Source organism: Camellia sinensis, chromosome 6 (assembly GCF_055761805.1).
Source record: "Camellia sinensis isolate YWXY chromosome 6, ASM5576180v1, whole genome shotgun sequence".
Classification (NCBI taxonomy): domain Eukaryota; kingdom Viridiplantae; phylum Streptophyta; class Magnoliopsida; order Ericales; family Theaceae; genus Camellia; species Camellia sinensis.
In genome coordinates this window covers 61,554,638-61,626,726 of record NC_138966.1, presented here as the reverse complement: position 1 = coordinate 61,626,726, position 72,089 = coordinate 61,554,638, and the positions used below count along the sequence as shown (strand labels likewise).

At 41.1% G+C, this 72,089-nt stretch overlaps 1 pseudogene; it reads right to left on the bottom strand.

The window, feature by feature from the left end:
- Nucleotides 1-38,372: 38,372 nt before the first annotated feature.
- LOC145788907 (cytochrome P450 716A75-like) lies at nucleotides 38,373-61,808 on the bottom strand (annotated as a pseudogene).
- Nucleotides 61,809-72,089: the final 10,281 nt, after the last annotated feature.

Below are 72,089 nucleotides of genomic sequence, written 5' to 3'. Positions count from 1 at the left end.
TTAAAACATTTTTCTTTGGTCTACCTAGCATGTTCCTTCTCCTATCTTCTCCCCAGCAATTAAGATTCACCCCAGAGAATTTAACGGCTCAAATCACTTTATTAAAAAATAATTTTTATTTTTTTTAATGAAATAATCTACACTGTTAGATTCTTTTAGAGTGAATCTTGACTAGTGGAGGCCAAGTTAAAAAAAAAAAAAAAAAAAAAAAAAAAAAAAAAAAGATCCTTGCTCTCTCTCCCCACCCCATCCATGTTCTTCCACTTTCGACAGCCTTGCTGTCATGTCATGAGTCATGCCACATGTCAATTTAATTTTCAAAAAGACCCACGTAACATTCTAGTGTCACCATTGGTTCAATGATTAAAATTTAATCTAATAATTTTGAGATTATGGATTCAAATATTGAGACTACCATTTTGTGCATTATATCAAAAATTAAAGTGTACTCAATCTTTCTCCTCTTAAACACACATTAATATATATATATATATACTCAATCTTTTTTTTTTAAACACACATAAATATATATTAATTGTACATTATTTATTTATTTATTTTATCCGCGTAGCATTCTAGAAATAAAAGGTCCTTAGTGGCCTTCACGCATCCACAAGTTCATAAAATTGTTCTCCTCCTTTCTTCTTTCTTCTACTTTTTTTTTCTTTGTATAAATAAAAACATATAGAGCCGCCTATATATATAATAAAAAAAAATAATGCTTCTGTTTCAAAATAATAGTCCCTTTTAAAAAAATTAGCATGTGTTTGGTTTATGTTTTGAGATAAAATTTCAAAAAAAAAAAAAATTGGGGAGAGAAATTACAATTTTTTTTGATTTGTTTGGTTGTATATTTTGAAACAATCCCACTAAGTAGCTCGAATCCATCAAGACTCAAATGGCTCGAGATGCCAAAACAACTTTTTTTCTTTTTTTTTTTCCTTTTCTTTTCTTCTTTCTCTGTTTTCCTCTGTATAGATCTATCCTTCCTTTGTTTTGTTTTGTTTTTTTCTTTTCTTCTTCCATAACTCAGAATCAAAAAAAGAGATAGAGGAGAGGAAAAATCAAAATCAAAATCAAAATCAAAATCAAAATTAAAATCCAACATCCAACATCCAAAATCTTCTCTTCTTATTCTTTTTCTTCTTCTTTTCTGTATTTTCTGCTTCACCACTACAACACCCAAAATCAAAATCAAAATCCACAGATCAGGGAACACACACACACACACACATAGAGAAATACATAGAACAGAGAGAGAGAGAGAAAGAGAGAGATTGATCTACACAAATCTGTATACACACACAGATCTATACAAATCGAGAAACAGAAAGAGAGAGAGAGAGAGAGAGAGAGAGAGTGAGAGTGAGAGAGAAAGAGAAATATGTACATAGATCTATATATATATATATATATATATATATATATCTGTGTATACACACAGAGGATGGTGCCGGTGGGTGGAGCTCTCTCTTTCTCTCTCTGTTTCCCCTCCTTCTTCTCTTTCTTTCTTCCTCTCTTTTCTCTCTCTTTCTCTCTCTCTTCCTCACTCCCTCTGTTTCAGAGATAAAAGAGAGAAAAGAAAAAAAAATCCAAAACGACGTCGTTTTGGAATTTGAGCCGAGCATCAAAAATTTTGAGCTCTAAAGCATTTTTCATTTTGAAAATAGTTTTGGAGTTTGAGAGTTTGAAATGATTTGATATTTTGTTGTAATTGAGTAAAAGTGTGTGAGAGAAAAAGTGATTGAGAAGGAGAGATGAGAGAGAAAAAGTGATTGATTTGATTAATGTGTAGGAGAGAGAAAGTGATTTTGGAAAAAAAAAATCAAAAAATTTGAACCAAACAAAATTTTGAAAATTTTTCTCAAAAATTGTATCTTGAAATACAAACCAAACAAGCCCTTAATTTTTTTTAGTAGTACAATATTGCACTTTTAAAAAATTAATTTTTCAAAATTATCCTTTGATAGTACATTTTTTGAGAAATATCAATTGTCATAATTGTAGTTTTTCTGTTGTTAATGAATTTAAAATAATTACAAAATAGAAAATTTATATTATTTTAGTTCTTAATTTTTTAAAAGAGAATAACATTTTGGGATAATGAAAAATAAAATAATTGACTAATATTTTAGAACGGAGGGAATATATAAATTTATTTTCTAAACTCATTTTTTAAATTAAAATAACAAAATTATCTTATATTTGAAATTGGGCACTTGCTCCAAAATTTTCTGAATTGGAGTAAAAAAATTCTATAATTCACATCTAAAAAATGTATAATTGATTTGATTATAATGTATTAGTATAATTATTAAAAAATATTATAACTTGTATATAATATATATATATATATATATACACTAGCGTATGTCCATGTCTGAAGGCCTGGTGTAAATAATATTAGGATTAGAATATAATTGTAATCCCAACACTATTTAAATTTATTTTTTAATTTGATAACATCACAAATTTATTATAAAATTTTGGAGTTCTCACAAAACTCTGCACGAAAACTCACTTTTACTTATTTAATATATAGTCATATAGATAGATGTGTCTGATATATATATATATATATAATTTCCACTGGCATATATATAATATTGCTTTTGCTTCTATAATTATATGAAAATTGTATGTATGTCCGTAATGTCCTAGTATATTACGGGCATACATACATTGTATGGAAATACGTGTAAAATATATTAAACAAAAAGGAGAAAATAAAAAAAAATAAACAAATAGACAGAAAAATAAAAACGGGAGAAAAAAAAAAGAGAGGAATGTGGGATCATGGGATCATGGAATGATGTGTGACAAAAGGAAAAAGTAAGAGAGAGAAGTGAGAAGTAGAAAATGTATATGAAAATTATTTTTTGGAAAAAATATATCTCAGCCATTGTTTTATAATTTGAACAGATCTGAACTATCCAAATGTCATAGTAGAACAAAAATATGTTGAAGATTCAAAAACCGTCCTGTTTTATTATATAGATATTTTTACACAAATTCGTATTAGTAATTATATGAGACACTAACAAATTGTAGACACCCCATTTTTGACCGTCCTCAAGACTTGGACGTCACCGTTTGAACACTCGGTGATTATCCATGTTTGTGTTTGTTTGGAGTTCCCGGAGGTCTCGGCTCGCGCGCCTTGCCTCAGGATCTCCGAACTCGACCGTTTAGTGTCTGGTTTCACACCAAACACTTGCATCTTGCCTTTGAGAGGCAGGGTAGGGCCTGTAGACCATCCCCACCCATCACCGGCAGTGGCTAGAGGCCACCGGCTGGTTTTTGTATCCACCGGCAATATAGTTTGCCGGCCGGCATTGTTTGTTGTCGGTCAGCACTATTTTGTGCCGGTCAGCACTCCTTTTGGCCAAGATGGCATTTTTGGCCGGCCGATTGCTGTTCATCTGCTTTTGCAGATATTTTAGGACAGCTGTCTTGCTTTTGCATCCCTCCATACACGTGTATGGAGGGATCTCCCTCTTGAAAAGCTTGTCTTGTAAGCTTTACAAGACAATATAGAGAAAACCTTCTCTCTTGTGGCAAAAAGGGGATACTAAGGAGAGAGACTTAGGATAGTTTGAGAGCAAGAACATCCATTGTTAGGGTTTGAGCTTTAGGGTTTGAGTTACATACATTTTCTATCTCTCTTTCCCTCTCATTTGTGCTCTAGGTGTTTTGTGTCTTACTATTGCACACAAACACCTAGTGTTTCACCTTCCTCTTAGAGCTGAGGTTCTAAGGGACTGATTTTGAGGTTTTGGTGTTGGATTCAAGCTAAAGGAGGCCATTGGAGCACCATTGTTGAAGAAGGCTTCAAGGGTGAGAATCTAGTCCCATTTTTCCCCATTTTTGCATTGATTTTCTACCTATCTTAGAGCTATTTTTGTGCTTATTGTATAATACAAAAAAGTTCTGTTTTTAGGCCCTCTTTATTGTTTATTAAGAGTGTTTCTTAGTTTGAGGGTTGTTGACCCCTCTTAGGCCTTGAAAGGCCTCATTTTGAGCCATTTTGTGCTAGCTCCGGGATTTTGGTGTTGGGGTCTCTTCACCACTGAAATCTTGAGGGATTTCAGTGGTGAAGGTGATGCCTTGAAGTCCCAAGAAGGAGAGGGTCACCCCCTCTCCTTGTTGTCCTTGAAAAGGGCATATTTTGGCCTCTTGAGAGAGCATTATGCTTGAGTGTGTGTTGAGCATGTTTAGGCTATTTTTCATGCTTATATATCCATGATATAACATGATTTTAAGTTGGTTTTGGTACTCCATGCATGCTTAGCATAGTTGCCATGTAATGCCTTGTTTATGCCTTAATATGCCTCAGGTTGTTAGCCTTTGTTGGAGCATGTTTTAGGCTTAGTCTTGTGAAGATTATGTGCTTATTTTGACATGTTTTAGATCTGTCCATAAGTGTTTGGGTTGATCTTAGCGTGCATCATATAGCCCCTTTGCATTTTGGCTTGTTGGCCTTAAATGTGTGCATGTATAGCATGGCATCTTTGCATTGATTTGGTGATTTGGGACCATCCTACATGTTATTTCAGTCCCATTTTCATGCTTGTGTGACTGCCTTGCATGCCTCTTTAATGTTTTGAAAGCATGTGTGGCATACTCCATGTTTTGGCACTTGTGCATGCCTTTGAATTTGAGCCATTTAGATGCCATCTAAGTGGTCTTTTGGGCCTTGTGTTATGTGCTAAAACTCTGTTTTTGGTCAATAAGCTCATGCCATGTTTGGCCTTGCTAAGTGTAGTCCAATGCTCCATTGGTTTGTTTTGGGCATTTGGGCCATTTGTTGCATGCTTGGCTCGATTTATTGCTTGGTTTGGCACCACGTTTTAGCATGATTTCAATGCTTATGTTGCATGCTAATCAGTCCATGTTTGTCCCTTTCAAGTGTGCTTAAGGGTTGTTCAATTATGCCTAAGTGTTGGCCTTTCAATATGTATATGTGTGCATGTGCATTTGGTCCCTCATTATAACACTTTGGCCCTTGTTTTAGGCCTTATTGGAGCTGCCTAAAACCATGCTTTAGACCACCTTTGCATTGGTTAGCATTGCCTCATGTTTGCTTGTATGCTTGCGTAGGTTTGTTGCCATGTCATGTTGCATCCTTAGCTTGTATGCCTAGGTTGCATTACATCTTGCATGCATGCCTTGTTCCTTGACTTGGTGATTCGAATTGGGCCTTGTTTGTTTGATTTGGTTTGCATTGCATTTGAAATCAAAGTTGCATACTTGGTTCTTTGGGCCATCATGCATGAAATGCGTGATTGGTGGTCCGAGAATCGAGACACATGCCCCTTTGAGTCATCACAATGATAAGGGGCATAGTTAGTTCATATATGCCTTGAAATGTGCTGCCATGCTTTGCCTTGTCCTCTATTGCTATGAGTTGCAAGTTTTGCAGGAATACTTTGCCGACCGGCATTGTTAAGTGCCGACCGGCCATTCTTTCTATGCCGATAGCTTCATTAATGGCCGGTGGCCACATCTCATTGCCGGTGGCAATTTCATTCGGCCGGTGGTGATCCCCTCTGTCCAAGGGAGCAATCCTGAGGTTTTGACAGCCTCCAGAGGAGTGAAGGAAGGAAAACAGAGGCAGCCCATGTATGGCGGCGCATTTCCCGAGGCGTTTTCCTGCCTTTCGTAGTCTATTTAATTTGTTAATTAAATTAGGCAATTTGTAATATTTAATTAGCTTACGTAGTTAATTAATTTGTAATATTTATTTGGTCCCTCCAAGTGAGGGCAAATCTGTAATAAGTGTGTGTGGGTGTGTGAATGTCTTCCAATCCCCACTTCTTTCTTCCCTTTTACTTACCTGCTTTGATGGTTAGTGTTAGGGCATGTCTAATTTAGCATACCTCATGCTATGTCTGCGTGCATTCATGCATTTGTATTACATGCATTAGGCTCGGTACATCATGCGAACTGCATCTGTACTTCAATTCCCAAACTGAATATGTAATAGTTGCGCATTTTCACATGCCATGTTTAGGATAGCCGAGCCTATTCTAGATTGCATTTTTGCATGCGATGCATTAGGCACTTAACATGGACTTGGATCATGCATGTTTGCTAACAAGTTCTTTGTTTTGGCACGGAGTACTATGTAAGTATTTTAATGCTTTAGCATGTCGCATGTGTGTGAATGCTACCATGACAGTATGTTTATCATGTGGCTAGATGCTTATGTGTTAAACTGTTTTAATGCCTGTGGGTGGAGGTTGGATTGTTTGAGTTGGAAAAACTCGTTGAAATCCGCATTTTAGCCTACTTGCGAGTAGCAAATTCCAAAACATTTTCAAACCGAACGGATATGCGATGTTTATTTCCAAATTAGGCAATCTAGTCTATACTTGTTTGTTGCGCGCATAACATGGTAATTCTAGGCTAATAAATGGAATAAGAACACATAACGTTTTCAAAATCGGATATCATGGTTAGTAGAGGCCGGTCTTCGGACCGGGCGAAAGGGGGTGCTCATAGCTGACCTTCCCCGATCGTACCCAAGCTCCCGAGCCGAGACAACTCCGGTGATGACGGACATGTGGCCTTCGGCACCGAGTCAGGGTTTCCTAAATTTCCCCATTTAAAAATATTTAGGTGGCGACTCTGTATCTGGCAAAGCAGTCCATGTTTGGCACTACTTTTCAAAAAATCTGTTTTCTCAAACGATTTGCCGGATTTGGACTCTTTGGTTCAGATTTAGAACCGTAACAAAATCGAGTCCGAACTGTAGTAGCATGAGGCCCTCGGGCGCGTCTACAGTTTCTGGCGACTCTGCTGGGGAATTTTAGAGAGCTTGACTCAAACTCGTGATATCTCATTTTGATTTCATTTATGTGTCTCTCTGCATTGCATGTGCATTGGTGCGCCTAGGAACACAGTGTTTGCCCTCTACCATTCCTGAACGGTTTGCCGGAGGCTTGTCTTGTCAAAGCATGTCCATAAGGCTGACCGGCTATGGGCTCTGACAGCATGGGAACACAAACCCCGGTTTACCGGGGCACCCTTTTAACCATTCGACCTAGTTCATATTCGGATCCATAGTGACCATTCCAAGCTAGGACAGGTTGCTTAACCGATTATAGGTTGTTTGAAACTGCTGTGTGCATAGTGAAACCCTAGCTCCTGACAAAATAGGACAGGGAAACCCTACCCCAACATAGGGGTGTTTTGGTTCTCTTTACTCGCTATGTGCTTCTAGAATGTATTTCTACAGGGAAAGTACATATCAGTTTGCAAGTCCGAGTATCGAACCTGCGGGCACCAGTATCAGTGTCAGTTATGAGAATCAGTTATCTGCGGGTATCAGGGTTCAGTTTTCGGGAACAGTAATTTCTGGGAACAGTGATCAGTAGTAGGGTACAGTTGTTTGGCTACACCCGTGTTTGATCAGTTCGGGCTGAAATGCTGTCTGTTTTTCCTTTCAAGGTTCAGAGAGTTGCAGAGTTGATACAGAGTAGCCAGTGTCTCCCCTTGCCGAGGCAGGATTTATGGTGGCACAGAATTCAGAAGAGATTGTAGTTATGACGACTGCATTGGAGCAGGGAACCGCTCCGCAAGGTGAAGCCGGCATCGATGTGTCACATCCACCTAGGTTGCCTGTTGTGCACCCGGGTTGGGCTCCCCAGTTATACCAGGCTCGCGAGCCTACTACTTTTGAGTTGATGGGAATGATAGGTGACCTCCAAAGGTCCGTGGCCGATCTGGCCTACGGGATGTCAGCTTCGCCCCCAGCGGCACCGTATGCCGGGAATTTCATGCCACAGGAACCCCCGCTGCTGGGGCGGATTGTGATAGAGCTCAGTCAGCCAGAGGTGGTTTCCAACTATAGCTACGACATGTTGGCAACAACCGGGCCTCGCTCTGAAGTAGCAACCCAAACCCTTGACCAGGCTGAGGTCGGAAGAAAAGACAAGATGAAGGCAGATGCCGATCCCGTTGAACAGCTGCTGTGGGCAGTTGAGGCTCTGAAAGTCAGAGGGATGAACAAACAACAGGTATCTACGGTCGTAGCCAAAGCTGTGGGTGATGCTTTCCCCACTCCAACCGAAGGCAGTTCAAGCCAGGCAGAAAATCGGGACGGGTCCCGTCATGCCCAGACAATTCCTGCCATTCCCAACCCTGCACCGGGGAAAGGTCAAAAAGCCAAGGCAGCGCCAGCCGACCCTTTCGCTAGCACATCTAGCAAGGGTCCTCAAACTTCAAAGTATCTGCCTCGAGGACGCAGAGCCTTTCACGCCCTTTACATGCCTTTGTCTAGGGCATTTCTAATATTGGCCAAAAAGGGGCACCTTAAACCCCTGGAGCCTCGGCCACTCCCGAAGAATCTCCCCGCTACTCACGATGCTACCTTGTACTGTGCGTACCACCAACAGTCCGGCCACAGCACCGACGGTTGTTTTCGCCTTCGTCATGAAGTGCAGGATCTGATCGATAATGAGGTCATTCTTCCACCTACCTCGGCAAATTCCGTCACTACTGAGCTGTTGGACTTCGAGGACATTGCAAGTTTGTGATCAGGGGTTGGACCACCTGCGGGCGGCACTCGTTGTATTTCAGATGTGGCGTTTGGCACGCACTTTTTGAGCATTTGCAAATGCAGTTTTGTAGCTTCTGGCTTAGGGTTTTGGGTCAGTTGTCAGTTTTGTTTTGAGTCTGCCTCTTTGTTTTGAGTCAGTCTTTTTGTTTTGGGTCTGTCTTGTGCTATCGAGTCAGTCCCGTTGTATAGGATGTCGAGTGATTCCGGGGTGTTGCCTCGGACACCGTTTTGTATTTAACCTTTTTGCTATCTTTTTGAGTCTGTCTCTGCTGTGGAGCCAGTTACATCCAAGGAACCTGAGTGAAACGGCTGCGGCTATCTTGTTTCCATGCTTATTATGTGTTTCGGGCTAGTTGTGCCAGAGGACTTGAATGGATTGGCAGTACATCTCGCCCGCTCTCCTGCGTACCAAACTCATTGTATTAACCTAAGTTTTTCAAAAACCTCTTTTAAACACTGCGGTGGTAAAAACGAAGAGGAAGGAATTCCTCGGGTTTTGCAAAATTTTGATTATTTTGAGAGAAAGAGAGGCGTGCTAAGCCTTTTAATGAATGAAATCATGCTTGTCGGCATGAGTACTAGGAAGGACCCTGGCTTGATCCAGATTGGTTCCACACTATCTTCGGCGCGAGCGATTTGTCGCTTTCTTAAAAACTTTCAAAAATGAATATTTTACGCAGCCCTGTGAAGACCTGTGTGGAACCGCTCTTGAGATTGCGCAGCCTAGGATCGCTCTCAACCTCAAGATTCAACCCGTTCAAACTTTGAACCCGTTCAGACCGTTCAGAAAGTTCAACGGTCAAACATCATGCAAGGTCTGTGTGGCCAAATCAAGAGCAGCCCTCGAGCAAGAGGCATCCAAACCGAATCAGAAGGAGCAGATCTCGCGGGGAGAAGCTTGTGTAGCAACCGGGATGGATTCTCCTGCAAATCATTGCAACAGCCGCTTTCCTAGACACAGAGAGGCTTTGACTCCAAAAACCATTTGGCATGGACTTGCTACACTTTTACCCTTTGAGAGGCTCGCTGGGCCGAAAACCCGGAAGGGCGGTCCAGGCAAAAGTTAGAGCAAGAGAAAAATACAGAGAAAAGAAAAAGCAAAAAAATAATAAATACAAAAAAGCAAAAAATACAACAATGAAAAGAAAAGAAAAGAAAGAAAAATGCAAAAAAGAAGAAAAAGAAATGAACAAAAGAAAAGAAGAATAAAAAGAAGCTCGCAAGGTCGAAAACCCGCATCGGGCGCCTTGGCAAAAGTGAGAGCCTAAGAAAAGTGAAGGTTAAAATGCCCGAGTGTACCTTAACCGGAACTACGTGAGGCTTGATTCCCATGTTTGGGATACGTAGGCAACTTCACCATAAAGTCCAGCGCCCAACGCTTTCATAGCGTCTCAGTCCATGCAATGGTTTCGATTTCATCCCAAAGTCCAGTCACCAACACCCTTCAAGGTGATTGTGTCCATATATGAGTTGTGACCGTCTTCGTCATCGTTGTGTCCAAGAGCTCGACCACCGCCAATGAAGACTGTTTGCAGATTACTGCGGCATCATCCAAACAAGGGGCAACTTTCCGTTGCCATGAGCCGTCGTGAACCGCCACTCAAACTAGGGGCAACTTTCCGTTGCCTCCCACCCCCTTCAAACCAGGGGCAATTTTCCATTGCCTCCGATCCGAGGTTGCATATCTCAAAGAGTAAGTTCCATGCCCGTTGAGCATTGACTGTTCGAAAAATAGTTTTTGAAATTTTTTACTGAGGTTGACTATTTTCTCGAAAACTATTTCATTTTCCAAAATTGGACCATTGTCTTGGACCCTAAAAGGGAAAATTTTCAGTGCTTACAGCCTGACTTGCATGGTCTTCAAATCAAAAATCGAACAAGTACGTTAATCCGACTCTCATTTTGATCAAACTGTTTTAGTAGAAAACCAAAACGAAAAGAATGGTTAAAATGATGAACTAGGGGCACAGTTGAGTCAGGCACTCTGTCTTTCCCCCGTCATCGACGTACTTGCCAGAAGAGCGCTCTACCCGCCAGAAGAAATAGCCGTGAGCTAACGGTGTTGAGCATGAACCCGCGACTTCCTATTCATTCATTAAACACCCCGGGGAGGGATGAAAAATGAAAGAATGAAGAATAGAGAGGTGTGAGTTGAGAGAAAAGCGAGGAAAAGGGTTTTGAGAGAAAAATCCGAGCTTGAGAGTCGAGTGGTGTGAGAATCACAAATCAGAAAGGGTGGGGAACAATACCCAGATTGAACTGGCTCCTCGAGGTCCGAGGTCCCCTATCTTCGCTAACGCGTCTGTATGTCATGTCTTTTGTTTTGCTTACCTCAACCTTTGTTTTAGGTCTTTTTCGAGCGTGTCTCGTTATGTTTGGGTCGTGCACCTGTGTTCGAGTCCTCCCCGCTGTGTTCAGTTGTAGGCTCGATACCCCGGTTTGAAAAACCCTCATTCGATTTCAAAAATCATTTACACTCAGAGTGCTGTGCCATTCTCTACATTGGAGCATGTTTCAACTCCAACCGGTTCCGTCTTCCGGCTCCGTCTTGTCAGATTGGGCTGTTTTGTTTAAAGTTTACTGTGTGCAGAATGAACCGAATGCTGTGCTATGGGCTGTATGCAGATTAATCCCCAACAGAGTAAGGGCTGTGTGTCCAGAATCAGGCAGTGGGTTATTTTGCTATTAGCCGTTCAGTTATCTGATTATTACAGTGCAAGTGTTCAATTTTTAGGCAACCAATCAATTCCATTTACATTGAGGTGTAATATGAAGGAATGCGATGCAATACATAAGATATGTAAATGTAACACTTTTTAAGCAAAAAAATCTGTTCATTTCATAATCTTTTTCAAGTACAAAGTTTTGAGGAAACAAAATCTGCCTGCGACAGTACAAGGTAATCTAACTACCAACAAAGAGGAAAAGTACAAGAAAGAAGAAAAATAACAAAAATCCGCATATATATCGAGCACTCCAAGGGTCGTCAGTCTGTCCTGGTCCTCTTCCTGGACGAGGGTCCAGGAGCATCATCAGCGTCACCGTCAGAGCCCGAGCTAGAACCGCCTCCGGTCTCCTCCTCCGACGACTCGGACTCCGCCTCTGCCTCCGCCTCTGACTCCTCGTCGTCATCATCGTCCGGGACTGGAGCTCGCGAGATGCTCCCGACATGTGTACGCCCTCCCCTGGTACGGGGAAATATCCTTCCCTCCTCGTCTCTCCCTCAAGCAGGAACAGAAGGTCCCGCTAGGACACCTCCTGCCATCAGAACCTGGAAATGAGGCTGAAAAATACACAAAAGGGGAAATGCATCAGTATACTGTGAACAGTTTGAAGGTGTAGAATGTAGTGTATGAGTACAATGTGTGAACGCCGTGGGCAGTCTAGCAGTACAGAATGCAGTGTATAAGTACAGTATGAGAATGCCATGAGCAGTTTAGCAGTGCAGAATGCGATGTATGAGTACAGTGTGTGGATGCTGTGAGCAGTTTAACAGTGCAGAATGCAGTCTATGCAGTGTATCAGATGCTGTGAGATCAGTGTATCAGGTGTGGTGCCATGAATCAGATTATGCAAAGCAGTGTATGAATGGTTTGAGGCCAGTGTCAGAAGAACATACCGGTATGCTGTAGAGGGCTAGGAGATCGAATGTCCGCTGAAGCATCCCCATCATCGAAGCATTCATCGCCAACGACTGACAGGTGTACTCAGAAGAAGCCTGCAAAAGTATCAGATGCGTCAATATTCTGTGGAATATCAAACTGAAATGAAATGACTGTACAGAAATGCAGTAATACATACCGGAGGTAGGTCGGGGACATCGATGAACTCGTGACCAGCCGACGGAGGGCCGAAGGGGAGCTGATAAGTCGTCCCACCCTGCCCTGGAAAGTCAGTACAACAGGCAGGGCAGGCCAGGCAACTCCCCGTCCTCCCTGCACTCCACTGCTGCCACGGACCCGGGCCCTCCTCGCAGCCCCTACTCCAACTCCCGCTCCGGCCCTAGCCACTGGCGCCGCAGACCTGGCCCCCTCTGCTCGACGGCCACTCAGAGGCCGCATCAGGTATGTCCGCACATACTCCCCATAGTCGCCGGTGCCTCGGAAGCGGGCCTCCTCCCAGCCAATGGTGTAGTCGTCCAGCTGCTCGGCGGTGAGTCTCTCGGTCTCCCTCATCTCTGCAGGAGGGTGAGCCGGGACTATCTGCTCAGGTAACCCGCCGGTCTGGCGTAGAAAACGCTCCCCCAGGTACCAAGCCCGACAGACCGGGCCCTCAAGCAAGATCCGGAAACGCGAGGTCTCCTCCGCACCAGGGAACCGGCCCGCATCGCCACCGTCAAGGAAGCCCACGGCCGCCAAGTGATCTGAAAGCGACAGACAGTTTGTTATCTACTGTTATTGAAGTATGCAGTGGGAAAGCGAAGCTTAAATAAACTGAAAGTAAAACATACCTCCGTGGGGGTGATGGTGTCAAAATATCGGCGGAAGAAGCCGAATGTCTCCCGTGGCTGCCGGGTGCATCTCCCGTCGAAGCGACTCGAGAACGGGACAGCCGGAGGAGGCTCTGCAACTGGTACGGGGGCAAGCCTAGGAAAGTAGGCGTAAACCCACAGCTGCAAAACAGATGTCAGTATGACCATCAGGAAAAGCAGAATACAGAATAAAGCAGGAATAGCAGAGCCGTGTGTTGTGCAGTGTATTATGTGCAGTGTACAGTGTGAGCAGTGTACAGTCAGGGTAAAGCAGGATGTATGTGTGTGCCATGTGTACAGTATACAACAAGTATAGAGCAGACCGCAGTGTGTGCAGTGTACAGAGTACAGAGAATATCGGACAGAAATGAAAAGCGGAGAAGAAATGTACCTCCCAAGCCCGCCAGTAGCCTCCGAGTAGCTGGCCGCTGCCGCGCGAAGCCGAGCTCATGTACCCGTAAAGAGTGGACAGAGCCGCGCCGCCCCAGTCATAGTGCAAGATGTCCCGGACGTCCACCAGTGCGCTGAGAAGACAGAGAGGCACGGTGTTCGCCCGGTCGGCGAAGATGGTAGTCCCGAACAGGAACATGAGGAAGCCGCGAGCATACCTCTCCACATCCTCCTGGGTCATCTGCGCCTCCTCCTCCAATACGGGCTGAACCCGAAACTGTACCTCGAACCAGGAGTACCGCACAAAACCTGGATGAGCTAGTGGTGGCGCCTCCCCCAACAGATAAACCTGAGCGGCGGTCCACTCATCCATGTTGGTGTCGAAGGGGATCGGATCACCCCCTACCCCGATGCCTGTGAGCATCGAGAAGTCATAAGGGGTCATCGTCATGTCCCCTGTAGCGGAAAAGTGGAAAGAATCGGTGGTGTCCCACCACCTCTCCGCCAGAGCGGCCAAAAGAGGTTTGCATGCGGATAACCTGGAGAGCCCTCGGCAGATGGCGCCGAAGCCCGCCCGGTCCACGATGCGTCGGACTGCATCGGGGAGCTCGTCATACCACTCCCGTGCACCAGTATTCCCATACCCGCGAATGGTATGGGAACCCTCCTGTAAACAGAAAATAACGATTGCAAGACAACATTCAAAATGCGGTTTTGAAAAGCATACAGATAAAGCATGTGTGCAAGTTGTTCATGATTCAGACGAATACCGGGTGCCGGTGTACTTACAATGAACTACAGCGTGTGATGTGTCAGCGTGTTTGGGTGTTTCCAGAACAGATATAGCATGCGTGCAAATTTAACAGTTTCAGACAAATACCAGGTACCGGTGTGTTTGCAGTGAAAATACAGTGTGTGCCGTGTGTTTGAGTGATTCAGGGTTAGTGCAGTGTGTGTGCATGTGCCAATCTCAAACAGATATCAGTTGTATGTATGTTTACAGTCAACTACGGTCTATGGTGTATTAGATTTCAGCAGTTAAAGAATACAACTAGCTACGGCAGTTTTGTATCCTACATTGCGAAAAGTAAAGCAGAAGACGAAGAGTTACCTCGGAAGTGCTGAAGGACAGATGGGAGGTAGGCTCGCGTAGTAGTAGCTCAGGCGCCACGTGCCTCTCAAAGCTCCGGAACTGACGCAGGCCGTCGGGAGGCAGAACATGGACCGCCGATCGGTAAGTCGCCGGGTCAAACGGGCGCTGGCTCAACGGTAGAAGCTCGACCCCGGGATCCATCTCGTGGTCCGGGGGAGTCCCGCCACGTGGAATGTCGTCCGCCATGTCAGGAATGATGTAAAAATGGCCGGAAAAAGGAAAACCGGGCCGGAATGCGAAGAGTCAACTGAAAAGTCAACTCCCGAGAGGGTCGAGAATGGCCGGGAAGGCCGGAATGTGAAAAGGCACGAGAATGAAGAGGAAAACGAGGGGAACAAACCCCGAAAAGGCAAGAACGCCAAACGAGGCACCGAAACAAGAATGTGATCGGTTGAAAATGTCCGAAACGCGAAGAGAATCGCGAATCCGACGACGAAACGGGCATAGAACGCGAAGAAACGGGCGAAAAATGAGCGAGAAACACTCTAGAGAGAGAGAGCAAGAGTTTTTGGCGGAAGAGAAGTGAGGAAATAGGGCTTGAAGCCCTATTTTAAAACACCCAAGGTGAAAAGTCGAAACTGCCCCGTACCAGCAACTATTTGCCGGTCGACAATGTTTTGTGCCGGCCGGCACTTTTTTGTGCCGATGGAGTTATTTTGATGCCGGTGGCCAGCCAGTGGCCTCCCCTTTCGGCCGGTGGGGTTCCCACAGCCTTGTTTAGGCCATATAAGTAGTTTGTGGTCTTCATAGCTCAAGAAAGTGCATCTCCGACGCTCAACCGGCCTCCGTTGTGACCTCGGGCCGTGTCTCCAGTGCGTGGCACTCAAATTAGTGCAAGGTTATCCTTTTTGTATCCTTTTAAATTCAAAAGTTGCCCCATGTGTGTTGCACGCGTTTATCACATTACTTCGGTGCATTACATTGCGCTATTACGCGCCTCACATTCGCATTGTTATGCACATGCTACATGCGTTGTAACACGCACCCCTTTGCGTCGTCATGCACATTTCTCATGCATTGTCATTGCATTTTTATTCCATGCATCGTCGTGCATTCCGACACACGTGCGTTGTTGCGCATTTTAGTCCATTCCGTGTGGCATGCGTGTCACACTTAGCATCGCACTGTTTTGTGCATTGTATTTGTTCGCGCTGTTCTGCGCATCGCACTGTTTTGTGCACCTCACTTGCATCTTGCATGTATCCTCTCGCGTTATTTTACGCACCTTACTTGTACTTGTTAGTACATTGCATTGTTTTGAATACAAACCGGCTTCGCGTAGCGTATAAGTCCAATTTTCAAAATTTCGCATTCCGGTCTGGCGAGACCTTAAACACGCGCCATGGTCTGGCAAGACCTTAAACACGCACGGTCTAGGAGACCTTAAATCCTTTGGAGGTGCGAAGCCTTCGGTGCATTCCTTGTGCAACACGCACGGTCTAGGAGACCTTAAATCCTTGGAAGGTGCAAAACCTTCGGCACATTGATGTGTGCTGTTCATTTGCATTGTCATGCATATTGCTAACAACATTGTACCTGTTAAGTTTGTTTTCTTTTCAGGCACGATATTGTATGTACGGTTCATTTGAGGCTGGAGCGACCAGACGAACCGCGCAGGTATCCCCGGTCTAGGAGACCTTAAATCCTCTGATGGTGCAATTCCTTTGGTGTTTATCGTGCCCGAACAATTTTCGGTGGTTTGGTAAAGCCATCTGCCTGTGCTTGCGATGAGTTCCTAGAAGACCAACTGGGACGGTGGAAACTAGAGTTCGAGCGGCTTATGCCTAGAACGCAAAGGTTCGGGAGTTCCGAGACTAAAGTCTGGTTTAAACACCCAGGGGTTTACCCTCGACTTGAAATCTGTATGGAAGCCCCATAGGTTGAGGCGGCGTGTCCACGCCTCAGTTCTGGATACTAAACCAACCTAGTATATCGCCCTGTTGGTAAGATAGGGAAAGTTGCAATCATAGCCATTGCATCATAGTGCATTGTCATGCATTTCCATTGTAGCTTGCATGCATCCATTGCATTTTCCCCAGTAGGTCGCATCATACTGCATTGTCATGCATTTTGTAAATATCCATTCCATTGCATATTTGTAAATATTGCATTGTAGATCGCATGCATTTATTGCATCACCTTCCATCTATGGCTTGCGCCTTTCCATGTTGAGCTTGGTCTGGTATGTGCCCTTACTTTTCACGTAAAACACAGTTCTGCATGTGTGTCACGCCGATTCCATGCTGGTATGTTGGTTGAGGGTTGCGGCACCTTTTCTGTGTTAGACATGGCTTGTATGTGTACATGTCTTTCCTAGGCAAGATTTGGTTTGGCCCGCGTGCCATATCCATTGCATCGTAGATTGCATGCATTCATTGCATCACCTTCCATCTATGGCTTGCGCCTTTCCATGTTGAGCTTGGTCTGGTATGTGCCCTTACTTTTCACGTAAAATACAGTTCCGCATGTGTATCGCGCCGATTCCACGCTGGTATGTTGGTTGAGGGTTGCGGCACCTTTTCTGTGTTAGACATGGTTTGTATGTGTACATGTCTTTCCTAGGCAAGATTTGGTTTGGCCTGCGTGCCATATCCATTGCATTGTAGATTGCATGCATTCATTGCATCGCCTTCCATCTATGGCTTGCGCCTTTCCATGTTGAGCTTGGTCTGGTATGTGCCCATACTTCTCGTGTCAAAACATAGTTCAGTAGACCGTTCTATATTAGACGTGGCTTGTATGCGTACATGCCCTACCTAGGCAAGATTTGGTTTGGCCTGCGTGCCATATTCATGTCCATTACATTGTAGTGTAATTTTTGCATCCGGCTTTAGGATCATTGTCATTTCCCCAGCAGGTCGTTTCCCCACTTATGTCAATTCCACCCAATACTTGTTCTTGCGTCTGTCTACAATGCTCACAGTTCAGTTGACCGTTCTGTGGTAGACAGACTTGTTACCTCCATCAATCTATTTGACATAGGTGTGGTTTCGAACCACTCGTGATTGGATCGTGATTCGATTGCTTTGCATTTTAGTTTGCATTGTTTCAATTACATCGCATCTTCATTTGCATTGTTTATACATTGTTTTGTATATATTGCATATCATCTTGCATTGTCATGCATATTGCTAACAATATTGTACCTGTTAAGTTTGTGTTCTTTTCAGGCACGATATTGTATGTACGGTTCATTTGAGGCTGGTGTAACCAGACGAGCCGCACAGGTATTGTATCTTCGAGTGAGACGTATTGAGAATTCCATAATTCTCTTACATCCTTTCTGCATTGTAGTGTAGTTTGGCGTATGCTAGCTTAAAACTGTCGCATGTTTGCTTCGTTACAGCTTTCTTTGCATGATCATAAGCTATGCTCGGCTCCGTGCATTGTCTTGCATTTTGCCCCTGCCTTCGGGCGCATATCTTATCTGTCTTGCATGTTTGTCTAAGTCTTCGGCCTTGTCAAAAATGGGTCGTCTCTGGGCTTTGACATTCACTCCCGTCATTGTTATGACTTTCGAGTTCTGTCAAAGAGGGGCAACTGTAGACACCCCATTTTTGACCGTCCTCAAGACTTGGACGTCACCGCTTGAACACTCGGTGATTATCCATGTTTGTGTTTGTTTGGAGTTCCCGGAGGTCTCGGCTCGCGCGCCTTGGCTCAGGATCTCCGAACTCGACCGTTTAGTGTCTGGTTTCACACCAAACACTTGCATCTTGCCTTTGAGAGGCAGGGTAGGGCTTGTAGACCATCCCTACCCATCACCGGCAGTGGCTAGAGGCCACCGGCTGGTTTTTGTATCCACCGGCAATATAGTTTGCCGGCCGACATTGTTTGTTGCCGGTCAGCACTATTTTGTGCCGGTCGGCACTCCTTTTGGCCAAGATGGCATTTTTGGCCGGCCGATTGCTGTTCATCTGCTTTTGCAGATATTTTAGGACAGCTGTCTTGCTTTTGCATCCCTCCATACACGTGTATGGAGGGATCTCCCTCTTGAAAAGCTTGTCTTGTAAGCTTTACAAGACAATATAGAGAAAACCTTCTCTCTTGTGGCAAAAAGGGGAGACTAAGGAGAGAGACTTAGGATATTTTGAGAGCAAGAACAGCCATTGTTAGGGTTTGAGCTTTATGGTTTGATTTACATACATTTTCTATCTCTCTTTCCCTCTCATTTGTGCTCTAGGTGTTTTGTGTCTTACTATTGCACACAAACACCTAGTGTTTCACCTTCCTCTTAGAGCTGAGGTTCTAAGGGATTGATTTTGAGGTTTTGGTGTTGGATTCAAGCTAAAGGAGGCCATTGGAGCACCATTGTTGAAGAAGGCTTCAAGGGTGAGAATCTAGTCCCATTTTCCCCCATTTTTGCATTGATTTTCTTCCTATCTTAGAGTTGTTTTTGTGCTTATTGTATAATACAAAAAAGTTCTGTTTTTAGGCCCTCTTTATTGTTTATTAAGAGTGTTTCTTAGTTTGAGGGTTGTTGACCCCTCTTAGGCCTTGAAAGGCCTCATTTTGAGCCATTTTGTGCTAGCTCCGGGATTTTGGTGTTGGGGTCTCTTCACCACTGAAATCTTGAGGGATTTTAGTGGTGAAGGTGATGCCTTGAAGTCCCAAGAAGGAGAGGGTCACCCCCTCTCCTTGTTGTCCTTGAAAAGGGCATATTTTGGCCTCTTGAGAGAGCATTATGCTTGAGTGTGTGTTGAGCATGTTTAGGCTGTTTTTCATGCTTATATATCCATGATATAACATGATTTTAAGTTGGTTTTGGTACTCCATGCATGCTTAGCATAGTTGCCATGTAATGCCTTGTTTATGCCTTAATATGCCTCAGGTTGTTAGCCTTTGTTGGAGCATGTTTTAGGCTTAGTCTTGTGAAGATTATGTGCTTATTTTGACATGTTTTAGATCTGTCCATAAGTGTTTGGGTTGATCTTAGCGTGCATCATATAGCCCCTTTGCATTTTGGCTTGTTGGCCTTAAATGTGTGCATGTATAGCATGGCATCTTTGCATTGATTTGGTGATTTGGGACCATCCTACATGTTATTTCAGTCCCATTTTCATGCTTGTGTGACTGCCTTGCATGCCTCTTTAATGTTTTGAAAGCATGTGTGGCATACTCCATGTTTTGGCACTTGTGCATGCCTTTGAATTTGAGCCATTTAGATGCCATCTAAGTGGTCTTTTGGGCCTTGTGTTATGTGCTAAAACTCTGTTTTTGGTCAATAAGCTCATGCCATGTTTGGCCTTGCTAAGTGTAGTCCAATGCTCCATTGGTTTGTTTTGGGCATTTGGGCCATTTGTTGCATGCTTGACTCGATTTATTGCTTGGTTTGGCACCACGTTTTAGCATGATTTCAATGCTTATGTTGCATGCTAATCAGGCCATGTTTGTCCCTTTCAAGTGTGCTTAAGGGTTGTTCAATTATGCCTAAGTGTTGGCCTTTCAATATGTATATGTGTGCATGTGCATTTGGTCCCTCATTATAACACTTTGGCCCTTGTTTTAGGCCTTATTGGAGCTGCCTAAAACCATGCTTTAGACCACCTTTGCATTGGTTAGCATTGCCTCATGTTTGCTTGTATGCTTGCGTAGGTTTGTTGCCATGTCATGTTGCATCCTTAGCTTGTATGCCTAGGTTGCATTGCATCTTGCATGCATGCCTTGTTCCTTGACTTGGTGATAGGAATTGGGCCTTGTTTGTTTGATTTGGTTTGCATTGCAGTTGAAATCAAAGTTGCATACTTGGTTCTTTGGGCCATCATGCATGAAAATGCGTGATTGGTGGTCCGAGAATCAAGACACATGCCCCTTTGAGTCATCACAATGATAAGGGGCATAGTTGGTGCATATATGCCTTGAAATGTGCTGCCATGCTTTGCCTTGTCCTCTGTTGCTGTGAGTTGCAGGTTTTGCAGGAATACTTTGCCGACCGGCATTGTTAAGTGTCGACCGGCCATTCTTTCTATGCCGATAGCTTCATTAATGGCCGGTGGCCACATCTCATTGCCGGTGGCAATTTCATTCGGCCGGTGGTGATCCCCTCTGTCCAAGGGAGCAGTCCTAAGGTTTTGACAGCCTCCAGAGGAGTGAAGGAAGGAAAACAGAGGCAGCCCATGTATGGCGGCGCATTTCCCGAGGCATTTTCCTGCCTTTCTTAGTCTATTTAATTTGTTAATTAAATTAGGCAATTTGTAATATTTAATTAGCTTACGTAGTTAATTAATTTGTAATATTTATTTGGTCCCTCCGAGTGAGGGCAAATATGTAATAAGTGTGTGTGGGTGTGTGAATGTCTTCCAATCCCCACTTCTTTCTTCCCTTTTACTTACCTGCTTTGATGGTTAGTGTTAGGGCATGTCTAATTTAGCATACCTCATGCTATGTCTGCGTGCATTCATGCATTTGTATTACATGCATTAGGCTCGGTACATCATGCGAACTGCATCTGTACTTCAATTCCCAAACTGAATATGTGATAGTTGCGCATTTTCACATGCCATGTTTAGGATAGCCGAGCCTATTCTAGATTGCATTTTTGCATGCGATGCATTAGGCACTTAACATGGACTTGGATCAAGCATGTTTGCTAACAAGTTCTTTGTTTTGGCACGGAGTACTATGTAAGTATTTTAATGCTTTAGCATGTCGCATGTGTGTGAATGCTACCATGACAGTATGTTTACCATGTGGCTAGATGCTTATGTGTTAAACTGTTTTAATGCCTGTGGGTGGAGGTTGGATTGTTTGAGTTGGAAAAACTCGTTGAAATCCGCATTTTAGCCTACTTGCGAGTAGCAAATTCCAAAACATTTTGAAACCGAACGGATATGCGATGTTTATTTCCAAATTAGGCAATCTAGTCTATACTTGTTTGCTGCGCGCATAACATAGTAATTCTAGGCTAATAAATGGAATAAGAACACATAACGTTTTCAAAATCGGATATCATGGTTAGTAGAGGCCGGTCTTCGGACCGGGCGAAAGGGGGTGCTCATAGCTGACCTTCCCCGATCGTACCCAAGCTCCCGAGCCGAGACAACTCCGATGATGACGGACATGTGGCCTTCGGCACCGAGTCAGGGTTTCCTAAATTTCCCCATTTAAAAATATTTAGGTGGCGACTCTGTATCTGGCAAAGCAGTCCATGTTTGGCACTACTTTTCAAAAAATCTGTTTTCTCAAACGATTGTCCGGATTTGGACTCTTTGGTTCAGATTTAGAACCGTAACAAAATCAAGTCCGAACTGTAGTAGCATGAGGCCCTCGGGCGCGTCTACAGTTTCTGGCGACTCTGCTGGGGAATTTTAGAGAGCTTGACTCAAACTCGTGATATCTCATTTTGATTTCATTTATGTGTCTCTTTGCATTGCATGTGCATTGGTGCGCCTAGGAACACAGTGTTTGCCATCTGCCATTCCTGAACGGTTTGCCGGAGGCTTGTCTTGTCAAAGCATGTCCATAAGGCTGACCGGCTATGGGCTCTGACAACATGGGAACACAAACCCCGGTTTACCGGGGCACCCTTTTGACCATTCGACCTAGTGCATATTCGGATCCATAGTGACCATTCCAAGCTAGGACAGGGTGCTTAACCGATTATAGGTTGTTTGAAACTGTTGTGTGCATAGTGAAACCCTAGCTCCTGACAAAATAGGACAGGGAAACCCTACCCCAACATAGGGGTGTTTTGGTTCTCTTTACTCGCTATGTGCTTCTAGAATGTATTTCTACAGGGAAAGTACATATCAGTTTGCAAGTCCGAGTATCGAACCTGCGGGCACCAGTATCAGTGTCAGTTATGAGAATCAGTTATCTGCGGGTATCAGGGTTCAGTTTTCGGGAACAGTAATTTCTGGGAATAGTGATCAGTAGTAGGGTACAGTTGTTTGGCTACACCCGTGTTTGATCAGTTCGGGCTGAAATGCTGTCTGTTTTTCCTTTCAAGGTTCAGAGAGTTGCAGAGTTGATACAGAGTAGCCAGTGTCTTCCCTTGCCGAGGCAGGATTTATGGTGGCACAGAATTCAGAAGAGATTGTAGTTATGACGACTGCATTGGAGCAGGGAACCGCTCCGCAAGGTGAAGCCGGCATCAATGTGTCACATCCACCTAGGTTGCCTGTTGTGCACCCGGGTTGGGCTCCCCAGTTATACCAGGCTCGCGAGCCTACTACTTTTGAGTTGATGGGAATGATAGGTGACCTCCAAAGGTCCGTGGCCGATCTGGCCTACGGGATGTCAGCTTCGCCCCCAGCGGCACCGTATGCCGGGAATTTCATGCCACAGGAACCCCCGCTGCTGGGGCGGATTGTGATAGAGCTCAGTCAACCAGCGGTGGTTTCCAACTATAGCCACGACATGTTGGCAACAACCGGGCCTCGCTCTGAAGTAGCAACCCAAACCCTTGACCAGGCTGAGGCCGGAAGAAAAGACAAGATGAAGGCAGATGCCGATCCCGTTGAACAGCTGTTGTGGGCAGTTGAGGCTCTGAAAGTCAGAGGGATGAACAAACAACAGGTATCTACGGTCGTAGCCAAAGCTGTGGGTGATGCTTTCCCCACTCCAACCGAAGGCAGTTCAAGCCAGGCAGAAAATCGGGACGGGCCCCGTCATGCCCAGACAATTCCTGCCATTCCCAACCCTGCACCGGGGAAAGGTCAAAAAGCCAAGGCAGCGCCAGCCGACCCTTTCGCTAGCACATCTAGCAAGGGTCCTCAAACTTCAAAGTATCTGCCTCGAGGACGCAGAGCCTTTCACGCCCTTTACATGCCTTTGTCTAGGGCATTTCTAATATTGGCCAAAAAGGGGCACCTTAAACCCCTGGAGCCTCGGCCACTCCCGAAGAATCTCCCCGCTACTCACGATGCTACCTTGTACTGTGCGTACCACCAACAGTCCGGCCACAGCACCGACGGTTGTTTTCGCCTTCGTCATGAAGTGCAGGATCTGATCGATAATGAGGTCATTCTTCCACCTACCTCGGCAAATTCCATCACTACTGAGCTGTTGGACTTCGAGGACATTGCAAGTTTGTGATCAGGGGTTGGACCACTTGCGGGCGGCACTCGTTGTATTTCAGATGTGGCGTTTGGCACGCACTTTTTAAGCATTTGCAAATGCAGTTTTGTAGCTTCTGGCTTGGGGTTTTGGGTCAGTTCTCAGTTTTGTTTTGAGTCTGCCTCTTTGTTTTGAGTCAGTCTTTTTGTTTTGGGTCTGTCTTGTGCTATCGAGTCAGTCCCGTTGTATAGGATGTCGAGTGATTCCGGGGTGTTGCCTTGGACACCGTTTTGTATTTAACCTTTTTGCTATCTTTTTGAGTCTGTCTCTGCTGTGGAGCCAGTTACATCCAAGGAACCTGAGTGAAACGGTTGCGGCTATCTTGTTTCCGTGCTTATTATGTGTTTCGGGCTAGTTGTGCCAGAGGACTTGAATGGATTGGCAGTACATCTCGCCCGCTCTCCTGCGTACCAAACTCATTGTATTAACCTAAGTTTTTCAAAAACGTCTTTTAAACACTGCGGTGGTAAAAACGAAGATGAAGGAATTCCTTGGGTTTTGCAAAATTTTGATTATTTTGAGAGAAAGAGAGGCGTGCAAAGCCTTTTAATGAATGAAATCATGCTTGTCGGCATGAGTACTAGGAAGGACCCTGGCTTGATCCAGATTGGTTCCACACTATCTTCGGCGCGAGCGATTTGTCGCTTTCTTAAAAACTTTCAAAAACGAATATTTTACGCAGCCCTGTGAAGACCTGTGTGGAACCGCTCTTGAGATTGCGCAGCCTAGGATCGCTCTCAGCCTCAAGATTCAACCCGTTCAAACTTTGAACCCGTTCAGACCGTTCAGAAAGTTCAACGGTCAAACATCATGCAAGGTCTGTGTGGCCAAATCAAGAGCAGCCCTCGAGCAAGAGGCACCCAAACCGAATCAGAAGGAGCAGATCTCGCCAGGAGAAGCTTGTGTAGCAACCGGGATGGATTCTCCTGCAAATCATTGCAACAGCCGCTTTCCTAGACACAGAGAGGCTTTGACTCCAAAAACCATTTGGCATGGACTTGCTACACTTTTACCCTTTGAGAGGCTCGCTGGGCCGAAAACCCGGAAGGGCGGTCCAGGCAAAAGTTAGAGCAAGAGAAAAATACAGAGAAAAGAAAAAGCAAAAAAATAATAAATACAAAAAAGCAAAAAATACAACAATGAAAAGAAAAGAAAAGAAAGAAAAATGCAAAAAAGAAGAAAAAGAAATGAACAAAAGAAAAGAAGAATAAAAAGAAGCTCGCAAGGTCGAAAACCCGCATCGGGCGCCTTGGCAAAAGTGAGAGCCTAAGAAAAGTGAAGGTTAAAATACCCGAGTGTACCTTAACCGGAACTACGTGAGGCTTGATTCCCATGTTTGGGATACGTAGGCAACTTTACCATGAAGTCCAGCCCCCAACGCTTTCATAGCGTCTCAGTCCATGCAATGGTTTCGATTTCATCCCAAAGTCCAGTCACCAACACCCTTCAAGGTGATTGTGTCCATATATGAGTTGTGACCGTCTTCGTCATCGTTGTGTCCAAGAGCTCGACCACCGCCAATGAAGACTATTTGCAGATTACTGCAGCATCATCCAAACAAGGGGCAACTTTCCGTTGCCATGAGCCGTCGTGAACCGCCACTCAAACTAGGGGCAACTTTCCGTTGCCTCCCACCCCCTTCAAACCAGGGGCAATTTTCCATTGCCTCCGATCCGAGGTTGTGTATCTCAAAGAGTAAGTTCCATGCCCGTTGAGCATTGACTGTTCGAAAAATAGTTTTTGAAAATTTTTACTGAGGTTGACTATTTTCTCGAAAACTATTTCATTTTCCAAAACTGGACCATTGTCTTCGACCCCAAAAGGGAAAATTTTCAGTGCTTACAGCCTGACTTGCATGGTCTTCAAATCAAAAATCGAACAAGTACGTTAATCCGACTCTCATTTTGATCAAACTGTTTTCGTAGAAAACCAAAACGAAAAGAATGGTTAAAATGATGAACTAGGGGCACAGTTGAGTCAGGCACTCTGTCTTTCCCCCGTCATCGACGTACTTGCCAGAAGAGCGCTCTACCCGCCAGAAGAAATAGCCGTGAGCTAACGGTGTTGAGCATGAACCCGCGACTTCCTATTCATTCATTAAACACCCCGGGGAGGGATGAAAAATGAAAGAATGAAGAATAGAGAGGTGTGAGTTGAGAGAAAAGCGAGGAAAAGGGTTTTGAGAGAAAAATCCGAGCTTGAGAGTCGAGTGGTGTGAGAATCACAAATCAGAAAGGGTGGGGAACAATACCCAGATTGAACTGGCTCCTCGAGGTCCGAGGTCCCCCATCTTCGCTAACGCGTCTGTATGTCGTGTCTTTTGTTTTGCTTACCTAAACCTTTGTTTTAGGTCTTTTTCGAGCGTGTCTCGTTATGTTTGGGTCGTGCACCTGTGTTCGAGTCCTCCCCGCTGTGTTCAGTTGTAGGCTCGATACCCCGGTTTGAAAAACCCTCATTCGATTTCAAAAATCATTTACACTCAGAGTGCTGTGCCATTCTCTACATTGGAGCATGTTTCAACTCCAACCGGTTCCGTCTTCCGGCTCCGTCTTGTCAGATTGGGCTGTTTTGTTTAAAGTTTACTGTGTGCAGAATGAACCGAATGCTGTGCTATGGGCTGTATGCAGATTAATCCCCAACAGAGTAAGGGCTGTGTGTCCAGAATCAGGCAGTGGGTTATTTTGCTATTAGCCGTTCAGTTATCTGATTATTACAGTGCAAGTGTTCAATTTTTAGGCAACCAATCAATTCCATTTACATTGAGGTGTAATATGAAGGAATGCGATGCAATACATAAGATATGTAAATGTAACACTTTTTAAGCAAAAAAATCTGTTCATTTCATAATCTTTTTCAAGTACAAAGTTTTGAGGAAACAAAATCTGCCTGCGGCAGTACAAGGTAATCAAACTACCAACAAAGAGGAAAAGTACAAGAAAGAAGAAAAATAACAAAAATCCGCATATATATCGAGCACTCCAAGGGCCGTCAGTCTGCCCTGGTCCTCTTCCTGGATAAGGGTCCAGGAGCATCATCAGCGTCACCGTCAGAGCCCGAGCTAGAACCGCCTCCAGTCTCCTCCTCCGACGACTCGGACTCCGCCTCTGCCTCCGCCTCTGACTCCTCGTCGTCATCATCGTCCGGGACCGGAGCTCGCGAGCTGCTCCCGACATGTGTACGCCCTCCCCTGGTACGGGGAAATATCCTTCCCTCCTCGTCTCTCCCTCAAGCAGGAACAGAAGGTCCCGCTGGGACACCTCCTGCCATCAGAACCTGGAAAGGAGGCTGAAAAATACACAAAAGGGGAAATGCATCAGTATACTGTGAACAGTTTGAAGGTGTAGAATGTAGTGTATGAGTACAATGTGTGAACGCCGTGGGCAGTCTAGCAGTACAGAATGCAGTGTATAAGTACAGTATGAGAATGCCGTGAGCAGTTTAGCAGTGCAGAATGCGATGTATGAGTACAGTGTGTGGATGCTGTGAGCAGTTTAACAGTGCAGAATGCAGTCTATGCAGTGTATCAGATGCTGTGTGATCAGTGTATCAGGTGTGGTGCCATGAATCAGATTATGCAAAGCAGTGTATGAATGGTTTGAGGCCAGTGTCAGAAGAACATACCGGTATGCTGTAGAGGGCTAGGAGATCGAATGTCCGCTGAAGCATCCCCATCATCGAAGCATTCATCGCCAACGACTGACGAGTGTACTCAGAAGAAGCCTGCAAAAGTATCAGATGCGTCAATATTCTGTGGAATATCAAACTGAAATGAAATGACTGTACAGAAATGCAGTAATGCATACCGGAGGTAGGTCGGGGACATCGATGGACTCGTGACCAGCCAGCGGAGGGGCGAAGGGGAGCTGATAAGTCGTCCCACCCTGCCCCTGGAAAGTCAGTACAGCAGGCAGAGCAGGCCAGCCAACTCCCCGTCCTCCCTGCACTCCACCCCTGCCACGGACCCGGGCCCTCCTCGCAGACCCTACTCCAACTCCCGCTCCGGCCCTAGCCGCTGGCGCCGCAGGCCTGGCCCCCTTTGCTCGACGGCCACTCAGAGGCCGCATCAGGTATGTCCGCACATACTCCCCGTAGTCGCCGGTGCCTCGGAAGCCGGCCTCCTCCCAGCCAATGGTGTAGTCGTCCAGCTGCTCGGCGGTGAGTCTCTCGGTCTCCCTCATCTCTGCAGGAGGGTGAGCCGGGACTATCTACTCAGGTAACCCGCCGGTCTGGCGTAGAAAACGCTCCCCCAGGTACCAAGCCCGACAGACCGGGCCCTCAAGCAAGATCCGGAAACGCGAGGTCTCCTCCGCACCAGGGAACCGGCCCCGCATCGCCGCCGGCAAGGAAGCCCACGGCCGCCAAGTGATCTGAAAGCGACAGATAGTTTGTTATCTACTGTTATTGAAGTATGCAGTGGGAAAGCGAAGCTTAAATAAACTGAAAGTAAAACATACCTCCGTGGGGGTGATGGTGTCAAAATATCGGCGGAAGAAGCCGAATGTCTCCCGTGGCTGCCGGGTGCATCTCCCGTCGAAGCGACTCGAGAACGGGACAGCCGGAGGAGGCTCTGCAACTGGTACAGGGGCAAGCCTAGGAAAGTAGGCGTAAACCCACAGCTGCAAAACAGATGTCAGTATGACCATCAGGAAAAGCAGAATACAGAATAAAGCAGGAATAGCAGAGCCGTGTGTTGTGCAGTGTATTATGTGCAGTGTACAGTGTGAGCAGTGTACAGTCAGGGTAAAGCAGGATGTATGTGTGTGCCGTGTGTACAGTATACAGCAAGTATAGAGCAGACCGCAGTGTGTGCAGTGTACAGAGTACAGAGAATATCGGACAGAAATGAAAAGCGGAGAAGAAATGTACCTCCCAAGCCCGCCAGTAGCCTCCGAGTAGCTGGCCGCTGTCGCGCGAAGCCGAGCTCATGTACCCGTAAAGAGTGGACAGAGCCGCGCCGCCCCAGTCATAGTGCAAGATGTCCCGGACGTCCACCAGTGCGCTGAGAAGACAGAGAGGCACGGTGTTCGCCCGATCGGCGAAGATGGTAGTCCCGAACAGGAACATGAGGAAGCCGCGAGCATACCTCTCCACGTCCTCCTGGGTCATCTGCGCCTCCTCCTCCAATACGGGCTGAACCCGAAACTGTACCTCGAACCAGGAGTACCGCACAAAACCTGGACGAGCTAGTGGTGGCGCCTCCCCCAACAGATAAACCTGAGCGGCGGTCCACTCATCCATGTCGGTGTCGAAGGGGATCGGATCACCCCCTACCCCGATGCCTGTGAGCATCGAGAAGTCATAAGGGGTCATCGTCATGTCCCCTGTAGCGGAAAAGTGGAAAGAATCGGTGGTGTCCCACCACCTCTCCGCCAGAGCGGCCAAAAGAGGTTTGCATGCGGACAACCTGGAGAGCCCTCGGCAGAAGGCGCCGAAGCCCGCCCGGTCCACGATGCGTCGGACTGCATCGGGGAGCTCGTCATATCACTCCCGTGCACCAGTATTCCTATACCCGCGAATGGTATGGGAACCCTCCTGTAAACAGAAAATAACGATTGCAAGACAACATTCAAAATGCAGTTTTGAAAAGCATACAGATAAAGCATGTGTGCAAGTTGTTCATGATTCAGACGAATACCGAGTGCCGGTGTACTTACAATGAACTACAGCGTGTGATGTGTCAGCGTGTTTGGGTGTTTCCAGAACAGATATAGCATGCGTGCAAATTTAACAGTTTCAGACAAATACCGGGTACCGGTGTGTTTGCAGTGAAAATACAGTGTGTGCCGTGTGTTTGAGTGATTCAGGGTTAGTGCAGTGTGTGTGCATGTGCCAATCTCAAACAGATATCAGTTGTATGTATGTTTACAGTCAACTACGGTCTATGGTGTATTAGATTTCAGCAGTTAAAGAATACAACTAGCTACGGCAGTTTTGTATCCTACATTGCGAAAAGTAAAGCAGAAGACGAAGAGTTACCTCGGAAGTGCTGAAGGACAGATGGGAGGTAGGCTCGCGTAGTAGTAGCTCAGGCGCCACGTGCCTCTCAAAGCTCCGGAACTGACGCAGGCCGTCGGGAGGCAGAACATGGACCGCCGGTCGGTAAGTCGCCGGGTCAAACGGGCGCTGGCTCAACGGTAGAAGCTCGACCCCGGGATCCATCTCGTGGTCCGGGGGAGTCCCGCCACGTGGAATATCGTCCGCCATGTCAGGAATGATGTAAAAATGGCCGGAAAAAGGAAAACCGGGCCGGAATGCGAAGAGTCAACTGAAAAGTCAACTCCCGAGAGGGTTGAGAATGGCCGGGAAGGCCGGAATCTGAAAAGGCACGAGAATGAAGAGGAAAACGAGGGAAACAAACCCCGGAAAGGCGAGAACGCCAAACGAAGCACCGAAACAAGAATGTGATCGGTTGAAAATGTCCGAAACGCGAAAAGAATCGCGAATCCGACGACGAAACGGGCATAGAACGCGAAGAAACGGGCGAAAAATGAACGAGAAACACTCTAGAGAGAGAGAGCAAGAGTTTTCGGCGGAAGAGAAGTGAGGAAATAGGGCTTGAAGCCCTATTTTAAAACACCCAAGGTGAAAAGTCGAAACTGCCCCGAACCAGCAACTGTTTGCCGGTCGGCAATGTTTTGTGCCGGCCGGCACTTTTTTGTGCCGGTGGACTTATTTTGATGCCGGTGGCCAGCCGGTGGCCTCCCCTTTCGGCCGGTGGGGTTCCCACAGCCTTGTTTAGGCCATATGAGTAGTTTGTGGTCTTCATAGCTCAAGAAAGTGCATCTCCGACGCTCAACCGGCCTCCGTTGTGACCTCGGTCCGTGTCTCCAGTGCGTGGCACTCAAATTGGTGCAAGGTGTATCCTTTTTGTATCCTTTTAAATTCAAAAGTTGCCCCATGTGTGTTGCACGCGTTTATCACATTACTTCGGTGCATTACATTGCGCTATTACGCGCCTCACATTCGCATTGTTGTGCACATGCTACATGCGTTGTAACACGCACCCCTTTGCGTCGTCATGCACATTTCTCATGCATTGTCATTGCATTTTTATTCCATGCATCGTCGTGCATTCCGACACACGTGCGTTGTTGCGCATTTTAGTCCATTCCGTGTGGCATGCGTGTCACACTTAGCATCGAACGGTTTTGTGCATTGTATTTGTTCGCGCTGTTCTGCGCATCGCACTGTTTTGTGCACCTCACTTGCATCTTGCATGTATCCTCTCGCGTTATTTTACGCACCTTACTTGTACTTGTTAGTACATTGCATTGTTTTGAATACAAACCGGCTTTGCGTAGCGTATAAGTCCAATTTTCAAAATTTCGCATTCCGGTCTGGCGAGACCTTAAACACGCGCCATGGTCTGGCGAGACCTTAAACACGCACGGTCTAGGAGACCTTAAATCCTTTGGAGGTGCGAAACCTTCGGTGCATTCCTTGTGCAACACGCACGGTCTAGGAGACCTTAAATCCTTGGAAGGTGCAAAACCTTCGGCACATTGATGTGTGCTGTTCATTTGCATTGTCATGCATATTGCTAACAACATTGTACCTGTTAAGTTTGTTTTCTTTTCAGGCACGATATTGTATGTACGGTTCATTTGAGGCTGGAGCGACCAGACGAACCGCGCAGGTATCCCCGGTCTAGGAGACCTTAAATCCTCTGAAGGTGCAATTCCTTTGGTGTTTGTCGTGCCCGAACGATTTTCGGTGGTTTGGTAAAGCCATCTGCCTGTGCTTGCGATGAGTTCCTAGAAGACCAACTGGGACGGTGGAAACTAGAGTTCGAGCGGCTTATGCCTAGAATGCAAAGGTTCGGGGGTTCCGAGACTAAAGTCTGGTTTAAACACCCAGGGGTTTACCCTCGGCTTGAAATCTGTATGGAAGCCCCATAGGTTGAGGCGGCGTGTCCACGCCTCAGTTCTGGATACTAAACCAACCTAGTATATCGCCCTGTTGGTAAGATAGGGAAAGTTGCAATCATAGCCATTGCATCATAGTGCATTGTCATGCATTTCCATTATAGCTTGCATGCATCCATTGCATTTTCCCCAGTAGGTCGCATCATACTGCATTGTCATGCATTTTGTAAATATCCATTCCATTGCATATTTGTAAATATTGCATTGTAGATCGCATGCATTTATTGCATCACCTTCCATCTATGGCTTGCGCCTTTCCATGTTGAGCTTGGTCTGGTATGTGCCCTTACTTTTCACGTAAAACACAGTTCTGCATGTGTATCACGCCGATTCCACGCTGGTATGTTGGTTGAGGGTTGCGGCACCTTTTCTGTGTTAGACATGGCTTGTATGTGTACATGTCTTTCCTAGGCAAGATTTGGTTTGGCCCGCGTGCCATATCCATTGCATCGTAGATTGCATGCATTCATTGCATCACCTTCCATCTATGGCTTGCGCCTTTCCATGTTGAGCTTGGTCTGGTATGTGCCCTTACTTTTCACGTAAAACACAGTTCCGCATGTGTATCGCGCCGATTCCACGCTGGTATGTTGGTTGAGGGTTGCGGCACCTTTTCTGTATTAGACATGGTTTGTATGTGTACATGTCTTTCCAAGGCAAGATTTGGTTTGGCCTGCGTGCCATATCCATTGCATTGTAGATTGCATGCATTCATTGCATCGCCTTCCATCTATGGCTTGCGCCTTTCCATGTTGAGCTTGGTCTGGTATGTGCCCATACTTCTTGTGTCAAAACATAGTTCAGTAGACCGTTCTATGTTAGACGTGGCTTGTATGCGTACATGCCCTACCTAGGCAAGATTTGGTTTGGCCTGCGTGCCATATTCATGTCCATTACATTGTAGTGTAATTTTTGCATCCGGCTTTAGGATCATTGTCATTTCCCCAGCGGGTCGTTTCCCCACTTATGTCAATTCCACCCAATACTTGTTCTTGCGTCTGTCTACAATGCTCACAGTTCAGTTGACCGTTCTGTGGTAGACAAACTTGTTACCTCCATCAATCTATTTGACATAGGTGTGGTTTCGAACCACTCGTGATTGGATCGTGATTCGATTGCTTTGCATTTTAGTTTGCATTGTTTCAATTACATCGCATCTTCATTTGCGTTGTTTATACATTGTTTTGTATATATTGCATATCATCTTGCGTTGTCATGCATATTGCTAACAATATTGTACCTGTTAAGTTTGTGTTCTTTTCAGGCACGATATTGTATGTACGGTTCATTTGAGGCTAGTGTAACCAGACGAGCCGCACAGGTATTGTATCTCCGAGTGAGACGTATTGAGAATTCCATAATTCTCTTACATCCTTTCTGCATTGTAGTGTAGTTTGGCGTATGCTAGCTTAAAACTGTCGCATGTTTGCTTCGTTACAGCTTTCTTTGCATGATCATAAGCTATGCTCGGCTCCGTGCATTGTCTTGCATTTTGCCCCTGCCTTCGGGCGCATATCTTATCTGTCTTGCATGTTTGTCTAAGTCTTCGGCCTTGTCAAAAATGGGTCGTCTCTGGGCTTTGACATTCACTCCCGTCATTGTTATGACTTTCGAGTTCTGTCAAAGAGGGGCAACTGTAGACACCCCATTTTTGACCGTCCTCAAGACTTGGACGTCACCGTTTGAACACTCGGTGATTATCCATGTTTGTGTTTGTTTGGAGTTCCCGGAGGTCTCGGCTCGCGCGCCTTGCCTCAGGATCTCCGAACTCGACCGTTTAGTGTCTGGTTTCACACCAAACACTTGCATCTTGCCTTTGAGAGGCAGGGTAGGACATGTAGACCATCCCCACCCATCACCGGCAGTGGCTAGAGGCCACCGGCTGGTTTTTGTATCCACCGGCAATATAGTTTGCCGGCCGGCATTGTTTGTTGCCGGTCAACACTATTTTGTGCCGGTCGGCACTCCTTTTGGCCAAGATGGCATTTTTGGCCGGCCGATTGCTGTTCATCTGCTTTTGCAGATATTTTAGGACAGCTGTCTTGCTTTTGCATCCCTCCATACACGTGTATGGAGGGATCTCCCTCTTGAAAAGCTTGTCTTGTAAGCTTTACAAGACAATATAGAGAAAACCTTCTCTCTTGTGGCAAAAAGGGGAGACTAAGGAGAGAGACTTAGGATATTTTGAGAGCAAGAACAGCCATTGTTAGGGTTTGAGCTTTATGGTTTGATTTACATACATTTTCTATCTCTCTTTCCCTCTCATTTGTGCTCTAGGTGTTTTGTGTCTTACTATTGCACACAAACACCTAGTGTTTCACCTTCCTCTTAGAGCTGAGGTTCTAAGGGATTGATTTTGAGGTTTTGGTGTTGGATTCAAGCTAAAGGAGGCCATTGGAGCACCATTGTTGAAGAAGGCTTCAAGGGTGAGAATCTAGTCCCATTTTCCCCCATTTTTGCATTGATTTTCTTCCTATCTTAGAGTTGTTTTTGTGCTTATTGTATAATACAAAAAAGTTCTGTTTTTAGGCCCTCTTTATTGTTTATTAAGAGTGTTTCTTAGTTTGAGGGTTGTTGACCCCTCTTAGGCCTTGAAATGCCTCATTTTGAGCCATTTTGTGCTAGCTACGGGATTTTGGTGTTGGGGTCTCTTCACCACTGAAATCTTGAGGGATTTCAGTGGTGAAGGTGATGCCTTGAAGTCCCAAGAAGGAGAGGGTCACCCCCTCTCCTTGTTGTCCTTGAAAAGGGCATATTTTGGCCTCTTGAGAGAGCATTATGCTTGAGTGTGTGTTGAGCATGTTTAGGCTATTTTTCATGCTTATATATCCATGATATAACATGATTTTAAGTTGGTTTTGGTACTCCATGCATGCTTAGCATAGTTGCCATGTAATGCCTTGTTTATGCCTTAATATGCCTCAGGTTGTTAGCCTTTGTTGGAGCATGTTTTAGGCTTAGTCTTGTGAAGATTATGTGCTTATTTTGACATGTTTTAGATCTGTCCATAAGTGTTTGGGTTGATCTTAGCGTGCATCATATAGCCCCTTTGCATTTTGGCTTGTTGGCCTTAAATGTGTGCATGTATAGCATGGCATCTTTGCATTGATTTGGTGATTTGGGACCATCCTACATGTTATTTCAGTCCCATTTTCATGCTTGTGTGACTGCCTTGCATGCCTCTTTAATGTTTTGAAAGCATGTGTGGCATACTCCATGTTTTGGCACTTGTGCATGCCTTTGAATTTGAGCCATTTAGATGCCATCTAAGTGGTCTTTTGGGCCTTGTGTTATGTGCTAAAACTCTGTTTTTGGTCAATAAGCTCATGCCATGTTTGGCCTTGCTAAGTGTAGTCCAATGCTCCATTGGTTTGTTTTGGGCATTTGGGCCATTTGTTGCATGCTTGACTCGATTTATTGCTTGGTTTGGCACCACGTTTTAGCATGATTTCAATGCTTATGTTGCATGCTAATCAGTCCATGTTTGTCCCTTTCAAGTGTGCTTAAGGGTTGTTCGATTATGCCTAAGTGTTGGCCTTTCAATATGTATATGTGTGCATGTGCATTTGGTCCCTCATTATAACACTTTGGCCCTTGTTTTAGGCCTTATTGGAGCTGCCTAAAACCATGCTTTAGACCACCTTTGCATTGGTTAGCATTGCCTCATGTTTGCTTGTATGCTTGCGTAGGTTTGTTGCCATGTCATGTTGCATCCTTAGCTTGTATGCCTAGGTTGCATTGCATCTTGCATGCATGCCTTGTTCCTTGACTTGGTGATAGGAATTGGGCCTTGTTTGTTTGATTTGGTTTGCATTGCAGTTGAAATCAAAGTTGCATACTTGGTTCTTTGGGCCATCATGCATGAAAATGCGTGATTGGTGGTCCGAGAATCAAGACACATGCCCCTTTGAGTCATCACAATGATAAGGGGCATAGTTGGTGCATATATGCCTTGAAATGTGCTGCCATGCTTTGCCTTGTCCTCTGTTGCTGTGAGTTGCAGGTTTTGCAGGAATACTTTGCCGACCGGCATTGTTAAGTGTCGACCGGCCATTCTTTCTATGCCGATAGCTTCATTAATGGCCGGTGGCCACATCTCATTGCCGGTGGCAATTTCATTCGGCCGGTGGTGATCCCCTCTGTCCAAGGGAGCAGTCCTGAGGTTTTGACAGCCTCCAGAGGAGTGAAGGAAGGAAAACAGAGGCAGCCCATGTATGGCGGCGCATTTCCCGAGGCATTTTCCTGCCTTTCTTAGTCTATTTAATTTGTTAATTAAATTAGGCAATTTGTAATATTTAATTAGCTTACGTAGTTAATTAATTTGTAATATTTATTTGGTCCCTCCGAGTGAGGGCAAATCTGTAATAAGTGTGTGTGGGTGTGTGAATGTCTTCCAATCCCCACTTCTTTCTTCCCTTTTACTTACCTGCTTTGATGGTTAGTGTTAGGGCATGTCTAATTTAGCATACCTCATGCTATGTCTGCGTGCATTCATGCATTTGTATTACATGCATTAGGCTCGGTACATCATGCGAACTGCATCTGTACTTCAATTCCCAAACTGAATATGTGATAGTTGCGCATTTTCACATGCCATGTTTAGGATAGCCGAGCCTATTCTAGATTGCATTTTTGCATGCGATGCATTAGGCACTTAACATGGACTTGGATCAAGCATGTTTGCTAACAAGTTCTTTGTTTTGGCACGGAGTACTATGTAAGTATTTTAATGCTTTAGCATGTCGCATGTGTGTGAATGCTACCATGACAGTATGTTTACCATGTGGCTAGATGCTTATGTGTTAAACTGTTTTAATGCCTGTGGGTGGAGGTTGGATTGTTTGAGTTGGAAAAACTCGTTGAAATCCGCATTTTAGCCTACTTGCGAGTAGCAAATTCCAAAACATTTTGAAACCGAACGGATATGCGATGTTTATTTCCAAATTAGGCAATCTAGTCTATGCTTGTTTGCTGCGCGCATAACATAGTAATTCTAGGCTAATAAATGGAATAAGAACACATAACGTTTTCAAAATCGGATATCATGGTTAGTAGAGGCCGGTCTTCGGACCGGGCGAAAGGGGGTGCTCATAGCTGACCTTCCCCGATCGTACCCAAGCTCCCGAGCCGAGACAACTCCGGTGATGACGGACATGTGGCCTTCGGCACCGAGTCAGGGTTTCCTAAATTTCCCCATTTAAAAATATTTAGGTGGCGACTCTGTATCTGGCAAAGCAGTCCATGTTTGGCACTACTTTTCAAAAAATCTGTTTTCTCAAACGATTTGCCGGATTTGGACTCTTTGGTTCAGATTTAGAACCGTAACAAAATCGAGTCCGAACTGTAGTAGCATGAGGCCCTCGGGCGCGCCCACACAAATGCACACACAAAAATACAGTGGTGCTACATGCACTAATTAATATACAAATTAATATACAAACATATGTTATGATATTATTATTAATCTCATTATACAAATTATAAATATCTAAAACCTTTAACATTATGCCACATCATCGGTTAATATACTAATTTGTTTATTATTTAGTGCATATAGTATCATTTCACGTGGATAAATAAAATTAAACTATTAGCTTTTATTGAGATGCAAGAACTAATAAATAAATTGAATACAACCCCGTTGTATTCACATAATTTCTACAACTCGAATGTACATAATTGAGATTCTTACTAGTAAGACTTTTTGAAACAAAAAACCCTAACCGGTAAGAGTCTCATTTGGGCAGATTGAGAAGGAAAAAATTGTGTGAATAAATCATTAATCTAAATCATATTAGTGTTTGTTTACTTACTTCAAGTTATGAGATTAATTTGGTCAACTATGTTTGAATCAGTTTTCTGAAGATGAATATGAAAACGAAAATGATGAGTGTCACCATATTATTTTTTAATTATTTAAAATTTCTTTCAAAAAATAGGTTTTAAAAACCAAACCAAACTCTAGTAAATGGATTGGACACTCTACTCATCTCATCTCTTGTGGGCTTGCCTTTTTTTGGGGTAAGTTTGGGGCTTGTCATATAACTTGTTTTGATTAAAAAAAAAAATTTATTAGCAAAAATAAAAGTTTATTATATACATATATATTTTTAGAGGGGAAATTTTATTATCTTTAAATATAAAAATACATCGAGGGAATACAACTATGGATAATAACCATTAAACAAAACAAAAAATAAAATAAAATAAAATTAGTGAGAATCCAACAAAAGCACACCACCACAAGTACAATAGAACTCTCTAATCAGCAAAACAAGAAAATTACTAATAATGAAATCTGAACCACCCAAAAGAATACACAACAAGTGGAAATTGTATTCACCAATAATTATTGTAACAGCTCAATAAGAGCTGAAATACAAAATCCATTTCCTAATAACAGACCATAAAACATATTAAAGATTTTTTTTTCCAAATGATGGTGAAGATTCTAAACCACCATAACATCAAGTGTTGAAATACAATAATATATAAACCACCATAACATCAAGTGTTGAAATACAATAATATAATATATACATATAAGATTTGTTTTTCCAAATGATTTGTTATTACTACATAACTAAAACTGGTCAATTACACAATCTTAATGAACACATTATAGTAACAAAACAACATATGGTAAATAAAATAAGGACAAATAAAAGAAAGAAAGAAAAGAAAAACAAAACGTTTAGGTACAAGCTTGGCTTATGTATAGCTAGAGAAATGTTTGTGATAGAATCATCGAAGACAGAGACTTTATTGATTTGAGTCGAGTTGAGAGCTAATGCATTTAAGTTTTTAATTTAATTAATAGGGAAATAGTTGAATGGGAAGACCCTTCTCAGGGATAGGCATGGGATTAACAACAATCTTCTCATCGGGAATCAATTTCTCCCACTTGAACCTCTTGACAAGGTTGTGCATGAATACCAATATTTCCAAACGAGCATACTCTTTTCCAGGGCACATCCTTGGCCCTCCTCCAAATGGTACAAACGTGTAGGGCGCTGGTCCTCTTCCATCAAATCTCGATGGATTGAATTTATATGGTTCCGAGAAATATTCTGGATTTTTATGAGTCGAGTGCGTGCTCCAATATATCTACATACATACAAACATTTAAAATTTAACAACAAACAAGAAATGTGAATAATTAACTTAACGATTAAATTTTGTACACAGAATGTGTTTCTTGCATTTGTTATAGAAAAAATCTATAAACACATAAACTTATCACATAATTAAATACTACTCTCTCATAATTTCTATGCAAGTAGAAGAAATGAGAATTAACTTATGAAGTAGGTAGTGTACCTTCCAACCCTTTGGGATATAGAAGCCTTCGTACATGAAATCAGTCAAGACATCTTTGAAAGCACCTTGAACAGGTGGTGCAAGTCTCAACACTTCACAAGCTACATTCCACGATAATTTCATCTTTTGAATGTCTTCCCAATTTAATAATTCACAAGGACCTTTCGATTTTGCAATGTCCATTTGCTCTGCATGTTCACAAAGGATAAAAAAAAAAATTTGAAGTTATGTTAAAATCATAAAAACTATACTTGTCATCCAATTCAACAATTCATCTGGAGCTTTTGGTAACTCTTACTCTTCTACTCTAGCATTCCTCTTTTAAGCATTACATCTTTTCTTGTTAAAATTAAATCTATATCATAATTTTTTTCTAAAGGGTAAATTACAAACAACCCCCTAAAGTTTGTTTAAAGTACAAATTGCCCCTTGTGATTTGAAAAATTGTAAATACCCCCTTATAAGAATTTTTTATTCAACGGAATTAACTAAAAATGAAATTCATAATTGCTCTCCTATACAATAATAAAATTGTCTAAATTATTAATTAAAACATATTTCTAACATCATTAAAAACTATTAATTGACTTGATGATTTATCAATAAAAGAGCCGATTTTTTATAAAATTAGAAACTTCATGGAGTGGAATGTAATTTCCAGGACCACATGAGCGATTCATATTTTAATTAAACCTCAGGGGTGTATTTGTAGTTTATCCATTCTAAAAGACCAATTAAATGAAATTGTCTAGTTACAATGGGGATTACCTAGGCTCATTTTAGATCACAGTCCACTACTATTGATGGAAGATGAAAGGGATTGGGGTCCAAAGCCGTTCCGGTTTTTAAATGCTTGGTGTCTACATCCAAATTTATCATCCTTTGTGGCTAAAGTTTGGAAGGAGTCGGAACCTAATGGTTGGGTTGGATTCATACTACAAAAAAAACTGAAGGATTTGAAATTAGCGCTTCGCCAATGGAATAAGGAGGTGTATGGGTCTGTGCATAACAAATTGAAAGCAGTAGAGGAGGAAGTTCATATCCTTGATCTCCAAGCAGAGAGCTGGATCAACAAGAGAAAGTTAGAAGAAGAGCAGCTTCTGAAGAGGTATGGAGACTTCATAGAATGATGGAGTGGACGTGGTTACAAAAATCAAGACTAAATTGGAATTTGAAAGGGGATCGAAATACCAGATTTTTCCATGTGATGGCCAAGGGTAGACAATGTAGAAATGAAATGACATCCATGGCCTGTGGTGGTTCAATGCTTGAGGATCCTCGTCAAGTGAAGTCTGCAATTTTTGAGCAATATTATGAGGAGTGGATGTTAAGACCTAAGTTAGGAGGCCTATTCAAATCAGTGAGTAGCAATCCCTATTTTGATGGGTTGGAAACTGAGTTCTCAGAATCATAAATTCTGGCAGCAGTGAAGGATTGTGATGGTAACAAGGCACCTGGACCAAATGGTTTCAACATGTTATACTTCCAAAAATTTTGGAAGGTGATAAAGGGGAAGTTCTTAATTTTATGAAGGAATTTTATAGGAATGGCAGATTGGTGAAGGGTTTGAATAGCTCCTTTATTACTCTTGTCCCCAAGAAATAAAATCATGTGGGATTAACAGACTATCAGCCAATCAGTTTAGTGGGATCAGTCTACAAAGTCCTAACTAAGGTCCTCTCAAGAAGATTAAAAGAAGTGTTACCCTGCATCATTAGTGAGACCCAATCAGCCTTTATAGGAGGGAGGAACATATTAGATAGGGTTCTGATTGCTAATGAAGTGGTAGATGGGTGGAAGAAATCCAAGAAGCAGGGTGTGATCATTAAACTTGATTTTGAGAAGGCGTACGATTCAGTCAACTGGGGGTTCCTACGTTCTATGCTCATGAAGTTTGGATTTGGGGTAAGATGGGTTAAATGGATTATGGAGTGTGTTAGTATGACTAGAATTTCAGTACTGGTAAATGGGTCTCCAACTGATGAGTTTAGTCCTCAAAGGGGCCTGCGACAAGGTGACTCTCTGTCCCCCTTCCTGTTCAACTTGGTTGCTGAAGGACTCAATATGTTACTGACAAGAGCATACCAGATGGGAATTATTAAAGGGGTGCAAATTGGTGCAGATGATGTGAGGCTGTCTCACCTGCAATTCGCGGATGATTCTATCCTTTTTTGTGAAGCTAAAGAGAAGGAGATTAGAAGCTTGAAAAGGATCTTGAGGTGTTTTGAGGTGATGTTGGGTCTGGGGATTAATTATCATAAGAGTCAGGTTTGTGGAGTGGGTGTGCCAGATGAATGTTTAGCTACATTTGCATCTATTTTGAATTGTAAGATCAAGAAGCTGCCTATGCAATATTTAGGCCTGCCTCTTGGGGCTAATCCTTATAGAAAGCAAACTCGGAGACCAGTGTTGGATAAGATTCGTAACAGGCTAGCTAGCTGGAAAAGAAAGCTTTTATCTTATGTTGGGAGGTTAACCTTAATCAAATCTGTAACTGCATTGCTGCCAGTATACTATTTATCCTTGTTTAGATTACCTCAAGGGGTAGCTAAAGTGACTGAAAGGATGCAGGCTTCATTCCTTTTTTTTTTTTGGGGAGGGGAGGGGGGGAGGGGGTCTGAAGTGACGAGTAGGATTCACTTGGTCAAATGGGCTGATTTGTCTAAAAGTGTAGATCAAGGGGGACTGGGGCTGAGAAGAGTAAAAATGATAAATGACTATCTACTAATCAAATGGTGGTGGAGGTTTGGATATGAAAAAGATGCACTGTGGAGGAAGGTTATTTGTAGCAAGTACAAGGTGGACTTTAGTGATTGGGTGCCCACTTCATGCACAAGGCCTAGTGCATCTACTGTTTGGAAAGGTATAATCAATATTGCTATGTCTGATAGCCCACTCCTACAGTTCTACATGAATAATTGGCAGTTAAAGGTTGGGATAGGAGTAGAGTAAGGTTTTGGTTGGATAAGTGGTGTCATGCCACTTGCTTCAGAGAGGAATACCCTGGCTTATTTTCTTTAATTTTGGATAAGGAGGTGTCACTAAGAACAATGTATGAGAGAAAGGAAAATGCAGGGAACTGGGTGTTTAATTTTAGAAGAAGGCTCTATGATTGGGAAGAATCTCCTGGGTGCTGCACCTGCTTTGGTGGTCAATCAGGTTGATAAACCAGTGTGGTTAGCAGCAGCAACAGAGGTATTCTCAGTGTCTTCTCTATATAATGGGGTTTCTGCGAGTGCTAGCTCTCAATTGAGTATTTGTAAACTAGTGTGGGTTAAATACTTGCCTCCCAAAGTCCAATTTATGGGATGGCTTGCATGGCAGAGTAGATTAAAGACTTTAGTTTTTCTCCAAAGAATTGGTGTGTTTCAAAGTAATGTATCAACTCTATGTGTATTTTGCAAAGCTGAGTTTGAGACTGTGAACCATGTCATGGTGTCCTGCCTTTTTGCATCATCAGTGTGGGTTGAAATGCTGAATTGGTGGGATTTCCAAGGGGCCTTACCTGGAACTGTTGAAGGGTTGCTTCTATGGTGGGATGGAGAGGTGCTCAACAGTAAGGAGAGAAAGATTTGGAGGGGCATACCTCTGGCTGTGTTGTGGTCCCTGTGGAAGCTTCGAAATGATGTGGTGTTCAATGTTGCCATCCCTGATGTGGCTGCGTTATGTGAAATGATTAAAGTCAGGGTTGCACTGTGGTTGAGACCGTATTATTTAGATCATAGTTTTATAGTTCAGGATTTTGTGATTAATCTTAGGCAAGTGAGAAGGTGTATTTCAGGAAGAAGTGTCTAAGGAGGCAAATGTTATGGCTGGTATGACTGTGAAGTGCATTACCATCAGGGTGTGGAGGTTAGAGTCTGATCTGGGTGGACTCCTCTAGTTGTTGAGGTTATTGACTGATCTAGGTGGAATTCCTCTGCTGCTGTTTGAGCTTGCTTCTGCTCTGTCCTCCAGGTTGTTGTTTGGGAGGATGATTGTTAGGGTGAGTCAAGTGATCTGAGTTGTAGATCTGTTTTGTTGCTCAGCAGATTGCACAGTGTAGATGGTGGTTAAAACAGAGAGTTGGCTGAATTACTGATAAAAGGAGGGAGGTGTAGGGCAGGTTTGGTCTGTTAATCTGTCTACTCTGTGGTGGTTTGTTTATCTTTCAAGCTTTGATCTGTCAATGGGTTTTGGGCTGTGTATCTCTATATTTTTATGCTGTTTTGGCTGTTTCGAGGGTGGGGTTCGTATCAGGTTTGGGTAGTTCTTCATTAGATGAGGTTGTTTTTGATGTTGTGGTTGGCTCTTCACCAACTCGATTACATCCGCAATGTTACGTTTTGTTCTCATCATTCTTGTCTTGTATTGATGTAATAGGCTTCTGTTTCATCAATAAAATGTCTCTTCTTTGCTAATAAAAAAAAAAAAAAAACAATTAGGGTGAAGTACCAATAAATCTCAAATAGTGATTTTATTAACTATTTGGTCTTTCATTTTTTCTTATACACCTAAAAGTGTCATTCTAGTATGAATTACATAAAGGACCAAGTATAAACTCGCGTATGTTACGTGTTGAGAGACAAATGTAATTTTTCTCATAATGTTGAAATTACTAAACGTAACACTTAAAAAAAAAAAAAAAAAAAAAAAAAAAAAAAAAAAAAAGAACCTTAGTTTACTTTTCCTAAATGTAACACTCCAATATAACACTAAAAAAACATAAAAATCTAATGTAATACACTTAAAAACTCCTTAGGGCATTTTTCTCAAACGTAACAATGTAACATTCTAAAAAAAGTCTTAATGTACTTTTTCAAAACGTAACAATCCAATTAATGTAACACACAAAAACTCTTTAGTGTACTTTTTCTAAATGTAACACTCCAATGTTACACACTAAAAATCCTAAGTAGTGTACTTTTCTCAAATATAATAATGTAACATTTTAGAAAAACTTCTTTGTGTATTTTTTTCAAACGTAACATTCCAATAAATATAATACACAAAAACTCAGTGTCTTTTTTTCAAATGTAACACTCTAATGAAACACTCCAATTAACACTAGAAAATCAGACTAATAGAAATATAGATTTTCATACTTAACAACTAACACTTCAGCCACCAATCCCTCCAAAAAAAATCTTCCACACCTCATCTTTCCATTCTCATACCAAAAATGAATCAAAAAATTGAAAAAATGATTCACAAAAGGATATTCACATAAACTCAAATGATACCAAATCAAATAAATATATCTTTTCAAAACAAAAAGGACTAATTGGTTCATAAAAAACTCTTACAACTAAATGAATCAACATTCTCTTATACCAGATTTATGGGTAAATTTTCTTTACGATTATTGAATTAAATTATTTTTATATATATATATATATAAACTATACAAAAAAAAAATCTAAAAAATAACATGTTAAATCCCCAAAATAAGATACCACAGATCTAATTGTTTTGGACTGGACTTTCTTCAAATTGTATTTCCACTCCAATTCAGTGAAAATATTAATAAAATGATAACATGTAAGTTTTTTAAAAAAATTTAAAAGATCACGTATTTTTTATGTATCACTTTTTTAACGTTAATAAAATTCGTAATAAAAAATAAATTTATTTTGAGGTGAAAAAAAAAAAAGAAGCATATATTGACAGAGGTCAAAGATAAAATAAAATAAATAATGCATCAAAAAGAGAGAGTTCACTATAAAAATTGTTGCACATCCACATGCAATCATACATTGGGAATTTATTTATTCTAAAGTTAAATGCAACATTCGATTCCAACCAAAAAACAACAAAATAAAGGTTGAACCACCTTGGCCTTAGTAACTCTCTGATCTCATTCGATTCAGTCAACTCAACAAATGACTTGATTCACATGATTTTCTTTTTTTAAATTTGGCCAAAGCTATATAAACATAAAATTTTTTACCATATATTTTAATCAATTAATAATACATTATTTTTAAATATAAATTGAATTACATTAATTTAGACAATATATCAACACATAACCATAAGCACAAAAATTAACACAAAAGAAACCCATAATAAAAGTAATAACAAACTCAATATAACAAAAGAATTCATAATAAAAGAAAAATAATTATTACTTATCTTCAAGTTGATTCCGGACCCCCAATATCTTTATATTTTGTTTTCTATATATTTAAACTTTAAGTAATTTTTTGATAAGTAACATTATATGATAAGTTAAAAGTACAATAATAAGATAAGTAACGTTTCACGTCTACACACAACAAATATTACAGAAAAATATGAAATCAAATGTATATGTGAGTACAATGAGGTTCACATTAGATGAAAATATACATCTAGCTAGTGGATTCAGATCATTTAAATTCCAAAATGGCATTATTAATTTTTGAGAGGTGCATTTAGAGAAAAAATTATTCCATAATCCCGGTATGTCACGTGGCCATACTCTAAGCCAATCACCAATTACGTAGCCTCATGTTGTTCCCCCATCCCAACATAAATCATGCGCCCCTACCCCTCTCTACCAATCAAAACTTTATGCAATACCACGTACCCATACTTCAAAAATACTAAATAATCACCCCATTTAAAGGCACCCGAGATGGTCAAATTAAGTAGAGTAAAATTAGGAACATACATACCCTTGTAAACTCCTTGATAGATGTGAGGTAACTCTGCAAGATACTTGACAATGAAAGCACATGCAGAGCTTGCAGTGTCATGGCCACCAATAAGCAAATGCAATATCTTATCAGCAATATCATTCTCCTTCATGAACTTGCCATGCTCATCTGCCGTGAGCAACATGCGGGATAATATATCTTGCATTGGTGACGCCTTTCCCTCTGCCAAGCCGATCTTTCTTTGCTTGATGATTCTCATTAGGAACTCCTTTCTGATGTATTCGGACGCCTTGATGGAGCGATGAAACGGTGTCCCCGGCAAGTCCACTGGGATTGACATTAACCCCTCTGACAAGACCTCAAAACGTTCCAAGAATCTATCTACTTCCTTTGGATCTTCTATGCTAAGAAACAATCGACAAGCAATCCAGAATGTGTAGCGTTTGGTGAGTGGGTAGACCACAACGATCATATCCTATAAAATTATATGCAACAACAAAATTAATAATTATTTAAATAAAAATTATTGTATTTATTGATAAATCAATTGTACAATAATTTAAGTACAATTATACTTAAAAATAGATTTATATGCTTTTAAATCTGAGTCTTGGTATAATAGATTATGACGCTCTTCTCTGTAAAATTTACTTATCAAGGTATTTAACTTGTTTTTGATAGTCCCCAAATTAAACAGTACAATGCAAGAAAATAACTCCAATTATTTACTTTTATGTACTTGCAAGGAAAATGTTTTCTAGGATTATCCTTCCATCAATCACAAATATATATGCTCCTAGTAATTCCCCAACATTTAACAATATAATCTATGTTTCACTACTTTTTGCCAATGATTATGGTAAAATGTATTGCATGTATATATATTCTATACACAATAAAATCACTCGCTTGCAAAGGGTACAATTATTTATTTCCCATATTACTTTTGCTTTTTCTCTCAATCTTGAAAGTCATAGATAGAAACTATAGCGATCCCGGGTTTTCCCCTTTATGTACTGTATTCCGGACTTGGGTTCCTTGGTTGAGTATTGTCGTATATGTCTCTTTCCGTCCTTTAATTCCTTGAATATGAGATTTAGAAATGTCTTGGGCGTATTTTGTACAGGTTGATTGAGGTTTAGTCTCTAATTTTGTTGCCCAGATTTTTGATGATCCGCTCGAGCGGGTCTTTTTGCGCTCGAGCAGAGTTTGCATCCTTTCAGCATTTTGTGTGTCTGCAGATATACTGCAAAAATGTTTTTTACGCTCGAGCGGCCTTCCTTATGCTCGAGCGGGTCTGCGCTCGAGCGGGTATTTGAAGTCTGTAAAAATACTAGAGGAGTGTATTCTACGCTCGAGCGGGTAGTGCTTTGCTGTTGTGTCTTGGCGCTCGAGTGAATATATTTGTGCTCGAGCGGGTAAAGTTCTTGTGTCTTACGCTCGAGCATATTACTCTCTGCTCAAGCGGACTATACATATATCATATCGCGACTGTGTCATTTTAAATCACTTTTTCGACACTCTCTCTCTCTCTCTAACTTTCCAAAACCCTTATTTGGGAACTTCTCTCACTACAATACACCTTCTCTCTACAAATCCATCTAGTTCTAGTGGTCTTCTACCCGAGTTCCTTTGTAAAAAGTGTGGAGCTTGGCGTGGCCTTTGCTTTGATCCGAAAATCTTTGGGTTTGAAGCATCTCGAGTTTTCTTCATCTTCTCCATTGGGTCTCTTCTCTTGAGGTAGGGATGACCTACTCATTTCTATGGGTTTTGACATAGATGTTATGTATTTTGTATAAATGGTGGTGTTTGAAGTTTTTGAGAGAAACTAGGGTTTGAAATTGAAATTCCAAAAGAGGGGTTTTCTATTTTTGGGGTTCCAAGTGTATGAGTGGTCCCTAAAATGAAGTTATTGTGTATGGTTGATAAAATTTGGCCTTGGGTGCAATTTTTGTAAAAAGGGAGAGGGGGAGGAAAGCCCTAATTTATTATGATTGAGCAATTTATAGAATTAATTTGAGAAATATGGAAATATGAAATTTTGACGAACATCATGAAATTGGGGAATTATGGGATTGAATAGTGTAGTTGGATAAATAAATCACTCACCTATGAAAATGTTGATATTTTATCTGTTGATAAATTTATTATCTGTTTAGAGAAAATTGCTTTGGGCTATCGGTGGAGAATAGCCTTGATTGTTGTAAACACAGTATATTGATTAGGAAAAACTGAAACTAATCACCTGGAATAGGTCATTGAATATGGCGGTTGGAATAACACATCAAATATGTGTATTGATTGATCATTGTATATGATAAGTGTTTAAATACATTGTATATGCATATTGTTTAGGAGGAGATAGGGGATGTACTCTCAAACCTATTTGGGAGGAGATAGGGAATGGACTCCATTGATAACTAAGTTGGCCGGAGTGTCCAGGGTGAAAGTCCCAAAACGCTAATTGCGTTTGCATAATGTAGATAATTGAAGTATTGAAGTGTTTTAATATGAGTTATAGTCTCATTTGAATTGCGGATGATGGAAGTGTTATAATATGAGTTGTAGTCTCATCTAAATGGTTTGGCTAGACCATGAGCCATGTTTATGATTTTAATTGGATAAGTAAAGGAAAGTGGAATGAAACACGAATGTATTTGTCCTAAAGTTGGGAAGTGTTGTAAGTTGGTTTACAAGCATTAACCTTTTATCGAATGCTAATGTTTTAGTCATTTCTCATAATTGGTTTAGTGTATTTCTACTGGGCTTTGGCTCACCCTATATGGGACATCATTTTCAGGTTCAGATGATATGCCACCTCCAAGGATGTAGCTTGGGAGGCTTAGAGGCTGAAAGATCTTTTTTTTATTCTCTTTTTGGTATTACATGTAAATTCAAGCCAATGGCTTATTTTGTATAAAGAGTTAGAATTCTTCTTTTGTTATACCCAAGTGTTGACTTGGAAAGTTGTAAGCCCGTAGGACATTTACTTTTGTTGTCAACATGTAATACTTTTGTACTTAATACTCTGATGAATGGGAAATATGTTTTATTCTCTTGTCTATGCATGTTAAGAATGTTGGGTTTATATGTATAATTTTGAAGGCGTTACAGAAACACGCCATCTTAAAAGAAGTAGATGGTGGAGTAATTTTTATATGTGTGGCATTTTTTATTATCGTAATTAGTTTTGACAGTAGAATCTATTATATTTATACTAAACGTTTGGAAAATATTAGAAAACATATATATTTGTGATTGGTAAAAGATAGTGTCACGTAGTGCCCTATTAACATATAAAAACTTCTCTAGATAGTGACTTTGAGAAAGAATTGTGACACTCGCCATTTAATAAACTGGGCCAGGCTTCTCTCCTCTTCAGTTCGAGATCGGATTAGAGCATATTGTTATACTTATGGGGGCTCACCACAGGTCTTGTTTTGATAATCTAAACCGTTTTATATGTACAACTCGTCGAGTATTTATCATTGTAAAAAATTACGTTGATCGGATATTAATAGCTATTTGGTCAGATCAGATTTCTGTAAATGCTAAATATAATTTTTAAAATAAATTATTGACAAAAATTTGATCCAATCAAATAGCTATCGATATCTGATCAAGTAACTATCGATATCCGATCAACGTAATGTTTTATAAGAATAAAATACTCAATGAATTCTATACATTAATAATTCAAATTATCCAAATTGAAATCAGGATAAGCTCCACGAACCAAACAATACCACCCAATCCACAAAATACACTGAAGACCACCCTTGCCTAATAATAAATTCTTAATAGCAAATAGCAGTTGAAATGAAGACAACCTATTTCAATATATCGTGTCTCACAAAGTGACCATTCGTCATTCTGCACTTTGTTTCCTTCTTTAAACTAAAAAATTGTATATTATTATTCTTTTGTCTCAGTAAAATTTTTTTATATTTAACTTATTTTTTTGAAAAAGAGTAAATTATGTAAATAGTCGTTGTAGTTTACATAATGTATCAATTTGGTCTCTGCAGTTTTAATTTGCTTGATGTTGCCCCTTAATTTAACAGATTGTGACATTTTAGTCCAACAAATAACGATTGTTAAGTTAATTTAATGGAAGGTCAAACAATATGTCAATTTGGTCCCTATACTTTACACAATGTGTCAATTTGGTCCCTGTAATTTCAACTTTCTCGATTTTGACAGGGACTAAATTGACACATTGTGAAAAATACAATGACCAAATTGACACGTTATCTGATTTTCTGTTAAATTAACTTAACAACCGTTATTTATTGGGCTAAAATGACACAATCTATTAAATTATAGGATAAAATCGAGAAAATTGAAACTAAAATGACCAAGTTGACACATCGCGTAAAGTATAGAGATTATTTGCATAATGTTCCCTTTAAAAAAATAACCTAATCTAAGTCCACTAAAAAAAAATTTTTAAAAAAAAAAATCAAGTTTTTAAAAAGAAAATTCAAGATTTTTTTTTTTATTAATTATCTTCAAGTGAGTTTTTTTGGTGATTTTTTTTTTTTTTTTTTCAAGTTAAGATCTACCTAGCTTCCTTATACATGTAATTTCATATTTTTAAGAAAATTTTACTTTGTTGATAAAAAAAAATAGTGAGTTAAAACAAAAAAAAAAGATTAAAATATAAAAAAAAAAGAATAAAAAAAAAAGCAAATCAAAACTTTAAAAAATTGTGAAAAAAGCGTCTGTTTGGTTTAGTTTTAGATTTTTGATTTGAGTGTACAATTATATTTTGAGTTTTGAATTTTTGAATCATGATTTGAAAGGAGAAAATTTATTTGGTTATGAGTTTTGAAAATAGTTTTGGGATGATTTGTAATTTTTTAAATTTTTTTATTGATTGATTGATGTATAGAATGTGTAAAAATGTGAGAAGAGAGATAAAGAGTAAAAGTGATTGATTGATTGATTCGTAATAATAAAATATTAAAAAAATGAGAAAAAATGAGTTTTGAAAATAAATTTGAGTTGTATTTTAAAATTTTGTTTGTGTCACGACCCACTCCCCGTATCCAAGGGTTAAGTATCGTGATGGCCAGTAACTGAAATTACCTCCAGCCAATTCTTAAACAAATTACTAAACGTGAGCGGAAAAATATATTTAAGTGAGGGTATCAGAATAATCATTGGAGCTTCTATTTAATTAAATTGTCATAGCTGAACTATATTTACAAAGTACTTTGTGCCTACCCCACGTGCTGGCCCTGACATGTCACCTGGAAGTGGTAAACAACTATAAACACATGGCAGAGTGAGAAATATTATACAAAGAGCATAATGGCATAAAATTCATCATGGATAATTGTAGGGCTAAACAGAGCTTGATATTAAAATACAGATATATAATACGAAAATCATTTGACATATAATAGAGAAATCATACAAATAAAATAAACATAATCACGGTACAGAACGGAATAGAATAGATATATGGACTCAAGAGGTGGCTCCCACAATACTGTAGCACTTAGCTTCGTACAATCCTTTGCTCCATACCAAAAATCAGAGTGTCAGTGGATTCATGACAGATAGAAGGTCACAAAGTGACTAATCAGATGGTCAATGGTTATTTAAATCTCCTAAGGCATGGGACTTCCGTAGTGGTACTTACCAAAAATAAATATTTATATAATCATACTCAAATAATTTTTAAAAGTTAAACAAACATATCCATGTGTTTCATTTTAAGAAAATAGGATTCAAAAAATAATTAACGTAATTGAAATATTAATATAAATTAAAAAACATAACTTGCATATAATAAATTATGATAATTAAAAACATATGTAAAATATATTATGATAACTCAAGATATAATATAATTCACCTTAAAATTAATATATCACTCTTTCTTTCCATTATTAAAAACCTTATTGACTTCCAGTATTTTATTCCCATTTCTTAGTTTGTTTTTCTTGTTCTATTCACAGCACCACTACTTTTATACTAAGTTTCATACTTGCTCGGGCGGAGACCTGGTTCTGTAAAAGTTATGGGAGTGTGCATCCGCCGCTCGAGCGGGATGGTTGACGCTCGAGCGGGAGTCTGTGAGTGACGCTCGAGCGGGGTGTTTGACGCTCGAGCGGGGCGACTGGGTTTAAGTTCCGAGTTTTGACTTTTCAAATCACTTTTTCACTTTCTCTTCTCTCTCCTACTTTTCCAAAAACACCATTGTTGAGCCTCTCACTCTAGAACTCTACCTTCTCTCTAGGTTTTGATCTAGTAGGAGTGATTTGCTCACCTTTGGCCTTTACAAAAAAGTTGTTGATCGTCGAGGGCTACATTTTAATCTGAAAATTTCGGGTTTTGGAGCACGTTGGGTTTTGTCATCTTCTCTCTTGGGACTCCGGATTTGAGGTAGGGATATCCTACTCCTCTCTATGGATTTTGTCTTTAAATTTTGGCATTTTGAGATGTTGGGGTTGGTTTGGTAATTTTGTGAAAGTTTGGGGCTTTTGTGTTATTTTACAAAAGTTGGGGTTTTTATTTATAATGAACCTAGATGCATGTTTGGCATAGAGAAATGGAATAAATGTTGAATCATTGATGAAAATGGGACCTAAAGGTCGTAATGTTAATTATGGAAATGACCTAATTACATTGTTTGATTAATTGGGTTAATTAATCGTGAGAAATAAGGTTATGAAATAGGAATATTGAGATTGGGAATGTATGGGGTTAAAGGGTGTAGTTGAATTATTTATCACTCACCGAAATGAAATGTTGATTGAATATCCATTGTGCATTTATTTTCTGTTTAGAGATAACTGTTTTGGGCTATCGGTGGAGGATACTCGTGATTGTTGTAGACAATTCATGATGATTAGGCAAACGAAAACTAATCAATAGAATGTGTCATGGAACTTGACGGTTGATAGAATACATTAATTGTATGTATTGGGTGATTGTATATAGAACCAATGTGTTTGTATACATTATGTGTAGAGGAGGAGATGGGGGATGTACTCCGCGGTTTAGGGGAAGATGGGGGATGTACCTCTAAACCGGATAGCGTTGGGAGGAGATAGGGGATGAACTCCGTAGATACAGCTCATATGCTTGTCTAGAGAAGTGAAGATAGAGCTCATATGCTTATCTTTGTGAAGTGTAGACACAGCTTATATGCTTGTCTATGAATGTGGGATATAGTTGTTATACATATCTGTTGAGAATGTGGATACAGCTTATATGCTTGTCTGTGAATGTGGGATATAGTTGTTATACATATCTGTTGAGAATGTGGATATAGCTTATATGCTTATCTGTGAATGTGGGATATAGTTTTTATACATATCTGTTGAGATGATGATAGAGCTAATATGCTTATCTGTTGAAAAGGGGAAAATGAAAAGTAACTTGGACTCATAAGTCGTATGACATAAAATGTGATTTATGTGGATGTATCAGTGTTGACCATCTATCAATTGCTAATCTTTTAGTCATTGTTCATGGTTGGTTTAGTGTATTTCTACTGGGCTGTGGCTCACCCTATATGGGAACATCATTTTCAGGTACAGGTAGCATGCCACCTCCAAGTACATAGCTTGGAAGGCTAGATGCGAGCTGATTTTGCTGTTTAGTTTCTTTTGATGTATTACATGTATATTCAAGCCAAGGGCTTAATGTGTAGATGAGTTAGCATCCTTTTGTTGTAACCAAGTGTTAACTTGGAAAGCTGTAAGCTCGTAGGGCATTTTGCTTTTGTTGTTAACATGTAATACTATTGTAATGAAACTCTGATTAATAGAAGAATGTGGATATTTTGCATGCCAAGGAATGTCTCAATTGAGGGTTTAATGTTATTATTTTGAGGGCGTTACAACTTGGTATCAGAGCGTACCGGGTTCGAATACTTTGGGTACGTGGGAAGTGATTAGGATCACAATGGGTTTGTCTCGCTTGATAGAGACTTAGATGTAGTGTTATATGCTATGTGCTTAATTGATAACATGCTTATGTGACTATGTGGGTATGGGATTTAGTTCCTAGGATGTTGATTGGATCCTTGGATTGCTGAGAGTCTTGTTGGAAAAACACTTGATCAATGCTGTTTCTAACCGGAACTCTAGTAACGCCTCGGGACTATCATTATCCAGAAACGAAATTCGTAAGTGCTTATGTGTTTATGTGCTTACGTGGAGTGAATTACAGTTGTCTATGCACTAGGACGTGAGTGTTTAGTTTCGGCACATTTGTGAATGTGCTAACGATCTGTATTACCTTTATTAGGATGTCAGGACGAGGAAGAGGTGCTAGGCGTGGTAGGCCTGCGAGGCAGGAAGTACCATTACCGGAGGAGGTTCCGGCAGTGCAGGAGGGAGTTGGCCAGGCCAATGTGGCCGCGCCAGCAGGTCAACAGGCTATGGGTGCCTTGGCCAGAGAGATAGCAGGAGCTTTGGGTATTCTTAGAGCTGGGAATCAGGCAGCTGAGGCAGGGCCTTCTTTCTTGAAGATGAAGTTTTTCCGGTCTAATCTGGATGAGTTTATCGGGGATCCGAAGGAGCCACTGAAGGTAGATGAGTGGCTAGAGCAAATGAGTAAGACGTTCGAGATGCTTGGCATCAAGGACGGAGCACTGAAGGTGACCTTGGCATCCTTCCAGCTGAAGGGAGATGCGGGTCAATGGTGGAAGTATGAGAAGGCTCGTGTTGGGGGTACATGGGAGGCGTTTGTGAATGCTTTTCAGGAGAGGTTTTTGTCTGCAGCAGCTAGGGAGAAGCTGAGGGATCAGTTTAGCCGGCTTAAACAGCAGGGCTTGTCAGTGGCCGAGTTTGAGGCTACTTTTACCAGTCTGTCCAGGTTTGCACCTGAACTGGTGGCGTCGGAGGAACGCCGTTGCTATGAGTTTGAGAGGAAGTTGAGGCGGGGCCTCAAGTTGAGATTTGGTGGGTCTTACATTCGAGAGTATAGACACCTGGTAGATGCTGCTGCTCATATGGAGATTATGATGCAGGAAGAGGAGGAAGAGCAGAAGGGCTCCAAGAGGAGCCAGGATGGTCAGGGTGATGGCGGGAGGCAGAGGGGTTATAACCCTCAGCAGCCTCAGGGTGCAGTTTCTAGATCGACCTTTCCAGTGCCGAGTGCAGGCTCGGGGAAAGGCAATCAGGGGGAGTTTGCTTGTTACAAGTGTGGCCAGCTGGGTCACAAGGTTTCAGTTTGCCCGCAGAAGGGTGGGGGTCAGAGAGCTGCTTCTTCTTCAGCTAGATCGCAGAGTCAGAGTTTGGGCAGGGGGCAGCCCTTGTCTTGTTATCAGTGTGGACGGCCTGGGTACCTGAAGAGGTTTTGCCCGCAGTTGAGTGCCACTTCGGGAGCATCTGGTTCTAGGCAGACGCAGAGTTTTCAGCCAGCTCAGTCTGTGCAGGCCTCGAGGGCCAACCAGGGGGCTTCGTCATCCCAGTCAGTACAGCAGTCGTATGCTCCTCGAGGTGAACAGGGGGATCAGGGGCCCACAGGGCGCGTGTATGCTGTTACCGCGCAGGATTTTGTACCGGCTCCGTCAGTAGTGAGAGGTACTTTTCTGTTTTGTAACTCGGTTGCTAGTGTGTTGATTGACACGGGTGCATCTCATTCTTTTGTATCTGCTGCATTTGCATCTGTTTTGGAATTGGAGTTAGCGCAGTTAGCATCTCTTATTTGTGTGGTATCGCCTTTGGGTGGTGAGTTGATCTTGAAACAAGGTGTTAGAGGTTGTGATATAGAGGTCGCCGACCATAGGCTTCCTTTTCCGTTTGTTGTCATGCCCATGAAGGGTTTTGATATTATTTTGGGTATGGACTGGCTATCGTCATACCGGGCTGTTATCGATTGCTACCGCCAGAGGGTCACGTTATGTACCTTGAGCGGGGAGTGGTTCCATTTCTTGGGAGACCGGGTTGGTTGTGTTTTGCCACTGGGGTATGATTCGCGAGGGCGAAGTGAGCTTAGTGGTCTACTTGCTAGCTTTGAGAGTGGTGAGTGTGATGAAACCCAGGTTGTTTTGCCGAGGGTAGTTTGTGAGTACTCGGATGTCTTTCCCGAGGATCTCGTTAGTTTGCCACCTCATAGGGAGATCGAGTTCTCCATTGATTTGGTGCCCGGCACGGCGCCGATTTCTATGGCACCTTATCGTTTTGCTCCAGCAGAGTTGGTTGAGTTGAAAGTTCAGCTCCAGGAATTGCTAGATAAGGGTTTTGTTCGCCCTAGTGTTTCACCGTGGGGAGCACCGGCCCTCTTTGCTAAGAAGAAAGATGGTGCCTTGAGATTGTGTATTGACTACCGGAAGTTGAATTGGGCTACGGTTAAGAATAAGTACCCTATGCCCCGTATAGATGATTTGTTTGACCAGTTGAAGGGTTCCCGTTGTTTCTCTAAGATAGACATGAGATCGGGTTACCACCAGTTGAGGGTCAGGGAGGAGGATATTCCTAAGACGGCATTCCGTACGCGGTATGACCATTATGAGTTTCTGGAGATGCCATTTGGACTTACCAATGCACCGGCAGTCTTTATGGACTTGATGAACCGGATCTTCCGGGAATTCTTGGATCGATTCGTAGTCGTTTTCGTGGACGACATTCTTATCTATTCACCTTCGGAGGAGGAGCACGAGGAACACTTGAGAGTGGTGCTTGAGTTGCTTAGAGCCCATAGGCTGTATGCCAAGTTTGGGAAGTGTGAGTTCTGGCTAGGAGAGGTGAAATTCTTAGGCCATGTGGTTTCCGGGGAAGGGGTGTCTGTAGATGCATCCAAGATTGAGGCAGTGCAAGATTGGGCACAGCCTAAGAATGTGTTTGAGATCCGCAGTTTTTTGGGATTAGCTGGGTATTACCGCCGGTTTGTGAAAGATTTCTCCAGGTTAGCGTCACCGTTGACTAGACTGACTCGGAAGGGAGTCAAGTTTGTGTGGAGTGAGACTTGTGAAAAGTCGTTCCAAGAGCTGAAAGTTAGATTGACCACCGCTCCGGTTCTGATTATTCCGGAGAGAGGGTTGGGTTATGCGGTTTATTGTGATGCCTCACGAGAGGGTTTGGGTTGTGTGTTGATGCAAGAGGGGAAAGTGGTAGCTTATGGCTCACGTCAGTTGAAGATACACGAGAAGAATTACCCTACACACGACCTAGAGTTAGCGGCTGTGATCTTTGCCTTGAAAATCTGGAGGCACTACCTTTATGGTGAGAAGTTGGAGGTGTTCTCGGACCACAAGAGTTTGAAGTATCTGTTTACACAGAGAGACTTGAATTTGAGACAGAGGAGATGGATGGAGTTCATTGAGGACTATGATTTTGAGTTACACTATCACCCGGGAAAGGCCAATGTTGTGGCCGATGCCCTTAGTAGGAAATCCATTAGCGATGTAGCTTGTATAGCCATCCGGGAATGGGAGATGTTGGGAGCACTTCGCGAGTTTGATTTGCTACTGGGCGAATCTGTAGAGGCTGTGGCCTTGTTTTCAGTTGTTGCACAGCCTACACTTGTGACTAGAGTGTTAGAGGCACAGAGAGGTGACCTTGAGGTAGAGTCCTTCCGAGAGAAGATCTCCAGTGGGAAAGTTGAGAAGGGTTTGACGGTGTATCCTGACCTGAGTGTGAGATACCGAGACCGTTTGTTTGTACCGGAGTCTTGCCGAGAGGAAGTACTCCGAGAGTTTCACCATTCACGTCTTGCGGTGCATCCGGGAGGCACTAAGATGTATCGGGATTTGGGTCGCCAGTTTTGGTGGCGGGGTATGAAGAGAGATGTGGCTGTTTTCGTATCGAAGTGCCTTACTTGCCAGCAAGTGAAGGCCGAGCATCAGAGACCAGCGGGTTTGTTGCAACCCTTGCCTATTGCCGAGTGGAAGTGGGAGCATGTCACTATAGACTTCGTTGTAGGTCTTCCGAGGACTCAGCGGGGTAGTGATGCTATTTGGGTGGTTGTAGACCGGTTGACTAAGTCAGCGCATTTTATTCCTATGCGCGTGAGAGACTCGGTAGATCACCTTTCCGACTTGTATATTCGGGACATAGTGAGATTGCACGGGGTTCTAGTGACAATCGTCTCGGATAGAGATCCTCGTTTTACTGCCAGGTTGTGGTAGAGTTTGCAGAGTGCCTTGGGCACTAAGTTGACCTTTAGTACGGCTTATCACCCTCAGATTGACGGGCAGTCCGAGCGTACTATTCAGATCCTCAAGGATATGCTTCGGGGTTGTGTCCTGGACTTCAGTGGGACGTGGGAGAGGCACTTACCCTTGGTAGAGTTTGCCTACAACAACAGTTTTCAGTCTAGCATCGGTATGGCACCGTTTGAGGCCTTGTATGGCCGACCGTGTAGGTCTCCAATTTGTTGGGCCGAGGTGGGTGATGCACCTTTGTTGGGTCCGGAGTTGGTTAGGGAGACGACGGAGAAAGTTGAACTTATCCGTAGAAGGCTTGTTACAGCCCAGAGTCATCAGAAATCTTATGCCGACCGTAGGAGGAGGCCTTTGGCGTTTGAGGTAGGTGATCATGTCTTTCTGAAGATATCACCTAGACGAGGTTTGATGAGATTTGGAAAGAGTGGGAAGTTATCCCTTCGGTTTATTGGTCCTTTTGAGATCCTTGAGAGAGTTGGCGAGGTTGCTTATCGGTTAGCTTTACCGCCGCAGTTGTCCGGAGTTCATGACGTGTTTCATGTGAGTATGCTTCGGAAGTATGAGCCAGATCCATCACATGTATTGGATTGGACCGATTTACAGGCAGATGAGGATGCCTCGTATGAGGAGAGACCGGTTCAGGTCTTGGATAGGCGGGATCAGGTTCTGCGTGGCAAGACCATTCCTTTGGTGAAAGTCTTGTGGAAACATCACGGAGTGGAGGAAGCCACTTGGGAACGTGAGTTGGAAGTCCGTGAGAAATATCCGAACTTGTTTGTTGATATGTAATCTTGTATTTAAATTTTGAACTATTATTGAACTTAAGAACGTTTATATATGTCTTAAGTTGTGAAACATTGAAAATGTTTTGGTTTATTGGAAGTATGTTTTGGAACTTGCCTCGTATGCAAGTTGAATGTAATATTATATCTGTTGAATACATTGTTAAAATTGGAAAGGAAATGCGTAATGTTGATGCATATTGAAAGTACATATGTTGTTTACATATTGTGAAATGCCTCTTGTTAAAGGGATGGGATGACCGGTAATGGGTCGAATTGTTGAATGTTAAAGTGTAACATTGTTTAAAATGGAGGAAAACCTGTTTTGAAAACTTGTGTTTAATTTCGGGGGCGAAATTCTCTAAGGGGGGGAGGTTATAGCGATCCCGAATTTACCCTTGTTATACAGTGATCCGGACATGTGTCCGTGGAGGTTGGTAGTTGATTATTATCTTGTTTACATCCTTTTTACTTTGTAGTTGAGTTATGGGATGTGTTGGGCAGGTTTGTTACAGGTTGGTTGAGTTTAGAAACCAAAACTAATTGCCCAGATTTTGACCTGTCCGCTCGAGCAGGGGTTTTGGCGCTCGAGCGGAAATTGCAACCATCCAGTATTTCCTGTGCAGTGTTGGACGCTCGAGCGTGGGATTGGCCGCTCGAGCGAGGTTGTGTGAGTGCCGCTCAAGCGGGGAGTTGGAAGCTCGGGCGGAGGCCTGGTTCTGTAAAAGTTCTGGGAGTGTGCATCCGCCGCTCGAGCGGGATGGTTGACGCTCGAGCGGGAGTCTGTGAGTGACGCTCGAGCGGGGTGTTTGACGCTTGAGCAGGGCGACTGGGTTTAAGTTCCGAGTTTTGACTTTTCAAATCACTTTTTCACTTTCTCTTCTCTCTCCTACTTTTCCAAAAACACCATTGTTGAGCCTTTCACTCTAGAACTCTACCTTCTCTCTAGGTTTTGATCTAGTAGGAGTGATTTGCTCACCTTTGGCCTTTACAAAAAAGTTGTTGATCGTCGAGGGCTACATTTTAATCTGAAAATTTCGGGTTTTGGAGCACGTTGGGTTTTGTCATCTTCTCTCTTGGGACTCCGGATTTGAGGTAGGGATATCCTACTCCTCTCTATGGATTTTGTCTTTAAATTTTGGCATTTTGAGATGTTGGGGTTGGTTTGGTAATTTTGTGAAAGTTTGGGGCTTTTGTGTTATTTTACAAAAGTTGGGGTTTTTATTTATAATGAACCTAGATGCATGTTTGGCATAGAGAAATGGAATAAATGTTGAATCATTGATGAAAATGGGACCTAAAGGTCGTAATGTTAATTATGGAAATGACCTAATTACATTGTTTGATTAATTGGGTTAATTAATCGTGAGAAATAAGGTTATGAAATAGGAATATTGAGATTGGGAATGTATGGGGTTAAAGGGTGTAGTTGAATTATTTATCACTCACCGAAATGAAATGTTGATTGAATATCCATTGTGCATTTATTTTCTGTTTAGAGATAACTGCTTTGGGCTATCGGTGGAGGATACTCGTGATTGTTGTAGACAATGCATGATGATTAGGCAAACGAAAACTAATCAATAGAATGTGTCATGGAACTTGACGGTTGATAGAATACATTAATTGTATGTATTGGGTGATTGTATATAGAACCAATGTGTTTGTATACATTATGTGTAGAGGAGGAGATGGGGGATGTACTCCGCGGTTTAGGGGAAGATGGGGGATGTACCTCTAAACCGGATAGCGTTGGGAGGAGATAGGGGATGAACTCCGTAGATACAACTCATATGCTTGTCTAGAAAGGTGAAGATAGAGCTCATATGCTTATCTTTGTGAAGTGTAGACACAGCTTATATGCTTGTCTGTGAATGTGGGATATAGTTGTTATACATATCTGTTGAGAATGTGTATATAGCTTATATGCTTATCTGTGAATGTGGGATATAGTTTTTATACATATCTGTTGAGATAATGATAGAGCTAATATGCTTATCTGTTGAAAAAGGGAAAATGAAAAGTAACTTGGACTCATAAGTCGTATGACATAAAATGTGATTTATGTGGATGTATCAGTGTTGACCATCTATCAATTGCTAATCTTTTAGTCATTGTTCATGGTTGGTTTAGTGTATTTCTACTGGGCTGTGGCTCACCCTATATGGGAACATCATTTTCAGGTACAAGTAGCATGCCACCTCCAAGGACATAGCTTGGGAGGCTAGATGCGAGCTGATTTTGCTGTTTAGTTTCTTTTGATGTATTACATGCATATTCAAGCTAAGGGTTTAATGTGTAGATGAGTTAGCATCCTTTTGTTGTAACCAAGCGTTAACTTAGAAAGCTGTAAGCCCGTAGGGCATTTTGCTTTTGTTGTTAACATGTAATACTATTGTAATGAAACTCTGATTAATAAAAGAATGTGGGTATTTTGCATGTCAAGGAATGTCTCAATTGAGGGTTTAATGTTATTATTTTGAGGGCGTTACACTCAATAAACTACTTTTATACTAAGTTTCATACTTGCTCAATAAGTTTGGGTGATACGTAACCTCTCTATTTTGCAACCATAATCATGTCCTAGACTTGAAGCTTATTCCTCAAATGGATAAGTTTAGATAAGTTGCATATTTACACTAACCCCTAAAATTCTTACTAATTATATTGTTTTGCAAAATTACACATAATAATACAAAATAAATCATATATTTTTCCAACTGTGATTAAATAATATTAGTATAAATTTTAAAGAATGAGTAAAAATCTGAATTGTTATAGTTTGATTATAAATTTTGATTCAAATCATAATTTGAAAACAGAATTAAATTTTGAAAAGTAAATCAAACGTTGCCTAAACCTTGTTCTCCCAGTCGGCAACAAGTGTTGGTGAGCAATGGTGTCCATGATGCCGATGTACCGCTTCAAGGCCTCTGGTTTGAAGAAATTGGGCAGCATTTTCCTCATCTTGATAGCCTCCTCTTTCGACGATGTTTGGGTAGAAGATGGGAAGATCTTGTCGACGGAGCTAGGCCACCATTATTGAATCAGCTTGTTTTCGTTGGTGAACAAGAACTTATGTGCCGGTGCACCACAAAACACAACAGTTGGCTGTAGCATTAGATTTGTCTTGAAGATGTAAGATGTGTAGTTCGATATTCGCTCGAATATGAACTTTTCTGGTTGTCCCTTCCACCCAGCAGCCAAGTACTCGATGCTCTCCCCGATCACCGGCCATCCTGTTTTGCCTGGCGGCAGGTTTTTGGCCTTGGATGGTGAGAGAAACACAATGAGAATTATAGTGAGGGAAACAAGAGAGATAGAGATATACAAGAGCTCCATGACTGCTTTTGAGAAATGAAAAAAATATATAGCAGCAAGCAAGAAAACCCTCACACAAAACTTTTGGATCAACACACCAATTAAAAGAGATATATATATATATATATAAGACGTAGCATTGGCATGCAAATGCAATTATGCAAGTGAATCGTGTACCTCGTGCCAGGGGCATATCAGAGTAAAACGATGCCGTTGAGGACAAAAGAGATAACTTTAGTTTGGTTTGAGTTTTCTGAATTAAGTTTTTTGAAAATTGAGTTTTTTATTTTTTATATTTTTTTATTTTTAGTAAATATTTTTAAAATTTTAAACATTTTTTTTTTACTTTTTTATATCCATTTTAAATGTATTTAGAAAGTAAAATATTTTAAAAAATTAATAAATATAGAAAAATATGAAAAATATACTCTTTTTTATTTGTATTTTTGATATTTAGTGAATTTTTTAAAGATTTTTTTCACAAAAATTATACTTTTTAAGTGTATCTATGTTAGGTATGTCTAAAAATTAAAAAAAAAAAAAAAAAAAATTGCTTAAAATATTAAAAAAATTCAATAAAAATTAAAAAAAAATACGAAAAGCGAGAAAATAGAATTCTCTGAAAAGTGTTTTTGGAAAACCCAAACCAAGCAAATAGTTCTCTTGGACATGCAGTGTCCCACCCATGAATTTATTTTTTAGAGATAATAATATTACACGTGTTATAATATAAATAGCCTATAGTAATATTCAAAAGAGGAAAATTACTCTAAGATCCCCGCCCAGGTTTTGATAGGAAGAGAGGTCCACAATAATATTTTTTGATGGCTAAGGTCCCTCAACGTTATTTTACGTTATAAAATACCTAATTTACCCGTCTTTATAACATAAGTTTGTTTGGATTTTGGCAAACTGAATATTCTATTGCTGATTTCACGGTGAAAATTTTGGAAACTGACTTCGTGGTGAAGATTTCGTAGGAGATCTCATAGGGATTTTGCAAGTGTTGTAGTGGACTTAACGATAGAGATTGCTATGATCGTATAGGTGTTACAATGTGTTGATCGTGTAAGTTTTTCAGTGAAGTTGAATCAGGTATGTTTTTTATGGAGATTCCATATGGATTTCAATTTTTGTTTTGAATTTTATATAAGGATTTCGATTTCATATTAGTATTTCGTGTGTATTTTTGCATTAGGTTTTTATTTTCAGTTTTGATCAATTTAAAGGAGAGCCTAGCTCAGTGAAGTTGCTAATGATTTTTGGAGTTGATTTTTCATTCTCTGTTATGATCAATTTTAGAGAGAGGCCCGCTTGATAGAGTTGATTTTGATTTTTGGAGTTCATTTTTCATTCTCTGTTTTTTGATCAATTTCAAAGAAGTTGACAGTGGAGTTAATTTTGATATTTAGAGTTCATTTTTCGTGCTCTGTTTTTTATCAATATGTTTATCAATGATAAGTTTTGTTCTCTATTTTTGCAAACCAAAGAAATTTCTTTAAATTAGAGATAAATGTAAATTTCTTATCATTTTTTGTTCTCTAAGTTTTGTTCTCTGTTTTTTCTGCACTTTTGTTGATATAATTCAGGGAAAATTGTAAATTTGTTATTATAATCCAACGAAAATCACAGAGAAAATTATAAGTTCATATAGACATATTATTATAAGTTTCTAATACAAATAGAATCTCAGGGAAAATTGTAAGTTCGCTGTTCAGTGAAAATCACAGAGAAAATTATAAGTTTGTAGTCCAGTGAAAATCACAGAGAAAATTGTAATTTGTTATGAACATTTTATTATAAGTTTGTTATTTTTTTTTTTTCCTCAATTGAATGTTTTGCGAGCATAACAGATCTTCTCTATGAGTTTCTCTATGTTTGTGTGGAATAGTTAGCATTTTTGTCAATTTGATGTTAATGTGTTTTTTGTTTTTGTGATCTTGAAAGTGAATATAAGTTCTCAAACTTCTCTGGACTTCTATTTGTAGTTTAGAGAAAATTATAAATTTGTTATTCACTTTCAGTTTGTAATTCAGAGAAAATTATAAAGTGAATATAAGTTTTTTGTTTCTCTGAGCAAAAGTTATTTTTTGTGTTTTTTCTTTCAGTTTAGATGGACAGTGTAGTGTTTTTTGTTATCTTGAAGGTGTATATAAGTTTGTAAATTTCTCTGAATTTTGATATGAGTGCAATATTGCACAATCACACAGAGAAAATTGTAAGCTTGTAGTTCAGTGAAAATCACAGAGAAGTTTATAATTTCATAACAGATCTTCTATGTGATTTTTGTCTATGATTGTGTTTAATAGTTACAGTAAATTTCTCTGTGATTCTCTCTGGATTCATTAAGTTTTCTGTGATTTTGTTTTTGTTATCTTGAAGGTGAATATAAGTTTGTAAAAGTCTATGGACTTTTATTTGAATCCAGAGAAAATTATAAACTTGTTATTATAATCTACAGCACATTATAATTATTAGAAATTTCTTTGGACTTTTGTATTGTTCTTGTGAAATGTTTTTATATTGAACAAATTATTTTTCTTATTTTTTCTTTCAGTTTCAATGGACAGTGCAGTGTTGTTGTTGTGTAAATATTGGAATGATACTATTGTCATTAATGTTTCATATGAATTGAATTTTGAGGAATTGGTTGGCATTTTGTGTAAAACATGGGAGAATTTGAAACCTGAGACGATGTGTATTTCATATTCTATTGTGGGCCATCCAAATTGTATGGTTCGAAATAGTATTGATTTTCTGAATATGTTGAGGGTTGTTTGTGCACGTGGTGTTGATATAATTGATGTTTCAGTTATTAGGTGTAATGTAGTACTTCTGATCAAGAGGATGAAGTGGGGTCTAATTAGGTAGATGTTGTGCATGGTGAATGTGATAGGCTGATGGATATTGAAAGGAATTCACTCTCTAAGTTTTGCTCTTACCAAGAAAAGATGTTATTGTCAACTGGTTGGCGAAATAATATTACGAGTATTGGACAAAAGTTTGAGGGTGGTGTAGTTGAGTTCCGTATTGTTTGATGCAAATATGCTATTAAGGTTAGTTTTCAGTTTATGTGTGTTAAAAATGACAAGTTGAGGGTTACGGCAGAATGTGCATATAAGGAATCAAGGGGATGTATGTGGTGTGTACATGCTTCAGTTGAAAAAATAAATGGGTTCTTTTACATAAGAACTTTGAACAAGGAACATACGTGTGGTGTGGCGGTTCGTACTAGTAAACATGCTAGGATGACTTCCAGCTTAGCTTCTGGGCTGATACTTGAAGAGGTAAGTTCAAAACCTTTAACTCATCCAGTGGATGTTGTCAAAAAATGAAAGACAAGTATGAGGTCTCAATCAGTTATAATTGTGGTTGGTTAGGGGTTGAAAAAACAAAATGTAGTACATATGGGGATTCTTGTTTGTCATTTGATCAATTACGGTGCTATTTTGATAAGGCATTGAAGAACAATCCAGGTAGCCGTTTTGAGTTAGACTTTGAAGATAACAAGCGTTTCAAAAGAGTTTTTGTGGCTTCTCATGCATACATTGCTGGTTTCCAATATTATCGGTCATTGCTGTTTCTTGATGGAACATTTTTGAAAGGACGATACAAAGGAGTTACGCTTGCTGCAACGGGGAAAGATAGAAATGAAGGTAATTGTAAATATATCTAATTTTATCTGAGTATGTGAATTTTCTATACATGTGGGAATTGAGTGAATGTGATTTTTCTCTGACACTTTAAATTTTCTCTGATTTTGGCCACTGTGTAAATTTTCTCTAGTTGTGGCCACTGTGTGAATTTTCTCTGGATTTTGGTCAGTGTGTGAATTTTCTCTAGATGTTATCATTGTGTGAATTTTCTCTAGATATTGTCATTGTGTGAATTTTCTCTATAGTTGGTCACTAAGTGAATTTTCCCTGAGTGTTGCCAATGTGTGAATTTTCTCTGGAGTTGGTCACAAAGTGAATTTTCTCTGGAGGTTGCCATTGTGTGAATTTTCTCTTGATTTGGCTATTGTGTGAAGTTTCTTTGGATGTTGGCAGTGTCAAATTTCTCTGGTTCTTTATTATTCTAATTTTCTCTACATATGTATAGCTAATATGTTTGTTCCTATAGCTTTTGTAGGTTTTTTTCCTATAGCTTTTGCTGTTATTGATGTTGAGAACAAAGACAATTGGTGTTGGTTCCTTGAACATTTATGGGAAGTATTGGGATCGGAGAGGGTGATAAGTTTTATATCAGATCGACATTGTAGTATTGTGAAAGGAATTGCTAGGTTTTTCCCTAATTACTTTCGTGGATTTGGTCTTGAATATCTAAAGAGAAATTTGAGGGATAGGTTGTCATGTGGAAACACAAATTTGGTTAAGGAGAAGATTGTATCCAAGTTTTCAGAATATACATATGCGCCAACAAAGGTATCATTCCATTTCAAGTTAAATGAATTAAAAAGTGAGGGGGGAGACATTTTGAGAAGTTTACCATATGAAAATTGGAGTGATGCATATTTTGAGGGGAAACGTTATGGTGAGATGTATTCCAATGTTGCTGAGTCATTCAATTCATTGATATGAGAAGCTCGGCACTTGCCAATAATAAATTTGGTGGACATGATACAGTTGCAAATCATGAATACGAGGTTTAATAGAAGGCTACTCTCTAGTAAATGGAATAAAGTTCCCTGTCTTCGTATGCATAGTGTATTGGAGAAGGCTTTCATGGATGGGAGGACATGGAATATCATCTGATAATGTCTTTGAAGTGCATTGTTTTCCTTCGGTTATGGTTGATCTTGGGTTGAAAACTTGTTCATATCGAAAATGGGAAATAAATTGGTATCCATGTCAACATGTTGTTGCTGCAATTTTTAGGACTGGAAAGAATTTGAATTCATTTGTTGAACCATTTTTTCATGTTGATATGTATCGTCAAGCATACTTGTTTTCGATTGGCCCAGTTCCAACCGTTGAAAAACCTGTGTATAGCACTGATGATGCTATGATTTTACCTCCATTGAGTAAGACACCAGCTGGGAGGCCAAAGAAAAACAAAATTGCTTCTACTGGAGAGTTTAAAAGGTTGATTAAGTGTAGTCGATGTGAAAGTATTGGTCGCCATAATAAGAGAACATGCAAGAAACCTTTGTTAAATAGTTGAGGATAACACATTTTATTGATTGAATAATACATTTGATGATTACTTTGTGTATTTTGTTTTGTGAAATGTATTTTTTGGACATTATGTACATAATAATACCAATCAAATTCATCCAGTGAAATTTTCCAATAGCAGTGAAATTTTTTTTTTGTATTGTGTTTTAAGAAACATACCTAGGAAGTGCCTTTATAAGATCAATCAAATTCATCTAGAGAAATTTTCCAAAAGTAGAGAAATTTACTATGGGCTTTGTTTTTGTTGAAATGTGCATTGTGTTTTGTAAGATCAAATTCATCCAGAGAGAATTACGATATGCATTGTGCTTGTTGATACATGCTATGGGTAGTGTGTTTATAATACCAGTCAAATTCATCCAGAGAAATTTGTCAATAGCAGAGAAAATTACTGTGTGCATTGCGTTTTTTGAATTTGATGATTGTTTTGTACCAACACATAGCATTATAGATTACATGATCATATAGGCACCCTCTTGGCACGATACAAATTAAATTTCTGTGTGAATTTCTAGTAACATCATTCCAGAGAAATTTCTACAAACAATTTTCTCTGTGTGGATTGTATTGACAATCACAACTTAGCATGCATTATAAAATATATATATATATATTTAACCATTGATAGCTATGCAATTTACATTAGTCAAAAAAAGATATATACATATATTTCAAACATCATCATTTATTTAATGTATGAAAAAACAAATTGAAGGGTTATTCCTAATTACAATGTGTGCATTGTCTTCCTTTCACTGGTGTGCTTTCACTGTGATACTTTTGGTTCTTCTTCTGGTGGTATTTGAATTGGTTCTATCCATGACCGGCCAACTTTGGTCACAAATCTCTCTATGATTTTTGCCTTCATCAACCTTACGTCTTGTGTTGACAATTTCGAACTGATAAGTTCATGGTTGCTATATTGTCTCATTATGTAGCATAAAAAGAGGCCACAATCTACACTGCATACAAATTATAGGTATAGTTAGTTTTAAGAAACATTCAAATTAGATTATCTTATTTATAGATGTTGTATGAAACTTACGAATCATTGTCTTGTTATGGAACATTGTTGACATATTCAAAGTCATAATTTGTGTTTTGTGAGTCTATCAATTTGAAAGAGGGTTGTGATTGCGCCTCTCTTTCAAGGCAAGCTTTCAAAAAATTCTCCACATAATCTTGTTGCAAAAAAATAATTTTTAAATAACAGAGAAATTTACACACAAATCAATGGGATTCTATGAAAATTATCATCACGTAAATATTATCATGGATCAGAGAATTTTGCACTCATTACCAATTGTTTTGCATCTTTCATATATTTGTCTTGTGTATCATCCCTCCTTGGCCTTAGTGAGTTATGAAACCTCCATAAATTGTCTTGTTTGTCCAAGACTAGTAAGGTCCAGTTATTTCCATCTGTTGACGTCTCATTGCCCTTGGTATTTATTAGGAAATAGAGGAACCTGTAGTTCCTCCATGTTGTTTCAAGATGCTTGTCAAATAATGAGACTCAGAAAGTTTGATTTTCAGTCATCTTGATGAAGTTATGTGATTAGAGAAAATCAAAAAATAGTTATAAGAAAGTTAAAATGACAAGAATTTTAGAAATATACACACAGAGAAATTTTAAATGCACACAACTAGCTAGAGAAAATTAGACTAGTGACACAACTGGCTTCAAGAAGTATCTTAACAAGAGAAAGTAGTAAGTAAATTAATCCAGAGAAAATCAAATAAAAGAGTAGTAACAAAGCTCATACATGTGAAAAAAAAATAAAGTTGGTTGTTGTCTTTTTCTCCTCTAGTTAGCAAATAGGATCTCTCCATCGCCATCAATGACCTGAAAAATATCATTTATAATTGTAACATTGGTTTATAAAGGCTGATGGAACATTGCAGAGAAATTTTGATGAAAGACATACATTGTTGGCAATTTCTTTTTCCTTTATTAGGTTTCCAATAGCTTCAAAGGTAATGAGATTCAACTCACTTGTCCAAATTAAAGCCATACAAGATGACAATGAAGGGATTTAATAGTTGTTAATACAATATAAGTTAGTAAATTGTTGTTTGATATCTTCTATTTTATTTGTTGTATTTACTCGAGTCCAGACACATTTGATATGTGCTGCAAGATGTCTTTTACATGTTCTTTTACCAATTTTGAAACCAGTAGAGTTTGTGAAAAAATCCAAGATTTTCTGATGCTTGTTGGTTGAGGCAAGATGCACTCATCGACATCAAGTACTTCTTTGTCTTTGGTGGTTTGTTCTGTTTGCTTTGAAGCTTGCTTTGAACCTCTAGTCACCTTCGTAACTTTGGGATATTGTAGACACCCCATTTTTGACCGTCCTCAATACTTGGACGTCATCGCTTGAACACTTGGTGATCATCCATGTTTGTGTTCATCTTGAGTTCCCGGAGGTCTCGGCTACGCGCCCTGCCTCAGGATCTCTCGACTCGACTGTTTTGTGTCTGGTTTTGCACCAAACACTTGTGCTTTGCCTTGGAGGGGTAGGGAATGGCTTGTGGGCCATCCCCACACTCCACCGGCCATGGCTTGAGGCCACCGGCTGTGTTTTGTTGCCACCGGCCAAATGCTTGGCCGGCCGGCACTATAGATGGCCGGCCGGCTATCTTTTTTTGGTCAATTACATTTTTGGCCGGCCGACTACTGTGCATCTGCTTTTGCAGATATTTTTGTGCAGCTGGCATACACTGTCACCCCCTCCATACACGTGTATGGAGGGATTGCCCTCTTGTTAGCTTCCTTTGGAAGCTTTACAAGACTAATTGTCTATAAAAGAGAACCTCTTCTCTCTTGTTCAGAGGTTAGACAACTTAGACAGCATTTTCAGAGCTTGAGCTTTAGGGTTAGGGTTTACATATATCCTCTATCTCTATATCTCTCTCTCTCTTGTGTTTAGTGTGTGTTTAGTCCCATTTTTGTGCACAAACACCCACCATCACACCTTTTCTTAGTTACTGAGGTACCAGAGGTCTTTCCTTGAAGCTTTTTGACTGGTTTGGAACCAAAAGAGCTGCTGGAACATTGTTTGTGAAGAGGGTCTACAAGGGTAAGACTTTTGTCCCTTTTTACCCCATTTTTGCAAAGCTTTTTAGCCTATCTTGCATCTATTTTTGAGCTTAGCATATAACATATAAAAGTCTTGTTTTTGTCTGCTCTAAATAGTTTGTTAAGGGTGTTTTAAGCTTTGGGGTTGTTTGACCCCTCTTAAGGCTTGTTTGGCCTTTGTTTTGTGCCATTTTGGTTGAGCTCTGGGACCATTGTTTTTGGGCCTCCTCACCACTGAAATCTTAAGGGATTTCAGAGGTGAGGATGGTGCCTTGAGGTCCTAGGAAGGAGAGGGCCACCCCCTCTCCTTGTTGTCCTTGACAAGGGCTATTTTTGCCTTTTGAGGGAGCATCTAGTTTAAGTGTGTGTTGACCATGCCATGACTGATACTTATACATAATTTTGCCATGAAATAGCATTGTGTTGAGTTGGTTTGGACACACCTTGCATGCTTTGCATACATGTCTTGTAATGCCATCATTTAGCCTTAACATGCATCTAGGCTTTGACCCTTGTTTAAGCATGTTTTAGGCCCTGCTTTGTGAAGCTTTTGTACTTTTTTTTCCATGCTTAAGGTCTGTCTTTAGTTGTTTTGGTCAACCATGGCATGCATTGCATAGCCCCTTTACATTGTTTAACTTGTAGGCTTTAAATGTGTGAAGTGTTGAGCATGCATTGTTTGATTTATTTCAGTGATTTGACACCACTTATAGCATCATTTTAGTCCTCATGACATGCTTGCATGCTTGCCTTTGATGCCTCTTTCATGCCTTATGAGGTTGTGCCTTATGCTCCATGTTTGGTCATTGTGCATGCCCTTGAATTTAAGTCATTTAGATGTCATCTAAGTGGTCTTTAGGCTTTGTTTTAATATGTTAAAACTCTGTTTTTGGTCATTTAATTCATGCCATGTTTGGTTTTGCTAAGGATAGTTCAATACCTCCTTAGCTTGCCTTGAGTTTTGGACCTCTAATTGCATGCTTATGCTTGTCTTGTTGGCTTGGTTCGGCACCATTTTAACATGATTTTCAGAGCTTATGTTGCATGTCATTAGTCCATGTTTTTGTGCTTACAAGTTGTCTTCATATGCTTAAGTGTTAGACCATATTTGCATGCATGCATGCGTGTGTGTTGGACCTCACTTCCATAGTATTGGCCACTGATTTTGGCAAGCTTGCAAGCTACCCATGTTAGTTTAAGCCCATCCCTTTGCATGTTGTTGTATGCCCACCTTGTATGTTATTGCATATTTGTGTGTTGTTGCATGATTGGAGTTGCATGATTGAATGAAGTCACATGCTTGCTAGCATGCTCGAACACCCACATTGTGCCTTGCATACTTGTTAGTTGCATTGTCTCATGCCCTATGTCTTGCATGACCATTGTATGCCTTGTATGCTTCTTAGCATTGTCCATGTTGCATACCAGTCGACATGCTTAGGATTGCATTGCATTGGCATGCATGCTTCGCCTCTTGAATTGCTTGTGATAGAGGTTGAGTTCAATTTGCTTGATTATGTGCATTGCATTCCATATCAACATGCACACTTGATTTTTTGGGCCATCATGCATGGAAATGCGTGATTGGTGGCCCGAGAATCGAGGCCCATCCTCCTTTGAGTCATAAATATGATAAGGAGTGTGGTTGGTGCATACATTGCTTGAAATGCATTGCCATGCCAAGTTCTGTCCTCTGCTGCTGTTGGTGCATACATTGCTTGAAATGCATTGCCATGCCAAGTTCTGTCCTCTGCTGCTGTCAAACCAGTTTTTGCAAGAAGATTTGGCCGGCCGGCCATCTTAAGTGCCGACCGGCCATCCATAAGTGACCGATGGCCGATGGACTGATTTATGGTCGATGACCATTCCCCATGGCCGGTGACTATTCCTCACGGCCGGTGGTGCTCCACAGCACTCAGAGAAGCAACCCTGGGACTTGTGCAGTCTTCAGAGAAGCAGAACAGTCAAAGCAGAGGCAGCTTGTGCATTACAGTGACATCCGAGCGGAATCGAGCACGCATCGCATTAGACCCTCTTCCCGAGGCTGTTTATTGCTTAAATTAGATTAATTAATTTGCTTAATTAATTAGGTGGTCTG